This window comes from Poecile atricapillus, chromosome 27 (assembly GCF_030490865.1).
Source record: "Poecile atricapillus isolate bPoeAtr1 chromosome 27, bPoeAtr1.hap1, whole genome shotgun sequence".
Lineage (NCBI taxonomy): Eukaryota > Metazoa > Chordata > Aves > Passeriformes > Paridae > Poecile > Poecile atricapillus.
In genome coordinates this window covers 6,149,693-6,210,640 of record NC_081275.1, presented here as the reverse complement: position 1 = coordinate 6,210,640, position 60,948 = coordinate 6,149,693, and the positions used below count along the sequence as shown (strand labels likewise).

Below are 60,948 nucleotides of genomic sequence, written 5' to 3'. Positions count from 1 at the left end.
AATTGTTTATTGTTTGTAGTGTTAAGTTGTAGAATTGTAGCTTCTAAGTAATGAGCCTGCAGCATGCCATCTTGAAAAGTTGTATTGCTGGTATTCCCTTTAACAGCTCCTAGAGGTGAATGTTACAACTCCAGTGATACATGAGATACATCACTGTCTAGGGGAGCCTAGACTTGTTGAGTGGAAAGTCTCATTCAAACTAACTTTATTATCTGTGGCATCATGTTGTCTTTGTCATCTGGTCTGCAAGGCGCTTGCAGAAGAGGACAAAGAACACTTTGCATTTTTTAATAAAACAAAGAGAGGGAATTGTCACAGCACAGCTGGACTATAGCTGGGTAAATAAATTTGGCCATAAATAAAAAACCCAGTTTGGCTCTCCTTGTTTGATAAAGAAGTCCCTGGGTGAGCAGCGATAGGATAGATTTGAACTCAGAGCATCTCAACCAATCCCTTTCAACCCTGATAGCAGATGTTATCACTGGTCAGGGAGCTGGGCAGTGCTGAGACTTCAACCAATCAGTTCTCCAGGCACGGGAATTTTGAACCCCCAATAAATGTTGGTTCTGAACAATAAACTAATCTGTTGGTTTCCAAAGATTTCTAGGTTTCCTCCAAGGAAAAATACCTTAGATACCTAGCCTTACTTTTCTCTGTCCTAAGGCTTCTGGCTTTCCTTGCTAGTCAGGTGAACCTTGCTAGCTATAGAGCCCAGGATGGAGTTGAGGTCCTGGGTGTCACCTTTGTGTCCTAGGGAAGTGCGCAGGCAGTGTGTGAATGGAGCAGAGAGTGTTGCCACCAGCCAGGACAAGCTCTCCAGGGAGATTTCAGGCTTTGGGAGTGACAGCAAAAGGGTAGCCAGAGAGATTCCATCTACAGAATCCAGACTTGCCACCTCTCATGGATGGGGGCCAAGTCTCCTCTGTTACCAGGTCAAAGCCCAGATTATCCACAGTGGTTGTGCCCTATGTAGCAAGAAAATATCAGAACTCCCCTGCATGCTGGCAGTCAGCACAGAGAAATTTGACAAAAAGAGGTTATTAGTAACAGTGACTCCTTTGCCTTTCACCCACTCCTTCCATCTCAGGATCTGAAGAAATGTGGCCACAATAATGCAATGAAATTCCCTCCCTCCCAGCAGAGCTGGATGCTGAAGCCAAGTAGAATTAAATTACCTTTCCATGGCCACTCATCACCCATCACCTCCTTCAGTGCTCTACCAAGCACACAAACACAGTCCCTTTTCCTGTGCCCCGCTGAGGGGTGGCACTGATGAGACACACCAATTTCACACTGTGCCTCTCTGCCATGTAATGCAAAGCAAAAAATCAACCCAAGATTAAGGGGAGTGCAGAAATAGAGAGAAGTTAAGCTGTGCTGAATACATGGTGTGTCCCATGCCAGTGACCCAAAGAGAGTTGCAGAGACCCAGCAGCCTCCCTGTGCTCCATTTGCTAGGTTGCTTTAGGAGAGGCCCGGTAGGAGCAGAGAGCAAGGAGGGGAATGCCAGTCCCCTCCTGTGGTGTGTCCTGGGCTTCGTACAGCTCCTTGCTGGCTAAGGGGATAGCTGGAATCTGTGTTGGGGATGTCAACCTTGTCCCCAGGGCTATGGGGGAAGGTGGCATTAGTCAGTGGGGAGATACCATAGAGTCGTGGAATGGTAGAGGTTGGAAGGGTTCTTAAAGACCATCTCATTCCACCCCCCTGCCATGGGCAGGGACACCTTCCACTGTCCCAGGCTGCTCCAAGCCCTGCCCAACCTGGCCTTGGACCCTTCCAGGGATAGGGCAGCCACATCTTCTCTGAGCACTTTGTGCCAGGGCCTCCCCACCTTTACAGGGAGCAATTCCTACCTGATATCCCATCTAACCCTGCCCTCTGATAATGGGAAGCCATTCCCCCTTGTCCTGTGACTCCAGGCCCCTGTAAAAGAGTCTTTATCTTTCCTGGCACCTCCTTTAGGTACTGCAAGGCCACAATTAGGTCACTCCAAAGCTTTGTTTCTCCAGGCTGAACAATCCCAATTCTCTCAGCAAATATGTTTGAGGAAAGGGAGCCCAAAAAACAGCCTAAATTATTCTGTGATTTTGTGCTGAGGGAAATGCAGCATTTTGGTGCTTTTTTTTTTTTTTTTTTTTTTTTTTATTCCAGCTCTTCTCCTCCAAATCTTAAGTTTTCTACCCAGCAGATGCTCCAGATCCTGAACCATTTTGAAATGCCAATGTACTCACCATCCACAGCCATGCCCTTCAATACATACTGTTCTGGAAAGTGGATTTCCACTGAAAATGTTGGGACTTCAGCACTCCAAGATGGTCCTGCTTCCCTAGAATGAATGGGGAGATGTGTTTCGTTTCAGAAAATTCCCTAGAGACTTAGAAAACCCTATTGTAATAAATTAATCTGTAAATAAAAATTCGTAAAAGTATAAATAAGATATGTATGTGTTGAAATAATATAAAATCCAAAAAATGTACAAAAACCCTTTCTCCAAGTCTGGCCGGGAGTTTCCTCCAAAAGGCAACAGATTGCAGCCAACACCCAGATAACGAACATTAGCTCGGAAAATAGACAGGACGAGGGCCATCAGGAAAACAAAAGAACTAGCTCGGAGGAGACACCCATCTCCGGACCTGACCAACGTCCCTGCAGATCTCTGTTGGGAAACAATCAAGGTCAACAAAAGACAAGCCTCGGAAAACGTAGTCGTCGTAGTCGTCGCTAGACCTGAACACCCCCCCTGTCAAACCAGTGTTGGAGATGCAATCAACGGAAACAAAAGGAAAGACTCTGCCGAGATACCCATCGGCACCAATCCCGGATCACACCACTTTTGCCTTGATAACCCAAATTGAAATACATACAGAGTCTCTTTACATATGAGGAGACTCTGTCTGGACACTGGTTAGGTCTATTTTTCCATGCCAGGAAATCCATTCACTGGACAATCAAGGACACTTGGTGAATGGGGCCTGCTTGGAATTTTAGCCTGAGGACTTAAAATCTCTATAAAACCCCAAGCCTGAGAACACTCAGACATGGATTTGGGAACCCTGCACCTCCGGTGTAGACCCTGTCCACCCAGCGCTGCGCTGACCATTTTATTGTGGTTTTTTCTCGTTGTTTGTTCTTTGTTGTTTATTAATAAATTTCTCTTTTTGATTTTATCCCAAAATTGCCTTTGCATTTATAACACTATTCTAGGTTGCAAATCAGACAAAATGCACCTTTTGTCATCTTCTGACTGTATTGCTTATTTTTGGGGTTTATTAACAGAAAGCAGTTTACAAAAGGAGTTGATGGGGTCCAAGGAATGAGAGCACTTTAGCGCTTCCAGGAATTAAAGTAGCAGTAAAAAAATCCTAGCCTTAAGTGTTGCTGTAGGAGCTGTGTCAGTGGGATGGGTTTCAGGGTGTCCCCACTCCCTGGAAACCTCTGTGGGGCAAATGTCCTTGTCCAGTGTGGGATATGATCACTCAGCAGCCCAGAAGGTGGAAAGCTTGGGCTGGGCACGTACAGACACTACCATCTAGTGGTGCCGGGCTCAAGCAGCCTCCATGCAGCCCGGAGTTGGCACGTTCCGCAAGGTTGGAGCTACTACCGCTACCAAACGGCTTCTCCCAGGGTGCTGAGAGCACCCATGAAGTCCACACCCTGCCCCAGGAGGGACCTCCGGCTGCTCCCTCTTCTCTACTCCGGCCGACACAGAGACATTGCCTTGATTTGGGGAAGGGCGGAGCGGAAAAAGCCATCCAGACTCCCAACAGCTGCTCCTTGTGGTCATGAGATTGGTCCTACAATTAGCAATGCCCACTGACATCAAGGGACAGTGAACTGGGATTAACTGGGGTCTTGCCTCATCCCACAGCTCCATGGGAAATGCAAGTCTCCTGCCTGAATGGCATATGTGGAATCGTTGGGGTTTCTTCAGTGAAAGTAGCCCCAGGCAGCCTGAGGGGGCTCATCCCGTTTCTTCATGTTGCAGCCAGGCTCTGTCTTTGCCTTTGCCTTTCCCTCAGCCCACCAGCTGACAAAATCCTCTTCCTGTGGACAAACCCAGCTGGGCTAACCTCAACCCAAGCCCAGATCCCACCTGGGTGCTGGAATTACCGACTGAGGTCCTGCCTGGCACAGCTAGGGACACTGAACACTGCCCAAGGTACCTGAGCACAGTGTGGGATGGGAGCCCACGGTGTGTCTGGGGTGTCAGAGACCCAAGCAAACAGCATGTGTCGTGCTGGGGTTCATTCCAGTTGCAAGGGAGTGAGGTGCTGCCAGTACCATAGTCTGCAGTGGGCTTTGGCCCACCCTGTGCCCCCCCCCCCAACTTGTTACTGACCCTGAGGAGGGAACCAGTAACAGAGCAAAGACCCCTGTGAGGAGCCCACAGCCCTGCTTGCCCTGGTTCTGCCATCTCTGAACCCATCTCGTCTCAAACCAGCTCTCCTAGTTGTGCTGGGGCTGCTTTCAGCACAGAAACCTGGGCACAGGCTGGGGACGACACTGATAGTAGTCTGAGTGCATTTTGTTTGTGTTTTTAATTTTTTTGAATTATTTTTATTTTTGTGATGTGAATCACTGGCACTCTGGTGCTGTCCATTTATCCCCGGCCCCCTCCAGGGCTCTGCCCCAGATCCCACCCAGCACCAACTCCTGCCCCTGCTCCCACACTGCTTGGACAGGCCAGCCAGGGAACAGGGACACAGGGCCACCATCAGCTCAGCCAACACACTGCTGTGGCCGTTGGGGCCAACCTCACGCCAGGAACAAGGTTGTTGTTGCTTTTTGGGGCAATTGGAGGGAATTGAGCCATTGTGCTCTGGCAGGGCAAGAACCAGGCAGCAGTTCTGTAACAGCCCAGCATTGCCCCTGGGACAGCTCTTTCTTTTCCTCCACGGTTGACACACAGCCCCAGGCAGCAGGACATAGCCTGAGTCCTGTCTGCTCTTCTGGAACCCTGAGCCACACAGAAGTCCAGGAGTGGTGCAGTTACACAGTCCAAAAAACACAGAAAGGGAGAGGTGGCCAGGCTGAAGGCATATCAGGTGTCATGATACCTCCTGAAGCAGCTGGTGCACATCCATGTGTGCTGGGGCATGGGGACAGTGGAGGCAGACAGGAGGAGCTCAGCACCATCCCAGGGGCTGAGCCAGGCTGCAGCTGGTACCAGCACAGCTGATGCCAGGTGGTGTAGACTGAATGCACTGGAGGGAGTGAGGGAAGGCACTGTTATGTGGGGCACAGCAGCACCAGTGACATATGGCTGCAAGAAAAAGGAGCTGCTGGGCTTTTCAGGAAGTGTCCTGAACCCCCTAAACCAGTGATGGCTCCTGCCTGCTGGCAGCTGCCCTGTCCCAAAGAGAAGGTCCCTGTGTCCAGAGGGACCGAGGCCAGTGCAGAAGGGTCTCCAAAGCGACAAAAGCGAGACCTCCACACAGGGTGTGGAGGAGAGCACAGGTGCGGTTCAAGCAGCTGCTCCTGAAATGCTCTTGGCCCAATGAGTTCACAGACTGACAGAGATCATCCCATTTCTCTGTGTTCAGTGTATCGAGGGGCTGCTGGCTCTGCAAGTGACCCACTGAGGTAAGGACCGAGGTTTGCCATGGAAAGCATGTCCCTGCAGTTACAGACAACAGGGGTTGGAGGCAGTCAGGGACTTGTTAAATTACATGCAGTCATTCACACAGGCAGACACAAACAAGCTCTTCTGTAAACTGGTTTCCAAGAGATCCCATGGATCCTCAGCTGATCCCTTGGCCAGTGCTGGATGTGGCATCCTTACATGTTCCCGCGGTATGTGATGTTGGTGAAGGTAGATGTGGCCTCTTTATATAAAGGATTATGGGTCTGGAGGAAGAAGGAGGATGAAAAAGAGCATCATCACTTTGTGCTTGGCATCAGCACTTGTTGTACTTAACATCTGGCATAACTGAGGCACCATCTCAACATGGAGTGGTGGATCCTGTCTCCACCCAAAGCTTTGGATGAGCAATTTAGTGGCTCCCCATAAGGTTTCATGGGGGAGAATAGGGAAAAGCTGCTGTGAAGGAAAAGAAAAGCAGCAGGAGCTCAGGAGGAGAGAGACCTCTTGAAAGAGCCCTCTATCCCATCCCATCCCATCCCATCCCATCCCATCCCATCCCATCCCATCCCATCCCATCCCATCCCATCCCATCCCATCCCATCCCATCCCATCCCATCCCATCCCATCCCATCCCTTTGTGGGGAGTTAGGAGATGAAGGAGAGGTGGGGGAGAGATAACAGTGCTGTCCCACTCTCCTCCCTTGTGCTCTGAGTTCCTCAGTGCTTTCCAGCGTCCCGTGGCAGGAGGGGCCTTCTGCCTTACTCATGGGATGGAAACACTCATATGAGCAGTGAGTAAGTGGATCATGCTGCTGACAAATGCTTTGGACATGCTGGAGGTGGGAAAATCATCTAGGACATGGTCTATCACCTGTGCACAGCCCCTGGGACCACAGTGGGCTCAGGGAAGGGGTGTCCTGGCTGGCAGTGTCACCTTGAATCCTGCCTGGGACACTGTCCCAGGCTTTAGAGAGGAATGGGACAAATTGGTCCTTAACAACCATATCATGGGACCACAGACAGCAGCTGGGCTCTCATGCTGGGAGCACTGGGATCTGGATCCCTCAAACCAGTGGCTGTGGGGTTTTGGAGCTCCTGCCCAGCACACCCAATGCTCCTCACCGTGTCCCACTTGGCTCTGGCCTTCTCCTCCTCGAAACGGGCAAATTCACGGCGGTCATGGATGGTGATGAGGAGCTTCCAGATGAGCAGGGCAGTGAGGCCAATGAGCAGGATGGCACCTGTCACTGAGAGCAGGACTACCAGGACATCTGGCCCCTTTGGACAGTCTGGAGGAGAGGAAGGCAGAGTTGGGGGAGGGCTCAGCAGCCCCAGGGCAACTAAAAGCAGCTCTGGGGCTACCTGGCCCAGGTGGATCCTCCACCCTTAGCAGCAGGCTCTGTGAAGGAGGATTCTGTCCATGGGGCACCTGTGCCAATATACTTGAGCACCTGTCTGTAGGGTGGGGGTCTGTACCCAAGTCTGGAGACAGATCAGGGACATTACAGGTCCCACTCACAGTGGAGGATGACACCAGAGACCAAATCCTTGTACTTGTGGAAGTTTGCCCCAAACCACCAACCCACTGACACCCTGCCCCAGCCTCTGGCTGTGTGTCAACACTGAATTGGCCAAAGGGGGCAGTAAGATCCAGTGTGAGCCTTCGCAGCTCCTGCTCTCCCTGCACACTACCCAGGGCCAATTGTCCACCCCAGCTCTTGCCTGCCTCTCCTCTCCCGTCTGCCTGTGGGGCTGAGTGTGGGCTGTACCCTGCCCATGGCAGACAGCTGCAGTGGGAGCTGGTGGCTGCCTTCATGGCCCTGCTTCTGAAGGATCTGCAGCCACACAGCCCCAGGCTCAGCTGAGGTCAGTGTAGACCCTGGGGCTGCTGATGGGAGGCTCCTCTTACCTCCTTTCCAAGAAAAATCTCCCCCACAAAGTCAGACACAGGATCAGGGCGGTGGGAAGGTTGAACCCCCTTCCTTGGCCTCAGTGAGGGGGTGAAATAGCTTAGGAAATGTGATACCTGAGAAGCAGGAAATCACAGCCCCGGTGGCACTGAGCAGGGAACAAAGAAGTTCTTTAATCCCTCTCAGCCCCCAGCCGTGATGTCTCATGAGCCTGGCTGGAGTGGGAGGTACAAAGGGCACTTAACATCTCCCCATTGCACACGGAAATACAGCAGAGTACATTCTGCAGCCACCAGCCTAAGCATGGCAGCTGGGTCTCACCAGGCTCCTCAATGATGTAGAGGATGGACTTGCCACTGGAGTCCTCGTAGTACTGGAACCTCATCACACAGTCATTCTCATCCTTATAGGTGCAGTTCACAGCATCCTTGCCTCTGTCACCTGCCAGAGGGAAAGCTCAGAGCCGTCATGCTGAGGGGTGCACACACAGAAGGAAAGTGTGTGGCATACACAGCCCCCTGGATTTCCACGTATTAGGGCGGGGGTTGGGTCTCCTCTTACTCAGTTCCTGCACCGTCTCGATCTCATCACGGCACATGCGGCTGCAGGACTGCTGCTCCACTAGCTTTCCCCGCTCAAACTTCTTGCACTCCACACAATCCCTGTGAAAGAGGAGGGAGGTACCATGAGCTTCTCCATGCTCTCCTCAGGGAACTGTCACACCTTTCAGTCTCAGGCCATGGAAATCATAGCATCCCAACCCTACAGAGGTGCAAATAGTGAGAGCTCCTGCTACCAGTGCTGCCTGCTCCACGATAGGATATGACCCTTCCCAGCTCTCTGCCAGCTCCCCAGTGGAATATGACCTATCCCAGCTCTCTGCCAGCCCACAATGTGGAATGACCTGTCCCAGCCCTCTGCTCTCTCTCACTTTTTGATGGTGCAGGCATCTGGGCAGGTGGGGCACTTCTCGCAGGTGTCTCCGTAGGACCCAGGCTGAGTGCACTCGCAGCGGCCGCATACGCAGGAGCCATGGCCACTGCACACCAGCCCATTGCTGGACATGCAGGTGTCAGTGCGCGTGGTGCAGTTGCAGTAGTCGCCTGTCCAGTCTGAGTTGCACAGACAGTCCCCACAGCTGCACTGCCCATGGCCTGGGGACAACCAAAAGGCATCAGAACTCTAAGTGTCTCCACAGAGCCCGTTAGCAATTCCCCATATAATGCCTATGACCCAGACTGGCAGCTCACGCTCTGTGGGCACGTCAAGGCAGACCAGCCACCTAGGACAACTCCTTTGCACTGTCCTTGGGGTGGGACACAGGGAAGCTCATGCCGAACCCAGACCTTCACCATGTCCCCAACACTCCTCTTATTCTACCCAAACAAGAACAAACTCCCACATTTCAGGCTGAGCTGCCCCAGCTCCAGCAGCAGCAGCTGAAGATGCTCCATCAGACCTGTCTCTGAGCAAGTCAAGTTCCAGCTGTGGCTTTAAATTTCAGATTGAGTAAGGATATCAAAGTAAAAGCCCCCAAGTCTTATTCCTTTCTCAGGCCTGAACCAGACAGGGAAAGCTGACTGCTGCAAAAAGCCCAACATGCGCTCACCGAGAGCTGTTTAATTAGACAGTCAGACAGTCAGGCTCAAATCCTGCCAAACCCTGGAGCTATTTGGATTGTGGTTTGATTCCAGCTCAAAGATGAGACACAGTGAGTGGTGGAAACACTGTGGAGCTGCACATGCTGACCTGTCCTAAGCCCTAAGCACAGCGGGACATACTGGGAATGCTGCTCCCGGCACAGGATTGTCTGGGCACCATCCCAGCCATGCCCTTGGAGACACCGGCATGTGAAATAATTGATAGTTCCCCACTAATGAGGAACTAGGGTTGAGTCACAGGAAAATAGTGCCATGCTGTGTGATAAGGCATGGAAACACACAAGTAGTCTGGGGAGAAGTGGCTCAATGGGATGGGATTAATGCCAGCAGGGTCAGAGAGTTCAGGTTAATTAATAGCCCACCCTGGCCAGGGGCAGCTCTTCATCACTGCCCTTCACCCATCCTGGGGACCTTCAGCCTTTGTTCAAACAGGAAGAGGCTCCTTGAGGACACAGACTACTCAGGGTGGGGGAAACTCAGTGTTTCCACCTTCATTATCAGCAGCCTGTTAAGATAAAGGATCAATCTGAGCTGCTCAGAGGCAGTGTGAGTCATGAAGTTGGCCTGAGGGGCAGATGGGGTCCCAGAAATTCAATTTGGGGACATCAGGGAGCAAGAATCAAGTAAGTGTCTTCTGGCCCTCGGCTTCACCTCACCCAGGCTGGGCTCCAGCAGAGTGGAATCAGCTTTGGCCACTGATGTTTTCCTGGGGATTTCTATGATTTCAGCAGGAAAGTGGTGGCTTTTTGTAGCACTCTGTTAGCAGCTACCTATCCTGGGTTTACAGAGGGAGGCTGGGGTTAGGAATAGGGCTGGCTACCCCTCTCCCATTCCCCTCTTGAATCAGTTTTGGGGTGCTCTGCTCCGGGAGAGGATGTGCCACAGTTTCACGCCCCATTCCTAGGCACTGTCACCTCTCTCACATTCTTTAAATATAGGAGATGGGCAGAGCACTGCGATCACTCAGACCTTCAGTGTTTACTGGAGATATGGGCAGAAGGAGCCTTAAATGAAGGCTTCTGGTGGGTAAGAGACCCTGGCATATCAGAACATAGAGAACTGCTGTTGGGATGGGGAATCTGCAGGAGGGCTTCTTCCCTGGAGAGCCAGAGAACCCAAGGACCTAGACCTCTCTTCCCAGTACTGAGAGCAGCTGGACTGGAGAGGGGGAGTCTGGGAGCACGTGGAAAAAACAAATATTCAGGAGGGGAGATGCTGTAATGCCTGTGAGGAGGGAGGATTTACTTCCCCAACACTTTTGCCAATGGGAGGTCTTCCAGAACTGGGTGGAGGAGAAAACCCACCTCTCCCCACCCCTCCCCCTCCACCCTGGGGTTTCCTCCTGCAGAGCAGTACTTCTGATGTGTTTGAGCTGTGGTTCAAGCAAGGTCCCTGCCCTGTGCACCCCAGAGCTGCTTTGCTTGGTCCCCACCAGGCCTCCTTTTTAATTTTTTTTAATTTCTAGCCCATCTCCACTCCTATCTCTCAGGCACAGGAGGTGATATCAGTGGCCAAAAAGGGAGTAATTCCCCTGGTATCACTTCAGACCAGGGCTGGTCCAGGGAGATCCATGGCTGAACAAGCCAGATGTGGAGGAAACTCATGGGACAAGCCCCAAAATGACTGGTGTCTCCCTTGCCCATGATCTCAGGCAGCCTAAACAGCTCCAAGCTGCCACCCTGTCAAGCCCAGCACTCACCTGAGCACATCTGGCCCTTGAAGCGAACACAGGAAAAGTCGTCGCACTCGCAGTACTTGCCCGTCACCTTCCCAAAGTCGCTGCTGTGGCACACACACTGCCCGCAGATGCACTCGCCACGCTGGCTGCACAGGGGCTGGCCTGGCTGGGGACTGCAGTTATCCTGCTGTGAGGGGTTGTACTCCTCCTCCGAGCACTCGCAGTGTGAGCCCAGGCGCCCAGGATTGCAGCGGCACACGCCGCACTCCAGCGTGCCATTGCCATGGCTGCAGGACTGGCTGTTGGCCTCGGCACGGCTCTCACAGGAGCACTCACAGTCGAAGTTCACCTCCACTGTCAAGCTGTCCTTGAAGCCCACAGGTTTGATGGTGAAGAATTTCTGCGACTCCTGGGGGCAGCCCCGCACTTTGGCCTCGATGCTGAAGCTCACCTGGAGAGCAAAGGTATGTGTCTGGATGTCAGTACCTGCTCCAGTCCATGCCCCAGCTCAAGGAGCTCAGAAATAGGACTTACCCTGTCTCTTTGGGCTCATCAAAGCTTATCAGTGTGGGCCAGAGAATGTGCTTGCCACAGTAACCAGGCAAATTTTAGATTTGATATTAGGAAAAATTTCTTCACTGAGAGGTTTGTCAGGCACTGACACAGGCTGCCCAGGGAAGAAGTAGCTGGAAGTGTTCAGAAAACCTGTAGATATGGTGCTTAGGGACATGGTTTAGTGGTGGACCTGTCAGAGATCAGGTTAGTGGTTGGACTTGATGGTCTTAGAGGGCTTTTCCAACCCAAATGATTCCAGGTTCCCATGCCCTGTGTGAAGTAGCCAAGGCTGTGCTAGGGAGATCACAGAGTTTGCATCCAGCGGATTCAAAAAAGAATTTTCCTTCTTGTACCCACCCTGCTGGACCTCTGTCTCTCTAGGGCTGAGATTCCAGGGTCTGTGTCACCTGGGAGGTCATGGGAGAAGCAGATGGTGCTGGTGCAGAGCAACAGATGACCTGCCACTGCTGCTACATAGAGGGGAGAAATGCCAAACCTATGAGCAGGATCCTCACCGTGTCCCCGATCTTGAGCCCCATGCAAGACTTGAGCCCAGGGATGACCTCATCGTTGAGGCAGGTGGCATTGAAGGCCAGAGACAGCTCTTCAGGGAGGTCACGCACCTCCAGCTCCACTTTGGAGCGGATTTTCTAGGGGAGGAGAGAGGACTGATGAAGACATAGTACGGACTGGGCAGGGTTCAGCCCTGGGAGGGTCCTCCCTTGCCCGCAGCACCACAGTGAAGCTCCGAAACACATGGGAAAGGGGCCAAGTGCCCCAAGTCTTTCTCAAGACTCAGCTGTGCCACCCTCTAAAGGGAAAGGAAGGAACAGGCAGTGAACACAGTAACCTTCCACCCCCAGGGTGCCTGCACACATGGCTGGAGGCAGATGCTGGTCCAAGGAGGATGCTTGGGGCTGGGGGAGCTGACAAATCTGTGTGGGTTGTTGGCAGTGGGAAGAAGTGGCTGTTTTGTTAGGGAGAATGCTGTTGTGGGGTCATCACATTGCACACTCACCCCATAGGAGTCCACTATGAGCTGCAGGACATTGCTGGAGTCTCTGGACAAGGTGCCCACAGTTGTGCCTGGGATCAGCTCACTGTAGTTCTGGAGGAATATCATAAACAAGGTCTGTTTGTGATGGGTAAATGTGCCATGGCTAGGTCAAACCCTGTCCAGGCACACGGGAGCTTTGGTAGGACAGGAGACCACCAAGCCATGTCCAGCCACCCATGGCCCACTGGCCCCCCAGGAAGATGGCTTTGCACAGCAGCTGGTACCTGGTAGAGGCCAACAACTGTATCTGTCACAGCAAAGATCAAGTTGATGTTCTTCTGTGAGAGTTTCTCAGTCATCAGGCCTAGAGAGGGATAGTCCTGGGGAAGAGGAGAGGTATAGCCTAGGAACATGTACACCTCCCCACCTTGGTCCCCATCATGCTCTCCAACCATGGCTGAAACACCTTTCCCATCCCATGGGGACCCAACAGGAGCTCTGGGCTCCACAACCCCATGCCTGGGTCAGGCTTTACCAGAGTGGTAGTGGCAGAGTAGAAATTATCCTTGTCAATGTGGCACTGCGCATCATTGGGCTGCACAATGCCAGCCAGCCGCCCGTCCAGCGCAATGTGGGTCTTTGCGTCCGTGGTGAAGACAAGCAGGTGGGAAGCATCATTCCTCCAGCCAATTTTTTTCTGCAGTGAAAGGCAGCTCCCAGTCATGTGTCAACACATGCTGAGGGCAGTCCCATGTGCCAGCACCCCCCTGCTGCCTTTGTGCCAGGGGGTCACGGCTTGGCCTTAGAGACCAACCTCTGCACAGGGAACCAAGGCAATTGCTCTCCCAGGGAAGTGCTGTGGGAGTGTGGGGTCCGGAAGGTGGGCATGGGCTGCTTGTAGGTGAAAGATGAGTTTGAATTGGTTAGAGTGTTAATCAAGATAGCTAATGACTCAGGGATGCAACACTTCTAGCAAAAGCCAGGTGAAGGCACAGGAGGTGTTGTCCTTTATGGATTGGTCACTGCAGGGCTGAGATGGGATTGCTCCTGAGCACCTGCTCCACTCCTCTCCCATAGCATGATCCCATGAGAGTCCTGCTCTTCCCTTGGCTATTGGACTAGAAATGTCTCACTTGAATTTTCACCGTCTCCTGAGATCAGTCATGCAACAACTCAATAAGGTTTATTATTATGTCCTGGAGGGATTGGTTGGTCCCTGCGAACCCAAGTGGCCCAGCCTGCTGACTCTGTCCTGACCCCAGCCAGGCCTTCCTGCCCCTTACATCGCACACAGTGGCCTGGATGATGGCATCAAAGCCGCCCTCAGGTGCATCGCGGTTCCGGGAGACACTCTGCTTCTGCACCTCCTCGTTGAAGCGAGTCACCTCATCCGTGAGCGTCAGGACGTGTTTGTACCCAAACATGGGCAGGCAGGTTTCCCCAATCCTGTGGGAGGAAAGCACTCAGGGCACAGGGCTCATTAGGCTCTTCCAGCTCACATCCCTGCCCTTCATCCATCCCACATCCCATGGACCTGCCCAGGGTGTGCTAGAGGGACCCAACCTCTACCAAAGCCTGAGGCTGGTGAAGGACCTTTTAAATAAAATTAATGTTGTAGGGATGGTGGGTTCAGGTCACCTCCCAGCCTCAGTCTTGCTGGGATTTTTAGGAGTCATTTTCTTTTGAAAAAATGATGTAATTTTTTTCCCCTCAAGGGCATTTCAGTGATAATGATATTTCTAGTTTAGACCTGCTCCTCCTCTGTGTGCCAGCAGAACACAGATTGCACGAAGTTTTAAACCCTGTCCCAAATCAGGCACCCACTTTCCCCCAGACTCAGCTTCACTCCTGAATTCTCTGCCTACTCCCCTCCTAGTGGCACAGGAAAACAAGGAATGGGGGATGAACTCAGATTCTAATGCCTCTGCCATTCTTTCCTCCTCACACTCTTTCCTTCCCATGGGAGACAACCTTCCAAGAACCTCTCAAAACCAGGTAATTTCTGGGCTGCAGTTCTTCACCAACTGATGTGGATTTCCAGCCACATTGCAGTGGTGTCCCATCAACTTCTGGCTCTTACATGACTCCCTCAACCTGGACTTACTCATAGCAAGGGTTCTTGACGGCTTCTGGAGGAGATATGTACATATAGGGGGAAATGGGTTTGTCCACAAAGGCCCCAAAGCCGATGCGTAGGTTGCTGGTGAGCTTACGCATCTCACTGGCCAGTTTTGTGCCCAGGTTCTGGATGTTCCTCAGATCGTCCTTCATTGAGTTGGACAGGTCCATCAGGTAGTAGATGTCCACTGGGTAATCTTCCACTTGACGCACTTGGACATGAAAGACCTGGGAGTCATCTGCAAAGTGACAGGGCAGTAGAGTGAGAGCTCATCTCCTGGAAAGGGGAGGAGGGCTCACCACAGGTTTAGGGGGAAGGGGTCAGCAGGAACCCAAGGGGATGGTTAAAGCTTCTAGGAGGAGAACATCACCCTTAGAGGGGAAAAGCCCTCAGTCAGATGCTTGCACAGGAGATGTGCTGTGCACCCCTTGGAAGTGTCCAAGGCCAGGTGGGATTGAACTTGGAGTGACCTGGTCTAGTGAAAAGCGTCCCTGCCTATGGCAGGGAATGGAACAGCATCATCTTCAAGGTCCCTTCCAAACCCAAAACCATTCTGGAATTCTATGGCAGATGGGGGTTATGGCTTCTGTTCTCCTAACCTCTCAGTGCCAGGACATGAGCAGGGCTCATGTCCTGTCCAGGGCTGACTTCCCAAGATATCCTACAGGAACAGCTGGATGGAGTGAGGAAAATCCTCAGTGTGTGGGCAGCAGGTCTTAAAGGGAGCACAAGGCAGGCAAGGCTGCTTTGGACTTCTCTGAGCTTCCAAGGACTCCGACCATTTTCTGTGCCCTCTCATCCCTGTTCCTTTACTCTCCTCTTGACTCTCCCAGACCCTTCTGAGAAAATTTTGGTGAAACATTTTACATTGAAACAAAAACCTCCCTAGAAAGAACCTCCTGGGAAACATCCCAGTTTTGATGACTTTTGCACTAAAAAAAAAATAAAAAATGCTGAAAGCACTTAGGGTTGACCTTTTCTCTTTGCATTTTTAAGAGGCATAGGTCCTTTCTTCTGATCATTTAAATGGTTTCTTTGAAACATAAGCCAAGACACAGCTGCAGCCCTGTTGGAACACCTCAAGTGTTGAGAAAAAAAGGCCTTAACTGAGCTTAAATTATTATTGTTTTCACATTCCCATTTAAGTCTGCATGCCACATTCTTTCAGGATGAAGAAAGTTTCAAAATTTATGACAGCCCAAAAAGCTCCATCCTTTCTCTACCTCTGCTGGGACCCCACCATGGAGCCAGGGGTCCCATTTTTGTGCTTAGAGAGCAGCTGTTTTTCCTCATTGAGCTGAAACCATGAGGATTCTAAGCTGGAAGTACATGAGCTGTGACCTGTCCTGCTTGTATCCTTTATGATTTGGTCTTGGTTCATGAGTCAAGGCATATGACTTATGCCAAACCTTCTTGGTGTTGCAGAGATGGTATCAAGCTGGGGGGTCTCTCCTCTTTATTCCAAAGACTCAGCACTCAGAGCACTCAGAGCAGCACACTCACCTGCCTCCTGACAACTACCTTTAGACCTAAAGAGAACAAGGGCCACTTAGTAGCTCCATATCCCCATTGTGTGGGGATTCCTCTACCTGCTGTCCTCCCAGTGGGGCAGGACTACCTCCTGGCTAAGCCCAGGGATGTGCACAGAGGCCATGTGCCCAATTGTTTGAAATTCCTGGATGCTGGCAAAGGACCAGAGCAGTTAATTGGCTCTAGCCTGCCTGGCTGAGCAAAGCCTGTGAAATTACAGGGATCTAGTGGCAGCCCAACCCTGCCAGCTACTCCACGGCTTGTTAGATATGAGCTAACTTCCACCCAGGCATTCTGAGCATGGCAGCAATGCCTCGGGTATATACCCCATGTGTTGTTAAAGTTGCATCCTATCCAGCCCCTCAAATACCTCAGGACTGAGGCAAGAGAATAAACACAGTGATCAGACAGCTCAGCTGCCCACCAGAGATGTTCTGGAGGATTCTGTGCTGCTGCCAGCCTGGCCTTGACCCCAAAGGACATGAGACCACCTTGGCCAGTGAAGTAGAGTGATGGCTCACTCAGTGCCTGAGCCCTCTGGGTTATTCCCACTGCATCCCCCACTTCCTACAGCAGTCTAGGGGTTCTTACCTGGCCGCAGGTTCAGCTGTATTCTCTGGGGGCTCATCTGAGTGGTGGTGGACCCCCCCGAGCCCTTGCTGCTGAGGGGCCGGTCCTCCAGAATGGTGACACTGCTGCTGGGGGACTCAATGTGATCTGAGCCGCAGCCGTTGTGCAGGAGGTTGGCACGTAGGTCACAGCGAGGGGTCGACTGTGCCCAGACCTGCGGGGGAGGGACATGGTCAGGAGCCTCTCAGGACTATGCTGGGAGAAGAAGAAAGGCCCTACCTTTTCCTTGGATAGTTCCTGCTTTATCACACCTAATTCCAGACCAGGATCAAAGGCTTCTTGGGGAACACAGTCTCTGCCTGAGGAAGGCAGCAGACAGAGAGCAAGTCCTGCTGGGGTTCAGACCAGGAGCCCATCAGCCCTTGCCAAGGAATGGCCCTTGACAAACACATCCCTGCCTCATCCTGATTACTGGCAGCTGGAGCCTCAGGTTTGGGTTTTGGCAGAGCTAAAAGGAAATCCTGTCTCTCTGGGATGCCTAGAGGAGGGTGTGGCAGGATGTGAACATGGCAAGTTGGGTAGAGGCGGTGTGAGATTTTAAAAATTGTTTATTTTGACAAAAGACAAATCACCTTTCCTCCCCATTTTTCCAGTACGGACCCTTAGAAATCCTGCCATGAGCAAAGAGTGTGTCCACTGTGGGTAAGCTCTTTGCACAGAGCAGTACTCAGTTCCTGTCTGGAAGTGGATCATACGTATCTCCAGCTCTCCAGCTTCCTAACGGATGGAGCTGACTGGGGAAAGAAGCACCAAAAAAGGAGAGAAAGAGTGCAAAGGCACTGGGGCTGCAGGAGAAGCCTTGAAGAGACTGTCAGGGGCAGGAAGCATGAAGTGTGCAGTCATGGTGAGCTCCTCCTTTCCTAGAAAGCTCCTGGCTCCTCATCCTTATCACAGAACATTCAGGAGGGTTTATATTCCTTTGGTTGCTTATGAAGAGAAATATGGGAAGAATTTCTCTCTTAGCCCACCACTGCCATGATCTGCTGCCTCATGTTCCTGCTCAGGCAGTGCCAGCCTTCCCCTCCAAAGAGATTCTTTATCTCCCTCCCTCAGCCCAAATCTTTCTACATTGAAGTCCTCCAGCAGAGGACCACCACAGTTTCCCTGCAGCAAAGGGAGGTGGCACAAGTCCTAGTAGAGCTGGTTCAGTGCCCTCCCTGCTCCTGGGATGCTGGAATCCAGTGCTGAGCCTTCCAGTGCTGGAGAGGTTCCCATGCAGGATATCAACTGCCCAGGGTTCAGGCTGGTTGAACCCAGGGACGAATTTGTTTTATGCAAATGAGTAGAAAACCACAAATGGTGTCAGGAGGCCCTGGCTGGCCCATGGCCCTCTGGAAACGGTGGCCAAGCAATAGCCAAAAAATACATCAGCAGGCGTGTTCCTATCCTGCCCCTGCCTGGACAGTGTGCTGACAGAGAGGAGGATGAGTCATCCCTACAAATTAGCTCTCTCACACCCACCCACCCACAAGCTCACTCCACAGGGCTCCCTGCTGTGGGAAGGGGTGGCTGGTTCACTCCAGACTGTGTCAGTCATCATGTCCCAGTCAGGGAAATCACTGAAAAAATATGTGGGTGAAAAGCATGCTGGGCAGGTGGATTTTAACCATGCTGCTTTGGTGATACCTGTAGATCCTAGGGAGCTCCCAGGACCTCAGAGTTCTCATGTCATCCTATGGTCATAGCAGCATCATTCCTGCTGTGGGATTTCCATGGAGAAACTGTTTAACCCCAGGCTGCATCCTTCCCCTTTCTTTGGAGCCCTAAATGTAGTGACTGACTCAAGACTTACAGAAGCCTCCTCAACAACAAAAACTACCCCAAAAGTGGGGCATTTGGCTGCAAGGCTCTGGCAGTTTTTGACTCCAGGCTCTGCCACTTTGCTGACTCAACACCTGGGGCACAGCCCTAGTTAGGAGTGACCTGGAGGCAGCCCGAGGTTGCTGGTGACAAACTCCCAGCACAGGGATTTCATCCATGAGAAATACATTCCCTGTCAGCACAGCCCTAATGGCATCAGCTCCCTACAAGGAGATGTGGGGAGACGTGTGCTCCATCTCTATCCCAGCCATCACATAGCCCTTCCCAGAGATGCTTGCCAGCTCTCCCTGCCCTCTGTCCTACTGCAGAGTGGACATCTGCTCACGCTCCCTTCAGAATGGGAAACCTGACTATTTTATCCCAATTGCTGCCTCCAGAGCTGATTAATGAGGGCAGGGTCAGGCAGGGCTCTGGCAGGGCCAGTTCCATCCCTGAGCTCCCAGGGCGGGAGCCTGCAGGAACTTGCATATTCCCCAGGACATCTCTGTTTTCATCTCAGACACAACCACATGCAGCATCAACTGCTCTGCAGGAGAGCTCTTGGGAGTGCGCAGAGTACAGATACCTCCACAAATTAAGCTAAAACCTTCCAGCAGCTTCTCTAAAATCCAAATCTGGTGCAGTCTGGGCTCCAAGAGACCCAGAGTGTGTGACATTTGGGGTGGATGAGACCCTGAGGCATCTGTCACAATAATCTCTAAAGGGATTTTAGAGATATGTCTCAGTGTTACAGCTTGGCTGGCTTTTTCCAAAAAAGCAGATGAGAACATCTATTTGTTGGTAAGAGTGGTCAAGGTTTCTGAAAAATAAATAAAACTCAACTCTGCCCTGCATCAGTGCTTGGGGGGTCAGTGATCACAAGAAACCACAATTAAATCATTCTCCAATCTAAAACCAGGACAGAGCAGGAATAACTCATCACCCCAGGCTCCTTGGGAAGGGAGTGTGAGTGGAAAAGGAGTGTAGTGGGAACAGAAGGAGCACAAATATGGGCACTGTCCCTTTAAAAACAGGGGGTGGGGGGGTGGTGTTACAGTATCTGAGACCTCCCCCACCCCAGGGAAATTAAACAAACTCAGGAAAAAAAACCTCATTTGCTAAATTAAGACAATGTGGTCCAGATGTTGGAGTCAGAGCTGCTGAGCAGAGCGCACAGCCCGGCTCTCCAGAGGCTGGGTCTGGCAGCAGCACGGCTCCCTTGCTCTTGTCATGTCTGCCTGGGAGCACAGCTTGGAGCAGCACTGGAAATATTTCCTTTTTTGGAAACCTTTGCTGATCTGCAGGAAAAAAAACCCATCACGGCTCCCACTGCACCATCAAGCCACCAGTGCAGCCCAGGATCAGCGGCTGGGAAGGAGGAGCCCAGCCCAGCCACCATTCCCCCTCGGAGGGGAGATGGAGAGGGAAGCCAGGCCCCTTATCAAGCTGCATGTTTCAGCCACTCCTTTTGGGGGATAAAATGGGAACAAACATCTTTATTCACACCACATGTCAAGAGTCAGATCTGATGAGCTCAGCAAGCCAGAGGCCTCCCCTCTGGATATGCATTGATCCCAAAGCATTAGACCATTGCTGGCATGATCCAGTGTTTGGATCACTTTTCCCAGGTCTTTTCCAAGTTCCACTGGGCACTTCGGGCACAGTTTCAGCTGACAGAAGTGAGTCTTCAAGGACAGAGAAGGAGAAAGCAAGGAAAGACCTGAAGAAAGTTTCATCATCTCTCCCCATCCCCATCACCTCTTCCCATCCCCATCACCTCTTCCCATCCCCAACACCTTCCTTGGCTCTGCCCTGGGGCTCCTCTCCCATTCCCTTGGGAAACTCCCTCCTGTTACCCAGTAGATCAACTCTCAGGGCAGCATTTTTGGACGGGACTGTGGCAGATCTGCTTGGCTCTCACCTACCCAACAAGATGATTTGAGAGGTACAGCTCAGCACTCACATCCACTTTAGCTCAGTAACCAAAACCAGGCACCTTGTCTTCTTCCCTTATTTCTAATGAAAAAAGGCTTTAACCCCAGCCCTGAACTTCTAATGAGTATTTTCAATTCCTCCTTCCAGGCCCTCCAGGCCCTGTTCCCTTTTCAGGCCTTCCAGGAATTAGGCTCCTTCAGCCAGAGCCTTGCAACAGGTTTCCAAGAAGCAAACCAAAAGTAAACTAAGTTTTTTAATGTATGATATTTGAAAGATAAAGTGAATTCCTAGTGGAAACATCACAGTTTCCCAGCTAGCTCAATGTAGGTCCTACCAACACACCCAGATAAGGGGCATATTTTTGGAGCAGGACAGAAGCAGTGCCCACTGAACAAGTGTCTTGAGCTGAGGTCTGAGCCAGGTGCCACCAAAGAATCTGTGGGAACAGATGAAGACTGAGCTTGTGGCTTTAACCTAGACTCATCCCAAAGGTTCTTCCCTTCCTTTACATCCCCTGCCCTTCTCAGGGATGTACCTTAGCCCTGTTCAGCCCCCAGCTCTTACCTCAGCAGAGCACCAGGAGCAGAGGGGACTGACAGCCAAGCACTGCTTGCAGGAGTTCACCCCACGGGTTGTGCAGATGTTGCCCCCTGAAACAGCAAACCAGAGCATTTACAGCCCATAGAAGCCAAACTCACATGTGTGCTCAGCCACCAGCTTCTGAGCAGCCAGAGCCCCACCAAAGCCCTTCTCTATCCCTTTTTCCACCTACAAAGTCTGGATGTTGCCTCCTTGCTCTCCCCAGCCTGGTATGAGCTGAGTATCATTCCCTACCTGCAAGCTCCTCAAAGGGTTCTCTTGCCCCTGCAGCATCACATGGGTGTTGGAGTGAAGCCCCCAGTGCTGGCAGGCGGTTCATCTATCCCTGTGCAGACACTTTGGGGCAGCAGGAGTGGAAAAGGTGAATTCCCAGGCATACAGGGTGGTACCCACAGCCCTGCCAGGGATTGGCTGCCTCTTCCCACCACTTCAACCTGGGGCGGTTGGTGCCACCTTGAGCAGACACTAAACCCAGTGGCTGATCTTGGCTTGCCTTCAAATTCAGGGAAACGAGGGGAGTGAAAGGGTACGAGTCCAGAAATGTGCTGGTGGTGGCTGGCACCAATGTCCCAGGCAAAGGTTGGGCTCTGTCTGTGGCTGTGGGGACTCTGGGAGACACATGTTGCTATCAGTCCCGAAGGTCAGAGGCTGGTGAGCCCATGGGGGGGAATTAAAGGGCCACAAAATGCCTGTGGAGTGGGGGCCAGGAGGAGCTCCTCTGACACAGACCAGAGTGGCTGGCCCTGTGGTTCCTGCTGTCAATGGCTGATGTGACAAGTGGCTGGGACATCACTGTCGCTGTGTCACCCTTGGCTTCCTGTGCCTCCTCCCTCCTGGACACAAGCATTTCAGCAGTTTTAGGATTGCCCAGGCAGAGAAAACTGCAGCCAAGTGCCCACTTGGCTGGGACACACTGCAGCCTGGGGAGCCTGGGGGATGCCAGCAGGGAGCAGTGGGCAGGCACTAGGGCCTCCCCTCTGCCCTGTGTGCCCCCATGGTTACCCAGGGCTGTCCCAGCAGTGTCCCACAACTGCAGGAAATGCAACACAAAGCAGAAGGAGGATATGGTGAAACAACATCTGTGGCAGCGGCCTCAGGGAGACAGAGTTACATTGTCCCACCCCAAACCCCTTGTGAAGGGCGGCCCAGGAGTTCTGATTGGGTTTGAGTCCCTGGGGGGTTCTCCCTTGCTGTGTTTCTAATGGTCCCTGATCCTGAACTCCACCCTCAAAGGTGTAAACCCTCGGTTCTGTCCCTCAAAAAACCCTGCTGTGCCTCTGTTCAGGGCTCTCTGTTCTGGACCTGAGTTTGTTCCCGTGCTGAATAAATGGTTTCATGAACGGGAGCCCGTCTCGTTGGTGTTTCATGCTGGTCCCCAGAATCCTGCTGCTTCCCTGGACGAGATCCTGAGGTTGCTGACTGCAACAAACATCATAAGATTTTTGAGCAGAACCACAACCACAGCACCGTGCACTCCTGCCTGCTGGCATGTAGCCAGGGAGTGTACACACGTGTTCATACCTGTGTGTGTATGCATGTCTATTTGAGGGTGGTGTCACAGGCTGTTGCTGTCCCAGGGGCCAGCGGCTGCTTGGGAATGTGCCCCAGGGTGTCCCCATCGCACCTCTGACACCTGCAGTTCCCACTTACCACAGACTAAACTAAAGGCTGAGCCCAAGCGCCTTACTTAGCACCAGCTTTGGGGTGGCACCCATGCCCAAAGCTCTCATCATACCCTAAAATACCCAGCTCTGTGTGAGGATGAGGACAGATTTGAAATGTAATGTTGCCCAAAAGAGTGTCAGGTTGGTCTCCAGTGCTTCCTGCACCTCAGCAATGTGCCAGCAGCAGTACTGATCCTTGGGTAGACAGGGCTAGGAAGAGGGAAGGCAAAGGCCTCTCTGAAAGCAGCAACGACAACACCTCCCACATCTCTCACTGGCTCCTGCTGCATCCATGTGAAATCCCTCCTGCCCTGCAAAGTGCCAGTGTTTGCAGCCAGAGCACGTGCCATGGATTTGTGTTGTGCCATGCAGCTGAGAGCCAGCTCAGCCCTCTCAGAAGCAGGGAAGCACTGCCCAGAGAGCCCTCAAGGATGGAGACAGCCCTGGCAGCTCCAGATGCTCTGGATTAAGCTACCTGGTAGCTCAGAGCTACCAACCCCAGGGCAACTTGCCTGAACATGGAAACAGCTTCCAAATCTGCAGGTCTGCGGGGAGCCCTGGTGCTCTGATGCCTGGAGCAGGATGACAGGCCTTTGCTCAGGGATGAGGAGAGGTGCCAGATACCCGCCTGCCATAATGCCAGGAGTATCCCTGCTTTCCACTCTCACATCCCTCATGTAGTGGCCGTGTCCAGCTGCTGGCTCACAACTGTGGTTGCTCAGCTCTGCTCAGCCAGAGTTACAGCACCAAGTGCCACCAGTAACACTTCTGGTCCAGGCTCCTGTTTAATGCCAGTGTGGGGTTTGTCCCCTCATGGTGGGTTTTATCTGGTTTAGTCACCTGGCTCTGCCCCAGCACCCACCTTGCTGGGGAAGGGCAAAGCTAACAAGGGTTCCATGAGGGTTCTGGGACATGAGACTCATCAGTCCAAATCCTGCCTCAATCAGGTTTTCCCTGTGACTTGACCCAGTCCCATAGCCACTCCCTGCCTCATTTCCCCCTGTGCAGTGTTAACCCTGGTCTCAATGAGACCAGGTTCCACTGAAACTCCATGTGGAGGATTCCAGGACCGTGTCTGCTGGCAGAGCCCCAGGGTGTCTCCTCATGCCATGAAATCTAATCCTGGAGCTAAGGAGCCCCAGGAGCTCATCTGTTGTTCACCATTTGGTACAAATTACCTCCTGCCTGTGTGCAGCCTCTGGACCCTGGCACTTTCCTTTCCTCTCCTTCTGCTGCCACCCCAAAGCCCAGGGGTCCCTTATCTGGTGTCCCCTCTCTTTGCTGGGGATGTAAATCCAATATTCTGGTGGATTTTGTGACAAAGGCCACAGATCCAGGCAGAGCACTGTCATAGCTGGGGAGCTGCAATGTGCTCAGGTGGGGCTACAGTTGGGAAGTCCCTGTGGGAGGGATGCTGCCATTTCCAAGGCTCCCCTGGGGCCTGATGTCACATCATGTCACTGTGCCATTGCTTGTGGCTTTGTCTGGGGCATCCCTGGAGATCTGTATCTGCCCCCAGACTCACACATCCCTGTGGTCCCTGTGGTGTCCATCATTCCATGACCAAGACACTTTCCTGGGGATGGAGGACCCTTCCCTTCCCTGGAACCAATCTCCAGCACTGTTCAGGGCCATTCTTGGCTGCACTTCCATGGGGCTGGATGGAGCAGGACCTGGGCAGTTATGACCATCCAAACATGAGTCTGGTCCTGCTGTGAGCAGGCAACTGCTCACCCCCACCATGGGGTAATATTTCTTTTTTGGCATTCTCAGCACTGGTTGCATGGCTGGATGCAGGGATGCAGTGTTGGGAGGGTTTTGTCAGAGCAGGGATCTTGCGAGGATATCAGAACAAAAGCACAGATGGGTGGAAGTGGAGGATATGGAGGATGTGAAAGATGGGGAGGATGCTGCAGCTGGAGTCCCCCCAGGTTTTGGCCCTGTGAGGGCCTGGCAGTCCTTCCGAGATTCGGACCCTGCCTAGCTGTGAGCAGGTCAACATCGTCCCAGTACAGCCTATACTAATAAATCCTGTATTTTTTAGTGACTATTTTTTTTTTATTTATTTTTTTGAGCTTTTTTTTTCTAGCCATAAAAACTAATAAACCCAAGTACAAAATCTGCATTTTTAAACTATGATAGCAGCTATTCACACAATCAGCTGATCCTAAAGGCTCCAACTTTTGGAAAAAAGCAATCCTGAAATACAGGGAAATGAAAGATAAACTGGGAAGGATGATGGGAACTACCCACCTGGGGCTGGGCAGAGCTGTGGCCCTGAGAGAGATGTAAGCAGGGAACCTCAGACTGGTTTGGGTTGGAAGTGACTTTAAAGCCCATCCAGTTCCATGCCCTGTCAGGAGCAGGAACATCTTCCACTAGACCAGGTTGCTCCGAGCTCCGTCCAGCCTGGGATTGAATTTAGGGAAGTGATGCACTTGAAACACCCCACACATCTGTGGCTCAGCATCACCCTGTCCTGACTGGAGAAAATTACTCGGTCCCAGTCTGCACTTGGAGTAACCTCTCTGTGGTGCAGGAGCAGCCACACACTTTGTTTTCCCCTTCTGCCAATTTGAGCAAGAATGAGCACAGAGGAAACCTGATAAAGACATTTGAGGAAACTTGATAAAGGTACAAACCACATCCTGTCCAGCCCTTCTGTTTGACTAAGTGATAAGTATCTTAGCTTTCTTGGCTGATCCCCACCCTACCATTCTGGGGGTGTTTCTTCCCTGGAGCCTCTCCCTTCCTGCCAGCATCTTCCTGGGAATGGAATGCCCCAAACTGAGCATCAGAGATATCACATGCACAGCCCCAAACTGCAGCTCTGTGAACTCATACTCTTGCAGGGACTATCCCATGTCCTGTACTGACGACAGCTCCAGCTGGCAGCAGATCGGAGCCTCAGGCTGTTCCTGGGAATTCACCAATCTGGAATTCTTTAGACAGAACAATGTTGCCCCAAATCCCAAGTATGGCCTTGAAAACAATGTGACTGCAATCACCATATTGCAGTTTCAAGATTTCCTTTGAGCCCTAGGAACACACCTGGGGAGGAGATAATACTTTTCCAGCTTTTCTTTACTTCTGACATTGGAAAACTTTATAAAAATACAAACTACATTTATGCCAAGTTCATCTGATGGCAGAAATCAGATTTCTTAAAGAAAAGCATCAAAATAACATGAGAAAAATAACACTGGACAGCAATGCTGACATAAATTCCCCCTCCCTGGCCCTTAAAATGTACAGACACAGGGAGGGATTACCTGACGTGATTTCTCCTAGTGAATTTTCTGTTTCTAAAGAATGAAGCCCAAGTCACACCCCAGTCCTTCAGTACAAACCAGTAACCATAGCCAAACACAGAGCAGATAGAGGATATAAACTCACTACATCCAGTAAGAGTAACTCACTAAAGTATGTCTTGACCCTATAACAACCTTGAGAACTTCCCGGACCCTACCCAGCCGAAGCCCAACCGGCCTAAGCGGTGCTTCGTATGTGGGAATGCGCTGCAGCTCAGGCTGCCAGCTCCCCCTCCGACGGCTTTTCCCGTGAAATCACAGACCCTGGGAATGCAGAAAGTTCTGGCATTTGTAGAAGTAACTGGCAACATCTCCACTAAATGGCTTTAAGCAGTGACAGAAGTGACAGAGTAAACCTACCCCCGCTGCCAGTAGTGCAGAGCAGGAGGATCCCGAGCGTCACGGAGAGCTGTCCCATCTTCTGTGAGCCCCGGGCTGGGGACACTGCTTGGATCAGCCCCACCAGGAGTGATGGGCAGCGGCTCTGGAATAGCTGGAGGCTTTTAGCGGGCGAGGAGGTGAATCATGAGGCTGGGTGAATGACACACATAGTGACTGGGGCGGCCGGAGGAAACTGCTGTCTCGTCACTTCGGAGTGTCCCCGCCCGCTCTGCCGCCAGCTCCTTATGAGGTTTTTACTCTCCTGGCTTAAACAAGGAGCTCATAAACCCTGGCAGCGAGTCCTCCCTCGGCACTGGTGACCGGCAGCCCCGGGCCTCTTTCCCGTAGGCTCTTCCGCATGGCTTTAATTCCTTACAAAATCTTGTTCACTCCTTCCTTTTATTAACTCTTGAAAGGCAGCTGGTTCTAAACCTCGTCTGAGCTGCTGCAGTTCGAGGATTTAAGGAGAAATAGAGCAAACATGCACTAATACAGAAGTGTGGGTTCTCAGTTCCCTCACCAGAGAGGGAATATCCCCGCTGAAGCAGAGCTGGGAGCTGAAGGAGATGCAGCCAGGAACTGGACCTGGTGGAACCAGCAGTCTGGATAACAACCTAGACATCTCAAAGGGAGGGAAGCTCAGCTTGGGGTAACATAATTTGAACCTGATTTTCTGCTCACTTGTATGGGGTTTTTCCTTCTGCGTCCTCAGTAATTGATCCTGTGCTGAGCAAATCCTGGGATTCGGATCTGCATAGGGACTGTGTTCCCTGAAACATCAGAACTGCCTGTGGGTGTCTCTCGAAGGGGTTTTATAAACCTCTTGTTCCCCTGCAATACCAGGGTCCCAGTCAGAGCTGGGGAAACTGAGGCACTTGGCATACATCTTAGGAGAAAAAGGGAGAGAAGGGCTGTAGTAATTTCCCTGGGATGCTCTCTCCCACTGGGTGACAGGGGTTGGGGACAGTAATGACATAACCCTGGGTCAAGACAACCCAGGACACAGAAATACCAAGCTGTGGAATACAAGTTTTAGTGGGTTCCAAGAGCTGCAGCCACATCTTGGAGGTGCTGGAGGCTACAGACAATGTGGACAAAGCTGTACAAGAGCCACAGCCTCGTGATAGGAGATGGGGATGAGAGCACTTGTCCCAGAGCTGGCAGCTGTCCACAAGAGGTGACAGTTTTTGTGAGGATGAGGTAGAGATACAGACTCTGTCTCAGGACCTGGGAGATTTCCTTGGCTTTAAAAGAAATTTGGGCACCTCTTTGCTTTTCCACACAGCCCCACCGACCTTGAGGATGCTGCTGTCCTCCTCAGTGGGGAACTACTATCTGCCTGGGATCCAGTTCCCTCCCCAGGGTTTGTTAATTGCAAAGGGGACTGGGAGAAGCCCTTCAACCCTCATGCAGTAACAAAAAGGCCTGTATCATGGATAAGACATCAATACAAACCTCAAACCTGTTTTTTGGCAGCTCCAGTCTTGCGCTGCTTCAGATCCAGGACCATGTCTCACTGCAGACTCCATTAGCCAGTTTTAGGGCATCCAAATTCCTTATTTTCCTTCCTGGACATGCTGCCTATGTGGCCTTTCCCATCATGTGGGGCTTTCTGCCCACACGGTTGCCTGTTTCCATGTGCTGTGCTGTGTCATCCTGTGACTGTGTCTGAGTGTTTCATGGAAAGGAAGATTAGTCTTAACTGTCTATAGAGGACTATGGCATCCTGTTTGGCTCTGCACACCTCCAGACCCAACTTACTATCCATCTCCCAGGCACTCTTCACCAGGGACTCGTCCCACCCAGCTCCTGGCTGCCCAAACTGGCAAGTGCTGCTGCTCCCAAAGGATGTGCAGCTCTGTGTGTCCTGGAATCCCCTGTCCAGAGTGGGCTGTGATACTCTCAGCATGGTGCAAAAACACTAAAGAAAAACCAAAAAGTTACAAAATGAAATATTTGACCTGCCTTCACGTTCCTGGGCTGGTCCTGCCTGAGGACAAGGATGGAATGAACTCAATCCGACATTTGGTGGAATTTCCCTGCAAACTGCAATAAGGTGCTGCTAGTCCTGAAAACATTGCCAGGAAGTGAATGTTCCATCCCTGGAAGTGTTCAAGGCCAGTTTGGACAGGTCTAGCAGAAGATGTCCTTGCCCATGACAGGGAGTTAGAATGACTTGAGGTCCCTTTCCAACCAAAACCATTGCAAGATTCCACAATGTTATCTCCAGGCACTGCATAATAGGCAGTGGGATGCTTCAGATTTTGGGGTCCCTGGTGGGATGAAGACAGGAGCCAGCAGGGGAGTGTTTGTGACCCATCACCACAGGCTGTGACCCAGGAGCAATGGGTGCAGCGCAAATCCATGCTGAGATGTGCTGGGAGAGAAGATACTGGAGCTGGAGCCACCAGAGGGAGCAGAAACTCCTTCAGTCTGGGAGCATGCAGGGAGAGGATCTCCTACCCAGGCTGGGGCAGTGAGGACGCTCTGATTTCCTGTGGGATTTTTTTCTGGCTCTCAGGTTAAACACAAACAGATGATAGTTGGATCAGGGTTTTCTCCTCCTTCCTGCATAACTTCTGCTGCAACTGCCCTAGCAGAGTGGGCAGCAACCCAGAGAAAAATGCCAAACGCAGAAGAAGGAGGAAAATGCAACAAGTAAACCCTGACCTGAACACTTCTGAGCCTCTAAAGTCACAGCAGCAGAGCATGGAGTCCCAGCTGCCCAAAAGGAAGATCATTTGACACTGTCCCTACCAAGCTGCCTGCCACGCTCAGCCAGTCACAAGCTCCTGACTTTGGCTACAACTCATCAATCTTCATTTTTGTTTTATTAAAATCCCCTCAAGGGCTTGGTAAAGGAAACAAGCCAATATATACATGGATAAACTAGGGCAAGGTCCTCACAGTGCTTTGGGGGTGATCTGATGCTCTGGGCCATCCAGACACATTTCCGGGCAAATGCCAACAGGCAAAGCCAGGAAGCTGGGACGTGGCAGTGCTGTGGGCACAGCCCTGGGACAAGCAGGAGCAGGAGTAAGCCAAACAAGCTGGACACCCTGACTTGTGGTGTCACTTTGGGAACTTATACAGACACAGAGAGGGGAGTGATGGTGAAACTTGCCCTGGGATTGCCTTGGTGGGACTGAGGGGCCTGTGATGCTCTGGCCTTGGGTGCTGTGGTGATGCTGCTGTGGGACCCAGAGATGGGGACACGGCAGAGATCAGAGTACAGCACTGCACAGAGCTCCCCTCTGGAGGAGCTAAAATGGGAAGGGGAGGAGAGGGAGACCATGTGCCCTGAGGAAGAAGCCCCCAGACAGAGGAACAGGATGCAGAGAGGGGCTGGATCCAGCTTTTTTCTGCAGGCACAGGACAGGCATCACCAAGCAGAGCTGGGGGTGGACTGGCTGGATTGGGCCACGCTGCTCGGAGAAGGAGTGGGTGGCACAGAGCAGCAAGTGGAGATCGGTGACAGCAGCATTGACCTGAGGCTTACAGGAGCCTTCAGTGGGACCTGCCAGCAGTCTGGGATGAACACTGACTATGCAGGATGCTTTTGGGAACAGGTGGGAGGGCTGGAGGGAGGGATGAGTTAGGTACCACTCTGCAGGGCCTTAGGGGTCAGCCCCCACCTGGCGGTGGCACAGGGGTGGGTGCGGGCACCTGTGGCAGGGCAGAGATGGGGAAGGGGTGGGCAGCAGGGTGAACGTGGAGGGGGAGGAAGGCGGGCCTGGGGGGAGGCTGGAAGGGGGTGGAGTTGCTGTTTTTTCTTTGAGCTCGCTGGAGACTTTTAGCTTGTAACTTGCATTTGTGGAGCTCCCAGCCGGCAGATACCAGCTCTCCCTCCTGCGGGAGAAAGCCCGGGATCCGGCAGCACCACTCTGCTGTTTCAGGGGCAGGCTGGGAGGACAGGGGGCATGGGGTTATTCCCAGCTACTGTCCTCCCCCCCAAGTCCCTTTCTCCTTTTCTCTCTCTCTCCTTTTGCTTGTTTGGGGGCTCGTGCTAATGCTCTGACAGGAGGGATCTGGGATCTAGCCATCCGTCAGCTGCACGGACTGGCTTCCCACCTGCTCACAGCCTTTAGGAAGTTCTCTCTCCATCCCGGGCACTGAGAGAGGAAAGGCAGGAAGGCGGCTTGGAGCTGCCAAGCCCTGGCCTGTGAAGGGTGGACAGGGGGATAACAAGCTTCCCTTTTACCTTTCCTGAAGATTGGGGGTCACACATAGACCATGAATGGATCCTTTTTCAACCATACTCTCCTGGAGCAGGCAGCTGACCCCAACAGGACTCAGGGCTTGGGGATGCTCATGGCTTGCTGCAATGGGACCAGCACGGTGCTTGTGACTGATGGTGGCTCCTTGGTCCTGGCACCCGACGAGAGGAGCCTTTTCATCACGAGAGTGGTACAGATTGCTGTCCTCTGCATCCTCTCCTTGACTGTGATGTTTGGCATCTTCTTTTTGGGCTGCAACTTGCTCATCAAGTCAGAGAGCATGATTAACTTTCTGGTGAAGGACCGACGACCTTCCAAGGATGTGGGCGCTGCAATCATGGGACTTTACTGAAGCCACCGGGCTCTTGTAGGCAAGTGAACTGTCTGGACCTGGTGTTGAGATGCACATTCCCATGTGTTTGGGGCAGCTGGGGGGAGTGGGAAGGGAAGAGGGGTCTTTTAGTCTGTCTGTGTCCATGGGAAAGCAAACCTGCTCTTCCCAGTCAAGAAAACGTGGTGGCAAATGTGGAAACCACACCAGAGCTATGTGAAGTACAATAAATGACCAGCATTTTGTTGCATGCAGAAATGGCTTAAGTTTTGCATGAAACTTGCAGAAACAGTGCTAATGTGGAGATCTAGACTCTTGACTGCTGTTACCTTGGATACCGCTACCTGGAATTTAGGGCTAAAAAAATAAAAGGCAAATAAGTCATTACAAAAAGAAAACAAAAGAACAAACTAATGGGAGAGCAAAATACAGGGCACAGACCTTATCTTTGAGATGGCAGGGGAAGAGAAGTGCTGTGTGGGTCATTAAACAAAGTCTGCATGCTAAAAAATGTCAGTCTGTTGTGTTTTGGACCTTGAGCATGCATCTTCTGGTAGTTTTGTAACAGGGAAAGCATGTTCTTCCTTATTTTCCTGAGCTATCCTGTTAAATAAACTGGTACTTTCTTCTTTCACGCTATGGTGGAGGAAGGAAAGGACCCAGATAAATATAAACCCCTCCCCACCCCTAAAACAAAAGCATGTTTGTTTTTGTACACACTAGACTCTTTTTCCAAGTGCTACATTGTTACAGTCCTTGAGGTTTTGTACTTTTTGAAAACTGGTGAAAATTCAGGAAAAAAATCCAACCTGTTTCAACAGAATTTTGTGTCGTCTTTATTATTTCTCTGTGTGTGTAGTTCAGGAATTTCAATCCTAGTTCCAGGTAAAATCATATCACCTTAAAGTGAAGTGTAATTAGAGGTATTTCTTTAAAGCAGAAACCACTATCATTTTTCACAGGCAATTTCCACTAGCAAATAAATTCATCAAATACTCTGTATTGCAGGCTTGTGTTGAATACCTGCACAGTGCTGAAACAGACTCGATGTTCTGAGTGCCTGTTGCAAAGCAAGATTTCAGCCTTTGAGTTAAAACCCCTAGCTCCTCTGATCCTAATGAGCTGTCAAAGCTGAATTATATGAGAGGAGGAAGACTCCTGACCTTTGTTCTGTGATGGAATTACAGCTCTGGCTGTGGGTGTGAGGTAGAAATAATTTGTTTTGTTGGCCAACAATATTCCTGTTGGTCATGCTGTGGCTCTTTTCTGACATCAGTGATATGTCTGCATCACCAGATTGTGTGATCCTCACAGAGGATCCTCAGAGGAAGCAGTTGATGGCACCATCCACATTTGCCATATTGCAGCACATGTCCCTGTGTGCTTCTGCCTTCCTTGTGCAGGGGTTAAGACACTTAAAACACTTGGACACATCCTTATCCCATTAGATGCCCAGTAAAAGGCTGATTACCCCACTGAGGAGGAATTATTTGTGGAAAAGAAATCTGGCATCATGAAGGAACCCCTTGGATCAGAGATTATGGGTCTAAAGACCATCTTGAGGTGAAGTCATGTTTGCTTAAGGGAAGGTACTGAGGGTATCATGATGCTCCCCAGATCTCAGGGGAAGAGCTGTGATCTCAGATTCTGAAAACCCAGATGTCCTGCCCCAGAGACATGAGTTCTGCAGATGGAGGATGAGGTTGCTACTAAAGGGCTTGTTGAGGAAAGCAGACCATAATGGCTTTTTCTGTTGCCTTTCCCCACAAGCTGTGGTTTTTCATCTAACACCTACTCATTTAGCATAAGCTCACAAGTGGGTACCAGCTCCCAAGAAAATTCAAACAGGGTTTGTTTTTTTTTTTAACTGTCATTTATTACTATTTTTATTATTTTTTTTTTTTTTTGGTAATGTTGCTTGTAGCATGATAATTTCCTGAGTGCCACTGGGGTGCCAAGAGCTGCTCAAGCATGACTGAGAGACACTGCTGGAAGGACAGGGAGGGAAGGGATATACTTAGATGGATTATCACATCAGTGGCAGACTGAGGACTAGCCATCGAGTCTCATCTAAAATCTCCTCCTAGCAGTGGATCACAAACCTGTGGGACTGGTTACACCAGTCTGAGTAACTGGTCCATCTAGTCTGCATCCCTTCTCTGAAACCATCCGTGATTTTAGGCAGTACATGGTCTTGGAGGTCCTTCTCAACATTAATGATTCTTCAACTCTATGACTCTATGGTCAGTCAAGTTGTCCTGCCCAAGAGCAACCTTCCCTGGACCCTCACCAGGCACAGCTCCCTGTCTCTGGGCTGGCCCCTACTTGCTGTGATTCTGCTCTAGCTGCAATTTCTTCTTTCTAGGCAGGGAGCAGGAAAACAGCAGAAAAAGGCAAGTAAGAGCATTTCCCCCTGCTGAACTGCCTGCAAAGGGAAATCCTCTGCTTAAGGAATCACTGGCTGAACAACTGCAGAAATAAAGAGGTGGCTTGACCCACCTGGAAAATGCTGGTCATACAGATGTCGCTGTAGTAGGGAAAATAGCAAAGTCCCAGATGACACCCATCTCTTTCCCCTGCCTTGGCAGCCTGGACTGAGGGAATGGAAGAGTTAAACATGATGAGACAGACAGACAGACAGACAGACAGATTGTAGGGGGAAGAAGGATCCCAACCTGAGCTTGGCACCAGATGTACTGGAGCACCTGCACCAAACATACACAATATTTAGTAATTCCTGAGAATTGCCATGGTAATAAAACACAGAGTCAGGTTGTTATGGTAACAATTTGGGTGTTTTTTAGGCAGGGAGGCATTACTTGGGTTGTAACTTCAATCCAGACTGAACACATTTCTGATAGCCCAGAAAATAAAAAAGAAGTAAAATGAAATCAAATTAGATAAGTATCAGTTTCCTGTCTTTTGTCTGGCAGTCCTGGGTTTGTTCTGTAGATAGATGGAGGGAACCAGGCTATTCCAGACACATGTTGCCCTGGAAAGCCTAAGGAATAGCTGGAGTGGATCTCTGCAGGTTTAAACTGTATGCTAGAGGGGGTGAGGGGCTGAGTCCCTCTCATGGATGGGTCAGGGATGATGCTTCACCACCACCTTGGTTCCTTGCCGCACCTCCGACCTACGTCCAGGTGTGTCCCCTGCTAGCTAAAGGGAAGGGCACTCTTGTCTTTGCAGGTGTGCACACACAAGAGAGCAATGATGGACAATCCCTGAACCTAGCTGGGCCCACAGCAGGGTGCTGTGGTCCCAGGTAACAGCCTGCCCACATCCCAAGTGATGGATGTCTCAAAGCTGGTCTCCAAGACAAGACAGGCATCTGGGGGCTGGAAAGGGGTAACAGACCACTTTTCTAAATCCCCATGACAGACCTAAGAAGAGAGCACGTTTCCCAGGCTCTGGCAAGGTGTCTAGGGTGCTGTGCTCCCCAAAGGGGCATCTATCAAGAAAGATGGAAACTTCCTATGTCTCCCTCCTGCCCTCCCAGCTGTGGGCAAAAGGCAATTCCATCTCCCCTCCCAAGCCAACCCCTCCAGCAAGTGTATGAGGTCTGTCCAGCTGATGCTCACATGGAATTTTAATTCAGTGCTGGTTAAAGCAGCAGCTTTGTGACCCTGTTTTCTCTGGAGGAAGCAGTGCATGTTGGGTTCACTTAGCAGAGACATGGCTTGAAATCAGCACTGCCATTACTCAGGAACATCGCTCCATAAATCCACTACCCTCAGCGTCTGTCTCTCTTATTGGCTGTACAAGAGCCATTAGCCTCCAGATAAAGCCTCTGTAGTCTGCTAGAATAACTCTGCCAGAGAGGGACAAGTTGATGCCTTCAGAGTCAGGGACTCAAGGGAAACTGAGGCCAAACAATGACATAGTTCAGACCCAGCTTTGCCTTGTTGGAGACTTTGCCTGCAGGTTTATCTGTTTGAAAGGGAAATGTTTTCGACTTTCTGTGTCTTCCATCTGCTTTGCTGCTGAGGCTGCTGAAGGCATTTTGGTGTGGAATTCCTCAGACTCCCTGCCCTGCCCTGGCCCCATCCTTGAGCCTGACTGAAGGTGCCAGCCTGGCACTGGGCTTGCTATCTACTCAGGTGTGCAGAGCACCTGATACCCACCGAACACCTTGGGGCAAAGAAAGCTTCTTACTTCCAAATAAATGTGATTTTGCCAAACCAGAGGTGTTTTGGGATTGTGTAAGCATTTAAGGCCATCCTTGGAATAAAATGGACTTTACAGCCCCATCTGAGCCAGGGAGATGGAGAACACCAGGAACATTTTTGGGCATGGGAACTTGACTGATGATAACGTGTGGAAATGGTTCTGGTGTGGTTCAGAGCTGTGCCAACAACTTGACCTGAACAGTCCCTGGGCAGTGGCAAAATGACAGAGGTAAATGACCACAGAATACTCAGGGACATTGCTTTGGGCTTTGCTGTCTGTGCACAGGGAGTGTCTCATTAGATTTTGCAAGTGTAGATGCCTTTAAAGCAGTTGTTTAGCTTCCTGAATCCAACTTAGTGCTCTTGAGTATGAATGAGAGATTGGAAACCTCATTTAATTTTAGTCTGGAGAATGTGTCTTTGTAAAACATTGAACACAGGGAAGGACAAAACCTCAACAGACTTGAAAACTGCCTGATCCAACTGCCTGTTGGAAACGTCTTTGGTTTCACACTAATTCTCCCATCAAGACTACTTAGCCAAGCATTTCCCCATCAGTCTGGCCAAATTTGTGCTCTTCTGGCTTGAGATAGAAACAATTTCTTTGACTGGTTTGTTCCATGAACACATGGTTATGGAAACTTGAGTTAAGAGAAAATCAGAACATTGTCAGCAATCAGGATGGTTTGGCACATTCCTGAAACTGTCACTGTCAATGTGCTGGTAAGTGGTGGAGGCACTGGCAACGCTCCGAGACATAAACATGTATCTAAAGTGACTGTCTCTGATCTGAAAGATGCTGCTCATCTACATGTATTTCAGGTTGTAAGTGAAATACAAGTCTTGCTTCAGAGAGGTTTTTGTAGCTCTCTTCCCTGCCAGAAGCTCATCAGTGAGGATGGCATTTTCATAGCAATAATTGAAGGCAGGTTAATCAACAACAAAGCAAAAATGTCTTTCTGAGGAATGGGTCTGTGTCACAGTATTGTCACAGTACAGCTGGTCTGTACTGGACAAGGTGAATCTGTCCATAACACAAATCCAATTCAGCTAGCCTAGTTCATGCCAGAACAAGTCCCTGGATAAGTTACAGGGGACCCTCAGCTATCCCTGTTCGGGCTTAGGTGCAAGCACATCACTGGCCAGAGATGTGGGTGGAGAGAGATCCCAGCCAATGAGCTATCTGAGCCTGGGAGTTTTGAACTGACTATATAAGTAAGTTCTGAACAATAAAATGGGCTGTTTTGTCTGATGATTAAGAGAGGACTGGAGTTGTAGTTTCTGTCTCCAACTCACGACCCACATGTAACAGGTCTGCATAGCAATCTTGGCTGTAGGTCACAGGTGCCTGCAAAGTGAAGGCAGCAGTTTTGTTACTCCTTGTCAGCCCATGGCATTCAGCTGGGAATGAGCATGGCAAAGTGCTCTCTGATGGGATGCAGTCAGGGATGAGCTATTAAATCAAATTAATATCCTCTTTTGAATTAATAAGACCTGCCTGAATATGTCTTCGCAGTGGAATGGGGCTCTCCTGCCACAGTGACAGCCTTTGAATCCACCTCTGCAGCTGGATTTACTCTCCTAGCAGGGAGCTGTGAGACCAGAGGACTCAGAACCAGAATCCCCAGTTGGATCTGCCTTTTCCTTCCATGTGGGCTTACTGGTTGTTGCTGAATTTCAGCAGCACCAGCTGTGCCAGCTGACATGTGCTTTCAGAGAACACCATTACTTCTGTTTTCTGGAGTGACTCTAGAGGGAAAGGAGATGAGATCAGCCTTCCTGTGATGCTCCACATCTTCTGAAAGGATCAATACTGCGAGGACATGAGTTACCACCTCCATCTAACTGTATGTGGGACACTGGAAATGGTGGGCAAGACAATAAGCAAGAAAAAGGGAAGACAAAAACCCAAGGACAAACACCTGTTGCCTGTGGCATCAGGCAACTAGAGTGGCCTTTCTGGAAAAGGGGCTGGAATTGCAGAGTCAAACAACTCTGGTTCTCCATGAAAGAGCCAGTTTTGTTGCCTTGATGTATGTTGATTTTGGAGGCTAGTACACGTGGCTGTGAGTGTGGACTCAGGTGCTTGTGCATCTTCCAGGAAAACAATGTTTGTGTGAAGCATGCCCAGGGCACTGTTCCTTTCCATGGCAGCTGCCTGGCTGGTGCTGGATGCTGTCTCTCTGCTCTGATGTGGCTTGAGCTGTCACACATGCAGAGTTAAATACAGCCATCCTTTTTGGCAAGCCCCACAAGCATTCCCATCTTACAGGTTTCCAGGCAGCTGTGAGTGCTCCCCTCCTGCTTGCATCCCCAAATGCAAGTTTAATAGGACAAGACAGATGAAGAAGCAGTCAAAATGTAATTAGACTTAAATTAGCTAAGTTCTTTCTCTCAGATAATTGAAAATCTGACTAATTAGTTGCAATGAATTCCCAGAGCAGTCATTCATCCAGCTTGGTGTGTGCTCTGCCAGCTGCCAGGAGGACCAGCCTGGAAGCAGGGTACTGCTTCCCACTGCTCTGCCATGCTCTGCAGGGCCCAGCTCCTCAGTGTTAAAGCCCTCAAACCCTGGGGTTTGGCTGAAGCCAGAGAGGTTATTGACCTAGCAAGGCTCATCCTGCCTCACCCCACATTTCACAGGGCAGGGAGCCAACAGGCCACTAAACCTCACACCCCCTGGCAGGACATGCCAACAGTCCTGTGTGACAGGACATACTCTAGGACATCTGCAGCAAGCCAGAGGGTCACAGCTGGAAAGGACAAGGGATTAAATCTCCATTTGCTCCCATCATGACCACAGTGTACAGGCAGCTGACTAATCTCAAAATCTGGCTGTGAGCAGTCAGTGCTGAACCAGCTGCTTATGTCTTCTTCCTGTGCTGCTCACTCTGCTCAGCTGGGGGATGTTCCTGAAGCTCTGGTTCAAGGTCAGAGCTGCCCTAGACTGATGGAAACCTCTAGCCTGTAAGTTGGAGGTGGCAGTGGCACTTCTAGATTAGCCTTGGCAATGATTTCTGGTAGCAATCCACAGATTTACTATAGAATCAGAAACATGTTCAGACTGTAAAGAGCACCAAGATCTCCAAGTCCAACCATCTACCAACACCACTATCATGTTCACCACTAAACCATGTCCTCAAGTACCTCATCCACATGTTTTTTTAACACTTCCAGGCATAGTGACTCCACTACTGCCTTGGGTAACCTGTTCCAGTGCTTGGCAGCTATTTCCTTGGAGAAATTTTCCCTAGTCTCCAATATTTTCCCTAATTTTCCCTGATCTTTCTGCCATAGCCTGTGCCTTCTGGCTCTGCTGGAGCTCCTTTTCACATGAATAAAACTAAAGATCTCCACCATAAATGTCAATTAGACAAAGTGAAGCACTTTCTAGCTGAGGAGCTTCAGGAAATAGGTTGCTTTGCCGAGGTGCACACAATTTTTCTAGCAAGTCCCTTTGAGACTCCACATCCCCATTTTGTGGAGCAGAGACTTGGTCTTTGGTACAGATCCTGGCAGTTCCCAGTGGCTGGGAATGGTTCAGGGAGGTTGCAAAGGCAGGAAAAACATAATGATGTTCTTTTCATTGCAGCTCTTGCAAGATCATGCCTAGAAAAATGCTGGACTTGCTCTGCATCCTTGGCTCAAGTTTCCCTTCTCTCTTCCCTTTTGGCAGTGTGCTGTGTGCCAGGTGGCTGCATTTCATTACTGAGTTTATAACGTTCCTGGGGAAACAAGGCAAGAGGAGATGAAAAATCTGTACAGAAACATGATGATCCCTGGGCTGGGCAAAGGTGCAGTAGGGGGGCACTGATCACATTTGCATTCCCGTAGGTCATGGCTTTTTTCTTCACACTTCCTTCTGCCTGGGCTGCATCACTAGGGATATTTCTTTTCATTTGGGGTTAAAACAATTTCTAGTTTTATGTACTTCCTACATGACTGGGAAGGAAAAAAAAAGAAAGCAGCTCTGCCATGGCAGGGAGCCCTGGATATTTCTATTTTCAAGACCTGACATCTGACTTTTCCTTTGGGTTGCAAAACAATTTCAAAGCACTCCCCTGCACTGACCACAATTCACAGAGGTAGAGGTGGTTCTGCCCACTCCATCCTCATGTGTTTGAGGTGCTGATTTCAAAGCACTTTGCTCTGGAGCTGAAGTCTCCAGCATGGCTGGATGACCCACAACAAAAATTGTTTGTATCAAAAATAGCTTGTATCAAAAAATATCAGGGCAGTGAGTGCTGGGCACTGCTGAGGTCAAACCTCAAGTTCTGTGTTCAGTTCTTGGCCCCTCATGGGGAGAGAGACATTGAGGGGCTGGGAAGGGAACAGATCTGGGAAGGGGCTGGAGCCCCAGAAGGGGCTGAGGGAGCTGAAGGGGGCTCAGCATGGAGGAAAGGAGGCTCAGGGGGCCCTTCTGGCTCTGCACAAGTCCCTGGCAGGAGGGGACAGCCGGGGGGGTCGGGCTCTGCTCCCAGGGAACAACAGAACAAGAGGAAATGGACTCCAAGGGAGGTTTAGGTTGGAAATTAGAAAGAATTTCCCCATGGAAAGGGTGGTCAGGCTTTTGAAGGGGCTGCCCAGGGAGGTAGTAGAGTTCCCATCCCTGGAGGGGACACTCAGGAAGGCCTGGACACGACACTCAGGGCTCTGGTCTGGGTAACAAGGAGGAGATCAGTTACAGGTCGGATTTGGTGACTTTGGAGGTCTCTTCCAACCTGGATGATTCTGTGATTCTCTGAAACCCAGCTCTTTCTCCTTGGCTCAGCAAAGGCTGATGGGAGGGAGAAGTTAGTAAGAATCTCATCTGCATAAGAATTTCCACAGGCAGAGTTACTGTAAAAGGCTCAGGCTCTGCCTGCAGGTGCCTTATTCCAGGGCTTTGGGATGACTAATGGCTCTAATTATTTTCTGCCAGCTATTTACTGGGTTACCCTTTAACAGACAGAAGAGGAAAAGCACTTGGCACCAAGACACAAAGAAACCCAGCTGGCCACTGGATGCAGTGGGCCAAAGGCCATTTTCATAGCCCCTCCTCATGTGAGGAGGTTGTAAGATGAAGGAATAGAGGAGCAGTGATGCCAAAGCTCAGCCTCAGCACTGCCCTCCATGTTGTGATGGGAATGCCCAGCTGAGCCCCGCAGTTATGGACATTTCTGGACGAGGGAATGGTTTAGGACTGGGATTTTATCTGCTAAAGCTCATGGCATGAACAGTTTAGAGCATCCCCTGCATCCTTGCTGCCAATTTGGCAATCCCACACAAAGGAGAGCAATGCTGTGACCCAGATTAGGGAACCTGAAAAAAACCCAACATAGTAAACTAACACTAAACATCATTTCCATGTTGTTCAGGTCATTCCCTGGTTCACCAAGCAGCTCACAGACATCAGTACTGGCACAAGAAACAGGAACCTCTAGTTGCTTAGGAATTTGCCATGTGCAAAGTTACTTTAAATGTCTCAGGCTTCCTGCTTGCTGTAGGGAAGAGGAAGGAAAGGCTATAGCTTTGTGAAAGGTATTTCTCAAGCTCCCCAAGAAGCAGCTTTAGAAGAGTTCTCCTTGAGACTGCATCCACTAAACCTCCAGGACCATTCCTGTGGCTAGCTCGCTATTCACAATTCACAGAGCTGACAACAATGGCAGGTTTGCAGAGCTCTGCCTTTGTTCCTAGTGAACGCCATTCCAGGGCTAATTCAGGGGTTTTTCTGGGCTATTTCTCTGTTTTCCTGGGCTCCTTTCAAACTCTCATCCTGTCTTGCATTTCTCACACCTCTCCTCCCAGTGAAGGGGTGCGCAAACATATTACACATCCTGAAGCACATGAATCCCCTGTGGTCCCTTCCAACCTTACACAGTCTGTGATTTTGCCCTTCTGGTCTCCTTTGCCCAAACCATCAAACAGTGCATGTGCAGAAGCCCCTTGAATTCTGGAGCTTCTCCCTCGCTTTTCTTTTCTGGGTGCAATGAGGCACTTTTGGGAAGCACAGGCAGCATGGCACAAATCTGCCACCTTCAAGTCAAAAAGTCCTTGCCCAAAGCACCTTCTATGAGACTTGTTGCTCCCTTACTCAAAGCTAAGTCTTTGTGTATCTCAGCTCACTGCTCTGGATCTGGGAAGTCTCACTCCCACTTTTAATTTGGATGACAATGAAGAGAGGGTGGAAGGATGTGGCATTGATTTCCTGCTGATGGGTTATTTTGTACCTTGGGAAATAGAGACAAAACATTAAACTCTCATGATAAAACTTGGCTTGCTTCGCAGTAGTCCAGCTCCCATACAGTGTTGCCATTTCTCAGGCTTTTTCTCCCTTCTTTCATTCATTTCACTGTGACAAGGAAATAACCTTCTATTACAGAATTGTCCCTTGTTACTTTGTTTATGTCAAAATGATCTTCTTCCCTCAACCTCATGTTTTTTTTCCCATTTTCCTTCAAATTTGCTCTCTGTGTTCCTTCAACAATCTTCCTGTGAATCCAGACAACTTCAAGGAAATGATTCCACTTAAAAATATCCCAGAGGAACTAATTCTAAGCCTGTTTTGTCATAGATTGTTTTGTGTGGGTCTCCTGCAAATTATTCCAAACTCAACAGAAAAGAATTACCTGTCTTGTTCCCTGAGGAATAATTTCAGCTGGTAATGAATTGCCTGGGAAATGACTATGGAAGGTGCCAAAGGCCTCCAACAGAACAGCCTCCAGTTCTGTGCTATTAATGTTCCTCCTGAAATGTGTCAAAACTCCGCCAACCCTTACTGTGTCTGCTCTGGGGATGCTGCCTTGTGACCGGGAAAATGTGAAGGCGGTGTGGAAAGAGTGCCCAGAGCAGGGCCGGAGGAAAACATCTCCCAAGGCCAGAGAGCTCTGACAGAGCTGCTGGGCTCACACAGGGAGCTCTTTGCACTGTGCTGGGGTGAAAGTGGCCCTCAGCACCTCAGGTTGTGTCTTCAGAACCTGCCAGACTCTGAGTGTACTATAGTCCCTGAGGCAAAGAGCCGCTCAGCTGCATCATTCCCTGCACTGACTGTGGGCTCAGCCAGCTGGAATCCCAAAATCATCTCCTGGAGAGATTGCTCTGAACTGGGCACTGCTGAGGCAACCTGAATCCTGAAGTCAGTTCTGTTTGCCTTGTGACAATATAGACATTGAGGGGGTGGAGTGTGTCTGGGGAAAGGAACAGAGCTGGGGAAGGGTCTGGAGCCTCAGAAGGAGCTGAGGGAGCTGGGGGGCCTCAACCTGGAGAAAAGAAGGCTCAGAGGGTCCTTCTGGCTCTCCACAACTCCATCACAGGAGGGTGCAGCCAGGTGGGGTCAGGCTCTGCTCCCAGGGAACAAAGATCACGACAAGTGGAAGCAGCTTCAAAATGCACCAGGGACATTTAGGTTGGATATTATGGAAAATTTCTTCACCAAAAGAGTTGTCCAGCCCTGGTACAGGCTGCCCAGGGCAGTGGTGGAGTCACTGTCCCTGAAGTGTTCACAAAATATGTGGATGTGGCACTTGGGAATATAGCTTAGTGGTGGATCTAGCAGTGCTGGGTTAATGGTGGGACTCACTGGTCTTAGAGGGCCTTTCAAATCTGAATGATTCTGTGAGTCATGATCCCACACTGGTGCGGGCAGTGGATTTCCTTCTCCCATCCCCTCTCCTGTGTCCATCAGTGAGGCAGATGAGGGAGCTGATCTGGCTGAATAGTGAGGGTTTTTTTTTGTCCTCAGCTCTCTGGATCTGGTTGCTGCCCTGACTCAGAGGATCCACTTACTGGCAGTTCCATCACAGGGGAGACAAGTGGGAACATGGGATCCTCCTCTGGCAGTGCCCAGCATCTCCCTGCCTACAGCACCCAGATCAAGATCAAACCTTCAAACAAACCAACTTTCCACCATGAGTTTTGGTGAGGCAGAGAAGGAGCCCTGCAACTGCAGGTGCTGGACATGGAGCAACAAAGATCTCAGAATCACAGAATTAGATGAGTTGGAAGGGACCCACATGGATAATGGAGTCCAACTCCTCCTAGTGGCTACTGCAGCAGTGGCTTGGGGTGCATGGGGCACCTGCATCCCGTGTCGTGTCCCATTGATGTAGCCAGTGGCCCCAGTGTACCAAACAGCACTGTGCTCTGTGGGATCTGCTCCTGCTGGATGCTGCTAAACCAAAATAATTCCCTGTTTTTCCCAGCCAGTACTGAGCTGGGATGCGTTTGGGAAGGCGGTTGTGACACTGTGACAGATGGCCAAGAAAGCAAATGCTGGTTTTTTATGTCACTTCCATGTTTCCTCCTCTGCTGTCTCCTGCAGTGGAGGCGGTGTTTGGAGATGGGATGTGCTGCTAGCACATGCCAAAGCTGAGGAGACAGCAGAAGGTGGAGCAAGGTGCTGGCTACCTCACAGACATTTCTCCCCCAGCTTTCTGATGCTTTTTGACTTTCATCAAAGCCTTCTCCTACAGAAATTAGTGCCAAAGGGGGCTCAGAAGTGGACTGATGCTTGAGTGGAGTGTTTGCTCTTGCAGAGCTCTGTGGTTGTGAGCCCTGTTCAAAACCTCCTACAGTGGTGTTGGCCCAGGTTGGGTTTTTTTTGCCCCAAGGAGCCAGATAAGCCAGGAAAACTGGGCCAGGGGATCTTCCTGCCAGCTGGTGACCAGTCCTGGCTCTTGTTCTGTGGGCTCAATGCCAGCTGCATGTAGAGGACCCTGAGCAAGCCAGAGCTCTGATAAAAGTCTTTCTGAAACAAGGACAGGTTGGACAGGGCCTAGAGAAACCTGGTCTAGTGGATGGTGACCCTACCCATGGCAAGGGCTGGAAATGGATGGTTTTTCAGGTTGCTTCCCACTCAAAACATCCCATGATTCCATGAAACTTCTTGATGTGCTGCAGCCTCTCCTCCTCCTTTGCAGTCAGGACATTTGGGAAAGAGATCTATCTCCTCCCTCCTGGGGCACAAACATCATGGCAGTGGTGTGGAGGGCTGGACTATTGAGAGATGGAGCCCTGGATCCCTGACATGTAGTGAGAATTCAACAGGAAGAGCACACTCAGCAAGAGCGGAGGAGCACAGGGAAGCTGGTGACTGTGAACTGCTGTCCCTTGGGTTGTACCTTGGAAGAAGCAGGAATAGCCTGCACAGGGACACAAGCATGAACCCACCAGCCTGTGTGGGTGGCTGCTGCCCCACCCTTGGGCTGTGTTCCCTGGCTTGAAGAGACACTTCTGCTGCCATCTCAGCTGCCAGGATCCAGCTCCTTTCTCAGCCTGCCTGGTGCAGAAGGAGTGACGGACATCACTGTTGGCATGGCCTCTATCTGTCTCCTGTTCTGCCATGTTGCACTTGGCAATTCGCCCCCTTCTCCCTCTCTTTTTGCACTAGGAGAGCTCACAGTCCTGTGCCTTAGCAACAGGTAGACAGACAAGAAGGGCTGGACAGATACACGGTCTTGTAGGCTCTCCTGTCTCTCCCTGCCTGTGATGGACAGAGCCTCCCTGAGTTTAAGGATCACTGAATTCAGATCCCTGAATTCAAGCACATGGCATTGAGCAGAGGGGATCATTGGTGTTTGTAGCACTTTTCCTAAGATAAGAGAAACTGAATTCTGAGAGTTTGGTGAAAAATCAGTGTCACACAACATGACAGAGTTATGAACTGGTCTCATTTCCATTGTGAGCTGGGACCCCTCGTGGGCTCAGGGAGTCCCAAAGGGCTCAACACAGCAGCTTCCAGGTTCCCAGCCCTGAGGAGCAGGAGACCACTAGTGAAGGGTAAGCAGCTCTGCTTTGGACTCGTGTGCTGGGCTCTGCTTGCTGCCTCCTTGAAGCCCTCCAGGAGTAATTCAAGCCCCATGTAAAGATAATTCAGGAGAATAAAACAATAGACAGTGGTGGGTAGATAGGGAGGTGACACAGGACAGATATAATGACAAGAAATTCTGTGGAGCAGCAGTGTAAAGTATGGAGAGGCAGAGAAGAGCTGGTCTGCACCCACACACCCAGGCCCAGCCTGGAGCAGGAGCATTGAAATGGAAATTACTTTCTATTTACAGTTCCAACATCTTCCCTGATCCCCCCAGGAGCCAGACTGGGACCTTCCCTGCCTGTCTTGGATGACTCTGTGGAGGGAGCAGAAGGATTCTGGCACTCTGTATCACAGACAGGTGGTGGGGGGAGCAGGGATGCTCTGAGGCTTTGGGAAGCAGCCTCAACTCCCTCATCCTCTCTGGACAGCAGAGACCTGAGCAGTGAGCAGCATGCTCATGATTAAACACACACTGCTCTCACCACCTCTCTGGGTCACTCCACATTCACGCAGGCACTCAGGAACAAGGCAAGGCAGAGCACATGGGCTGGGCAGATCCACAGTTTCCTCCAAGTGGCAGAAGAAGCCAGGAGGTATTTCAGACCTCCCTAGAAGAGCCTGATCATTATTCTGCAGCATTATTCTGCTGTGCAGAAAGACATATGTGGGAGTGCATAAAAGCAATGCCAGCCCACATTCGTGCTTCTTTTACCCACAGAGGCAGCACTGGCAGCAGAAAATAAACTTGTTCCTGTGCTGTGCCCACCTGGCATGGGAATGACTCTATGCTGTAAGAACCAGGTGTCAGCATCTGCAGCAGGTGCAAGGGAGCAGGAGCTGAGGCTGAGCTGTGCCTGGAGCCAAAACTGTCCCTTGAGCTACTCAGAGGCCTCACAGTCTTCATTGGGCCCTGGAACTCAGCCTCCTGGACACAGAGCATGGAGCAATATCAGGGATCACTGGGATGTGCCCTGGGTGATTGGTCCTTTGAGAGCAGGGATGTGAAGACATAGAGCCTGGGGACAGCAACCACACCTTCATCTCTCTCCACACTGCCATGCACAAAGGACCCTAGGCCTAGAAGAGGTAAATACCACTTGTGCTTCACTCTTAAGAACTAGAAAGCTGGAACTGAAAAGAGATGATGAATCAGCAGGAGTGACAGGGATACATTGTCAGTATTTGTGCACCCTTCAGTATCTATGTTCGTTTGTAGAACCAAAGCCTCCAGACAAACTCCCTGTGGGGTGAGAGACCCTCACTAACATCTCCCCACCAGCACTTTTCAGGTGTTAAACAATCCCTGATCTGCTTTTCTTGCTGAAGGAACTTGTACAAACAGAGCTGGGCCATCCATCTCTGCCCTATTACTCATGTGCTTCAAGAAGCAGCAGTGCCACAGGCAGTGCCAAGCCCCAAACCCTTGAATTGGACCCAGTCTGCCTGTTCTCACCCCTATGTGCTGCTCAGCCCTGTCGTGAGGAAGAAGAGGCAAATTCCAAAACTGTCTGCCCACCTTGGTTGGCACAGGGCAGGCATTTTAGGATAAGATTTCCTTCCTTCCTTCCTTCCTTCCTTCCTTCCTTCCTTCCTTCCTTCCTTCCTTCCTTCCTTCCTTCCTTCCTTCCTTCCTTCCTTCCTTCCTTCCTTCCTTCCTTCCTTCCTTCCTTCCTTCCTTCCTTCCTTCCTTCCTTCCTTCCTTCCTTCCTTCCTCCCTTCCTCCCTTCCTCCCTTCCTCCCTTCCTCCCTTCCTCCCTTCCTCCCTTCCTCCCTTCCTCCCTTCCTCCCTTCCTCCCTTCCTCCCTTCCTCCCTCCCTCCCTCCCTCCCTCCCTCCCTCCCTCCCTCCCTCCCTCCCTCCCTCCCTCCCTCCCTCCCTCCCTCCCTCCCTCCCTCCCTCCCTCCCTCCCTCCCTCCCTCCCTCCCTCCCTCCCTCCCTCCCTTCCTCCCTCTCTCTATTTTTTGGATCATTTTCTTTATTAAGATAAATGAGTGACAGTATCATATTGTTCATTGAACACTGGTACTTGCAGTCTATGAAACAAAGAGCTTGAGGGAACTGAGATTCCAGCTGTTGCTAGTTCGTTCACATTTGGGCAGGTCAGCTTTTAAAGAATTTTCTCAGAACAATTCTTTCAGATTTCCTAAAGAGCCTACAACATGGAAGTTTGTGAGAAAGCACAATCACAGAATCACACTATCAGAGAATGGTTTGGATTGGAAGGGACTTTAGAAATCATCCCATTTCACCCCCATCCATGGTCAGGGACACCTTCAACTATCCCAGGTTGCTCTAAGCCCCATCCAACCTGGCCATGGACACTGACAGGGATCCAGAGGCTTCTCTGGGCAACCTGTGCCAGGGCCTCACCACTCATATAGTATAGTATTTCTTCCAAATATCCAATCTAAACCTACCCTCCCTCAGCTTAAGACCATTTCCCGTTCTTCTGTGGCTCCACACCCTTGTCCAAAGTCTCTCTCCAGCACTCCTGGAGCCCTCTGGGTACTGGAAGGGACTCTAAGGCCTCTCCAGAGCAGGCTGAATTACCTGCAATCTGTGAGGTCCAGACCCAGAGAAGTCCTGGAGGGCCTGCTGTTGATGCCTTTTGTGTGCAGGGGAGCAGGCAGGTTCTGGACTGGAAAAAGCTATGTGGGTGAGAGACCCCCAGCTCTTCATGATGCTGTTAGGTTCCTGCAGTGGGATCACCAAATTTTGACCATGTTTAAGATTAATGCCAGTCTGCTTTCCAGCGTAAAAGGTCCTACTTTTCTGTACCTATACCAGGCACTTCCTTCAGTGTGCTGGATTTCCCAGGCAAAAAATTCCTGAAAAAAAAGGTCTGATGTTTTATCTGGCAGATTTTCCTGTTGCTTGGAAATTTACAGGGGTCCTGGGTGCAGTGACACAAGCCTATTTCTTCTGCAACAAAGATGTTCTACTGTCTTGGAAAAGTGAAATGAATGGCTCAATGAGGAGTTAGTGTGGGCTTTCATCCAGCAGCCATATGCTCACAAAGCCAACAGTTCCCTCTTTCCCTCGTGGAAGCAGCCACAGAGCAGATCAGCAGAGTGTGAAATTTCCCAGCAGCCAGAGGTGCTGAAGCTCAGACAACCCTTTGGCTCCCAGAGGCTCTGGGAGTAGCTGTGTGTGGATGAGTGTCTGCAGAGCACAGTAGTGATGGGAAGGGCCCCACTGAGGCACCAAGTGGAGGAGGAGACCCTGCTAAATGACCCAGCCCCACCGTGCATGTGCATCACATACACCCAGCCCTGGCAGCCCCGTTGGGAGTGGCGGGCAGACCCATATCCATGGCTTTCATTTCCCATCACCTCCAACTGCTCTATTCTAAGAAAGTCTGCCTAGGATTCATACACCCAAAGCATCACACTTCACAGCTTCCTTCCCACACAGAGCTTGGTTCCTTGCTCTGAATAAACTTCATTTCCCTGCCTGCCTCCCCACAGCCAGGCTGCTGCCTGCCTCCCGCTGTCCCCTAGAAAAGTGTGGCATGTCTAATCCATGGGATCCATTAGGAGCTGTGTCCCGCTTCCCACCATGTGCAGGAAAAAAGGATAGGGATAAAAACTACACCAGCCTCCTTGGTTTCCAATTCCAGCCAGGGCAGGCAGAAGCAGGTGGCAACTCCCAGACAGAAACACCAAAAGGTTCAGTTCTCAGGGATCTGATCCCAGGCAGGTTCCAATCCACTTCCCAGTGAGCAGATGCCAGTTTTAAGGACAGCAGATAGTTTGTGGTTCCTGAAGAATTCCTGTTCTTGATACAGAAAGGGCTAGCACTGATCAAAAGCTCCTGAGTGATGTCCAGAGGATGGTTCCAGACTCTTTCTGGTGGTGCCCAGCAGCAGGAAAGGGACCAATGGCCATAAACTAAAACACAACAAGTTCTACCTCAACACGAGGAAGAACTTCTTTCCATGGGGGTGGCAGAGCCCTGTAACAGCTGCCCAGGGAGTGTGTGGAGTATCCCTCTCTGGAGACATTCCAAATCCACCAGGACAAGTCCCTGTGTCACCTGCTCCAGGTGACCCTGCCTGGGCAAGGGGTTGGACTGGGTGATCTTCAGAGGTCCTTCCAGCCCTAATGATTCTGTGATTCTGTGATGTGGCTTTTTGTCATAGCAAAAAGCATAGCTTAGCATCAGCATAGCTGATGTGCATTTTGTCATAGCACTTCCTACAACAGAAACAATTTATTTGTGTATAAGCTCCCTGTCAGCTCCATCACAGCACCAGTGTAAGAGACTCAGAGAACCTCCTGAAGCATCTCAGAAGTTACCACAGCCAGAAGCTAAAGGCAGGTTCAGAATCCTGTTTTTAGGACTCAGGCTAATGCTCAATAATGAAGAAACAGTACTGATCCTGAACATGGAACACCATCCAACTCTGGAAAGACACTTGAGTAAGCAAAGACTTTGTGACAGTAGCTCATCAATGACATATGCAGAACAAGTTTTTCAGCAAAGAGATCAAGAACTATTTCTGTGAGGTCTGATAGGTTGTGAATATCCAGGGGAAAACAAAGAGATTTGACCATTTGGGGAATGTGGAGAAATTTCAGTTATGAAATTCTTCTTCTTCTTCTTCTTCTTCTTCTTCTTCTTCTTCTTCTTCTTCTTCTTCTTCTTCTTCTTCTTCTTCTTCTTCTTCTTCTTCTCCTTCTTCTCCTTCTTCTCCTTCTTCTCCTTCTTCTCCTTCTCCTTCTTCTCCTTCTTCTCCTTCTTCTCCTTCTTCTCCTTCTTCTTCTTCTTCTTCTTCTTCTTGTTATTCTTGTTATTGTTGTTATTGTTGTTATTCAGTTATTATTTCAGTTATGAAATAATTGTGGAGAGCCCAGCAAGCCCAGATACAGGAGATGACAGACTGAGATGGATGAAAGGACTTAGTCTTAAGCTGTGCCAGGGCAGGTTCAGGTTGGACATCAGAAGGGATTTTCCCACGGGAAGGGTGGTCAGGCCTTGGCAGGGGCTCCCTAGGGAGGTGGTGAAGTCCCCATCCCTGGAGGTGTCCAAGAAAGGACTGGACATGGCACTCAGAGCTCTGGTCTGGGTGACAAGATGGGGACTGGAAAAGGTTGGACTTGATGGTCTTGGATGTCTTTTCCAACCTGGATATTCTGTGATATCACCACAACCAGAACCATTAAATAGTGAGACTGAATATTTCTATCCTATTCCAATCTCTCACAGGGATAGTTGGCAATACATGAAAGCTCCAACAAGCCCCATGTTTCAGCCTCACAAATGCAGTCACCCAACACACTGTGTTCTCCCAGGGCTTCAGCTGTGAAAAATTCAGAAAAAAATAAATTCACCATTTAACCACTTTCAGCAATCAGCTCAATGTCAGGCCAACACAGGGCATGCAGTGTCTCATATCTCTATAAATCTGCTATTTTTTATGTCATTTAAGCCCTGAAATTTTAACCGACTTTGGCCTGAGCAGACTTCAGTGTCCCCAGGCTGATACCGGAATAACCAAGGGCAACTTTCCTCCTTTTCCCCCTCAGCTTTGGCTCCAAAGGACACTCTGCCACTATTGTATTAAAAAAATCCCCAAAACCAAGAAACAACCACCATAGTCTGGTAGATGGTCTGACCCAGAGCTTTTGGCAGGTGCTTCTTGAGGCAGATGTAACCAGTCATTTAAATCTCGTTTATTTTTATTTTAGAAGGCTTCCTAACAACACAAAAGATTTCTTTCCTGCATCTCATTGGAATTGTGTGCACATTGCCATGGCAACCATACTCGAGATTTCTGTAGTCCAGGACCCATTCTTTGGTTATTAAATAACTGTGCAATACATATATATTTATATTTGTAAATATATATATATATAGAGAGGGCTTTGTTCTCCCATCTGTCTGTTCCATCTGTTTATTTCCCAGTGAAATACAACCATTTGGCTCAGCCACAACTTCCTCCCTTTCCTCATAGGACTGGCTGAAGGAAACAGAGATGCATCTAGTATTCATCTAGTAGTCATGGAAGTGGTGGAGAGGAGGCAGAGGAATGGAAGACATTGATGTGGACACCAGCCTGACCATCATACGTGTAGAAAAGCTTTTAACAGATGACAACACCTTGTAGTCTGAACTGCTGCCCATTCCCAGTTATCTCCCAGGTGGGAAGGAGAAGAGAAGCTCAAGAGGATTCTGGCCAACATATTCCCCATCTGCTGCTGGTGGAGCAGCAGTGTCCTGGCTGCAGCTCAACCACAGCAGGTTTGTTTTCTGCCACAGGGTCCCTGGGGAAGTGGAGTCAAACTTGTGTTGCTAGCTAGCAACAGGAAACACTACAACTCAGCTGTTTCCACTGATAGTCCTTCTTAACTTCCCAAAAGATAAGGACAAAAGTATCCCTCCATCCTAGTACACACTGTTCTGTGGAATGGAAAAATGCCAGTAACAAGATCTCTGTGCTGAAGTGATTGTGCTTCTCCCAGTAGTCCCTCTGTACCACATTGACTGTTCCTCCTGACAGTCCCCTCTGTGCTGAACTGACCCTGTCCTCCAACAGCCCTGTGTGGCAGTGACTGTTGCTCTCAACAGTTCCCTGCCTGGATCAGAACCGACGCTGACAGCTGTTTGACATTTCCCCTCCCAGGCACTAATTTTTCCTGGCAGTGTTTGCCTTGCCTGCTCACCCCCACAGCTCTGCTGGGAGAGAGGATGTGTTCCTGGCCTCCCAGCTCCCTCTCATTATTTAAGCTGTCAGTTGTTAATTATAGTGCTGCATTTCAACTTCATACTTCCCAGGGGGCCAAACCATGCTATTAGACCAAAACCAGCTCCCAGTGGAATATTTTTGGAGACTCTGCTAGAAGTAAGCCTGTGCCTCTATCAGCCAGGTTGAGACATTCCTGACTGCTCTCTGGAGACTGGAACTGCACTTGCTGCTCTAAGACCCGCACCTGCATTTGTTACCCTTCAGAGCCAACATTCCCGCTCTCTGTGAGTCATGGCTTTCTTAAGGATATGAATATAAGGATATACTGCTTTTAATGATATAAAGCTATTAAAAAGTGTCCAAAGGAGGACCATGAAGATGGGGAAGGGTCTGGAGGGGCCACACAAGGAGCAGATGAGGTGATTTGGCTTGTTCAGCTGGAGGAGACTGAGGGGAGAGTTCACTGGGGCTGCAACTCCTCCCCAGGGGCAGCTCTGATCTCTGCTCCCTGTGACCAGGGACAGGACTCAGGGAATGGCTGGAGCTGTGTCAGGGGGGTTGGGATGGAGATCAGGAAAGACTCTTCCCCCAGAGGGTGCTGGCACTGCCCAGGTGCCCCAGGGAATGGTCATGGCCCCAAGGCTGCCAGAGCTCCAGGAGAGCTTGGACACCACTCCCAGGGATGAATAGGGTGAGACTGTTGGGGTGTCTGTGCAGGGTCAGGAGTTGGACCTGATGATCCTGTGGGTTGCTTCCAGCTCAGGATATTCTGGGATTCTCTGAATCACACAACCATGACCACCAGGCCTGGAGGACCCACACATTCCTCTCAGAGAAGAAGGTATTCCCATGAAGTTGCCACATGAGTGGTCAGATCAAGTAAGAGCAAACACCTAAGAAATAGATATGATCCTGATATTCTCTAGCTTGTAGCAACATTACCCATCCAAGTTGTCCCTTTGCCTTGTGTGACCACAGAAACCTCTGCTTCAAATGCAGAAATAAGTGAACAAGTGCAATGAGCAAACCATCAACCTGCTCAGGGTAAGAGCATGGGAGGAAAAAGGAGTAGACTGTGTTAAGGGGAAAGGCTTGAGGATCTTGAGAGAAGAGCACACATGACCCTTGACTGTGTTGAGGCATTGCTTTGTGAGGATTTTTTTCCAGGAGAATCAGATGTGATGGGTCAGATGTGCCAGAGGAAACTTAAGGGCTGGATGAAGAGTATTGCAGAAAGCACCTGCTGCTGGCACAACCTACCCATTGTGGTCACTCAAGGCCAGCTGAGCACCACACAGCACAACCCAGACCAGGGACAACAGCCAGGAGAGTTGTCATGGTTTTAAACCAGTAACTAAAAAATAACTTATTTCTTGCTGTGAGATATGGATTAGAACAAGAGCAAAACAGGCTTAAAACTTAAAAGGAATAAAGAAAGTTTATTAACAAACTATGATAATAAGAACACCAGAATAAACTCCCAGAAAACCCTTTTTATCTCCTACTATTCACCATTCCCTTGTTCACATGGCACAGAGACAAAAAACTTTGTAACTTTGGTGTTTAAAAACCAAATCCTAATTCTTGCTAGAGTCTTTTCACCAGTCTTTGTAGAGAAACAGAAGTCTCTTTCTGTTAATTTATGGAGCTTTTCACAAGAAAACTATTTCTGCTATAGTTTTCTATTGCCCTGATGTCAGCTGCCCAGAACTGCTGTTATCAGAGCTCACTCCTCCCATTTCACATCACTCCAAGGTGTGTATGGGCCATGAGTCTAGGGATGGCATTTTAAGGATGAGTTATACAAAGGCAAAAGTCTTCTTCATCTGTCTCTGTGAGCTTCACTAGAAAACAGGTTTTCTCATTGCCTCCCAAGGCTTCAAATTTTCGCTTCACTGTTTCCAGCACTTCACTGTATCATAATCACTCTACTTTTTACTCAAAATTTACACTTTGAACACTCTATTCCTCCCCATACTTTGTCATTAATTAAAGGAGCCTTTTTAAACTACTATTGTCCATCTCCATAGCTTTAACAGAAAGATATTTCAGCTGTAAAGCATCTCCTTATTCTCCCTTTCTTTACTGTCTCTAACAGTCCATAAAGTCTCTTTACATGCTGATCACTCTCTTTTCTTCTCTCTGGATAAAAGGATTAATCTGCAAGTCTCATCTGGGTAATGAAGAGTTTAAAATCTTGCCCAGGCTTTGTGGATGGTTCTGTAACTTCTGCCGGTGCAGGAGCTGGAGCCGTCTGTGATAGAAAATTCCCCATGGCTGCTCTGGAGAGTGTAGTTGCTGTTTTGGCCAGCTGCAGGTCCAGAGTTTTTTTCTCTTTCTTTACTCGGCAGTCCCCGGTGAACTCCGTCACTGCAGCCGAGCCAGGGACCGGCCTGGCCCGGCCTGGGCCCAGGACAAGCCCCACAGGCCCCATCTCCCGGCCGGGAGCCGCGGCAGGCCCAGCCCAGCCCCCGCCTGGCCACATGGCCGGGCAGAGAACAAGAGGCTAGCTGGAGCTCTGTTACCTTTCACAGCCAGGAAACAAAGAGGCTAAAAGTGCCTTGACTTTACATCTTAAGGTAGGGTTCACAAGTTGATCTCCCTTTTCAATGGTTAAAACGGCTGTCAATTCCCAGTAATAACCAATAATTGGTCAGGAGAAAAGACTCCCGTCAGTCCCCAGCAACTTCAACTTCCTTAGCTCCCAAAACCACCTTAAAGGTAAAGTTACCCCATGACAAGAGTCCAGCTGCATCTCTGCCCCTCACATCTGGCTGGAAGCATTTTACTCAACATCTACAGAGAAATCACTGTAAGAGAGTTCACAGCATGCTTAACAGGATGTAACTCATCCTAAAAACAACAAAAAGCAGAAAAGAGGCAATAAATGAAAAAGAACTAAAATAGAAACATGAAAATTGTATTGCATTGAGCCGTAACTATAGTTGAGAATAGCTTTTGCACCAGGAGATTCAGGGCGACTGTTCAGCTTCTCAGTGCATTGCCAAATTCGCATAAAAAACACTTCAGTAATTATAATTTCATCTTTAATAGGTATTTGTTTAATTGTGACTGCTTTGCCTGCTCTGCACTAACTGCAGGAATCACAAAAGTGCAGCAGAAGGACTGTGGATGACTTTGGCTTCTTCTTCCAGCCACCTCAGTGACCCATCAGATCCTTGCTCTGACCCCCCAAAGTCTGTGCAATGCAAAACAAACCTTGCAGTGCTGAAATAATCACAGCCCCTAATTACAGCCCCAGAGGGACTGTGCAAAGAAACCCAGTACCTTTCTGCCCAGGACAATAAAGCTGTAGCAAAGCTGCCTCAGAAGATGATGCCAAGCAGAGAACCACTGTGGCACTCGGTGTGAGGTCAGCAACTTGAGCTTCAAATGGTTTCAATTAAAATCAACTCCTTTGACAAACCACTGGTTCTCAGAGAGTTTAAATCCTCAGAGAAACCCCTTTAAGGTAGCATCCACCATCATCTGAGTTCAATAATTTAGTTCTTGTTGCATGATAATCTAATGTCCAGCCAAAAACATTGGAACAGCCTGGTCTAGTGGAAGGTGTCCTTGCCCACGCAGGAAGTTGGAACTGCATGCTTTTTAAGTCCCAACCCAACCCATTAATCTATGATTCTATAAATTATGCTGATGTGCTCACTTGTCTTTCAGTGTATGTGAACAGTCATTTATTAAACGCCATTTCTGGGTCTGGTAACCACCTTCCCCCTTAACCTCTTCTGACCTGACCTGAACACACTTGACCCTGCAGTTCTGTGGAGGGAGTGGTTCAGGCAGGGACCTCTCTCATTTGTCATCTTTTAAGGCATAATACTCAAAAAAAGACAGTGTCTGGCTGAGAACTCCTCAGCAGTGAACAAAGTGCATTAAGTATCTCCTTCATCTTGCATATGACAGTAAGTGCTGTATCCCTGGAGGAAGAAAAGCAGACCGAGTGGTTCATGGTCCTTTTGAGCTTGAAAGAAAAAAAACGCAAAATTACCCAGGAACACTTTTAATTAATTGCTGCCTACTGACAGCAGCTGGCAAAATAGCCCTTTGCCCATCAGCATTCAGACAATTATCTCTGTCCTCCACTCGAGATGGTGGAGCAGCTCTGTATTTATTCATATTTTGGGCGAGTTCAAAGTGAATAACTTCTGTGATTTATTGTCTGCACAGAAAAATCTCTACATCTCATTCCTTCAAAGAGTGTTGTCTCCAGCTCAGGGATCAAAGCACTGCCAAGGAGACATTCTCCTCTGGGGAGGGTCAGGACTGAGTTTTCCACTTTGTTGGTACCTTTCAGCAGGAGTTCTCTGTGACAGAGAACCTCTCCTTAGAATCATAAAATGGTTTGGATTGGAAAGGACCTCGAAGATCATCTCATTTCACCCCCTGCCACCTTCTATTAGACCAAATTGCTTCAAAGCCTCACCCTCTGGAATGTCTGTCCATTGCCACTGATGGCAGAATGCTGAAGGCACTATGTAGATTTTCCTCTAGAGCATCTCATCTGTGTGCCACCCCTGGCTCATCCCATCTGTCTTCAGCACATGCACTATAGCCCTTTGGTCCCCTCAGACCCCCAGCAAGGGGGGCTCTCGTGCAGAAGGATAGTTTGAGCAACTCCTGAGAGCACAGAAAGGAACAGTTGTCATGGATACCAATATGCAATAGGGGGGTCTAATTCAGCTCTGTTCAGCCTGTCCTCCCTTGGCCTGTCATGTGGATCTGTGGAGTACCCATTCCACAGCACAGAGGTAAAGAAAATTGAAAATTTAAATCTACATGGGAGCAAAACTGCAATATTTAAGGGCAGAGTCCTCAGCCTTTTCAACCAGGACAGCTATTCCCAAATACACAAAGCCAGGACATACTTTGGGGTATATAGTTGCTGATGGTGGAAAGGAAGATGAGGGAAGAGGTACATGCAAAGAAAGGTGTTTTGCATCTTTGGGAGAAGATCTCAGTCCTGAACTCACTGAGGAGAGAAACCATTCCTAGGCTGGATTCAGACCCCTACAGAGCACTGGGCAACAGCTGTACTTGGAACTTTTCCCCTGGCTGTGTAAGACTTACTGTGTGACCTCCAGAAGTCTGAGAAATTTCACAATGTTTTCATTTCCAAAGGAAAACCTCTCCCCAGCTATAAAGCTGACAGATCTGATTATTTCATGCTGAAATGTTTTGTGTTTCCTATTTGAAATTATTATTTCTATTTATCCTATACATTTTGTTTGTTTTTCATTCTGGCCAATCAAATTTTCCCATTGCCTTTTCCTCAGAGAGTTCATCACAATATTCTGGTTGGATTTTAGGCATAAAATAAATTCTGGACCAAGCTTTTTCTTTTTTTTTTTTTTTTTAATGGCATTTATTGTGGGATCTAGGAAAGAAGAAACTTTGGTTCCTGAATTACCTCTGAAAAGGTTCTATTACATGTACACATATGCACAGAATTGCTCTAACAGAAGAACTTTTTGGATCCAGCAGGACTGAAATCTAACATAAATTAGAATATTTTCAAGATGATTGCTTGCAAATATAAGCATCAATTAGTTATCTCAGTCTGGTTAAGCAGCAGTGTGGGCAGATAATTAAAAACAGTTGTGTTCCTGCCACTTACTGCCTTATCACCCCACACCAAAAATCCCTTTGGTTTTCCTAATGATCTTGGTCATTTTCTTAGATCCCAGTCCAGGGAAGCATCTAAACCTACATTGACACAAATAACCCCAGATGCTGAAAATAATGTGGGTGCTTAACAGGATTTTGAATTAAACCCAAACAAGAGCAGCATTTGTTTATCACATTCATTAGTAACAGCAGCCCCAGGAAGGCAAGGGGGGGTTTAAACAATCACATGGTGTAAGAAAGCACCAGGAACTCACAAAATATTATAAACCAAAAGAGGTTTTTAATGAATCCTAGAACAGAGCATTCACAGAGCTGTGTGCCAGACCTGGGCTTGTTTCAGACATGCTGGATATCTGCCCATCTCCAGGCCACCAGTCCTGCTCTGCTCAAACCTCTTCCATGGCCCAGTTCTTTGCACCCTCCAGGAGGAGACTGATTTGGGTATTGGGAATTTCACCGCCTGGCTTTTTGCTCAGCCCTGGATTTCAGGGGTGAACCAGCTTGTATTGAAAGCCACCTGCTCCTTCTCCATCAACTTGGACTCAGTGATCCTTGTGGGTCCCTTCAGCATCTTCCAACTCAGAATACTGTGTTGTTTGTGAACTCCCAGTCCAGCCCACCCAGCTGGGTCAGGAAAGAGACCTCAGCCCCCAAGTCCCACCACAGACCTGCTAATTACACTTGTCTCAAGATTAGTCAGAAGGAATCCGTTCCCTGCAAGCTGAGCTGAGTTTGGCAGCAGCTGCCACTGCCTCCTCATGCCAGGCTGTGCCAAGTTGGCCTTGTCACACTCTGCTGGGTCCCTGGCACTAGCTCAGCCTCCTCAAGGCAGCAGAATGGCATTAGCTGTGCCTCATTAGAGTGGTGGTGGTTTGGGCTACAGGCCTGCAGGTCATTCCAAAGGGGGTATGTTAGAATTCCAGAATATCCTGAGTATGAAGGGACCCACAGGATCATCCAGTCCCACTCCTGCCCTGCCCAGACACCCCAACAACCCCACCCTGTTCATCCCTGGAGTGCTGTCCAAGCTCTCCTGGAGCTCTGGCAGCCTCGGGGCTGGGACCATTCCCTGGGGAGCCTGGGCAGTACCAGCACCCTCTATATTTGTAGTCCCCTTCAGGATTTTGCAGAGGGGAGAAGCTGGGAGTGAGGAGGTTGAGCACATCCAGACTCCACAGCAGAGAGGGAGCCCCAATGCTTTTCTGTCCCTGTGTCTCAGGAAATGCACAAATTTCCTCTAGGGTCTTTACCTCCAGCCCAGCAAAGAAACTTTAGGGGACAGACCCAGACCCAGACTCACCCCTTCACCCAACTCCTTATCTCAAGGCCTTCACTCTCCCTGATTCAGAGATCCTGGAAGCCGGCACTCTCTTTTTCTACACCTTCAGCCTACTGATGCCGAAGTTGTGTGTAATCCTCTGCTGCAGCCCCACAGAGCTGTGAGGAGCAGCAGAGCTGTGGAGCTTCATAGGGCCTTCCTGCAAGCTCCTTCTTGCAGCTCACACCTGAAGGCTCACAGTCTAGCCCTCACACACCACACACTCGACCTCCAGTCCACAGAATTGTTCAGTTTGCAAAAGCCCTCCAAGATCAAGTCCAACCATTCCCCCAACACTGCCAGGCCCACCAAAACCCATGCCCACAAGTGCCATATCTACAGGTTTTTTTAACAGTTCCAGGGATGTTGATTCTATCACCTCCCTCGGCAGCCTGTGCCAGTGCCTGACCACCCTCTCAGGGAAGAAAGGCTGGTCAACACTTGAAACACTTTTCTCCTCTCCCTCCTCTCAGCTCCAGGCAGTTCCTGCCCAGGCAGGTAGGAATACCTCCTGGCATTCCTGCTCAGGATGCTGTGGATGAATTGCACTGATTCTTTCTTTGTTGAACTCCAGCAAACAGTTGCCAGCCCAGACTTCCTGTGAAATTTCTTGGGACACCTTCGTGCCCTGAAACTACTGAGCATAAACCTGGAACTAGGCCAATGCCCCTGCTCTGAGTTTCGTTCTATGCTAAAAAGCAGAACAAGCTCCTCCTCCTCCTCCTCCTGTATTTTAGATCCAGAATTTCTTTCCTCTAAAGAGACCCAATTTCTGTTAAAAGTGCCAGCTTCTTGCACAGTATTGCTGCCCTCTTCTGGGCTCTCTGGCAGCCCAGAATTTTGCTGGGCTCAGCAAAATTCCACCTACACATGCCAATCCTTGAGGTCAAGAGGTGGGAATCCTTCCCAAAGCCCTGTGTCCCCATATGACAAGACCTGGCTCTGCAAATGAAGATATTTGAGGTTGTGCTTTCTCTTGCTGTGTCCTATGAACCTTGACCCTAGTAAATACACTCTGGCTGTAGCTCTTCCCTGGCGCTGCTTTTTCGGTGGTGTGTAAAAAGTGGTATGGGAAGGAAACTGAGTGCAAGGCTGACTGGGAGTATTGCTTTCTCTCACCTGATGTAAACTGTATGATGGGTCTCCCACTAACTCCCAAATCCCACTGTGTCTGGAGCAGCCAGTGTTGCAGAGATAAATTAGAAGTCAATCTGTATTAGCAAAAAATGTGGTTGTAGTCAGAGCTACTTGAGGAGAATAATTTAGGGAGAAGGGTGTCCCTCTTCTCCCTTGCTGGATATTTCATCTACTGTGAGGTGGTTGGGGGGACAAACAAAACAGACAGTGGTGGCTGAAGAGATACCAGGTCTCATGAGATCTGAGTCTTTATGTGCCCCTCACCTGCTCTACAGACCTGGTCCTTCCTTGGGGGGCTGTTTCCACTCTTGTCCCTCTTTTCTCATAGGAGCAGGGCCCATCACAGCTGAGAGGAGCCATCTCTCCTGCCTTGCCTTGCCCCACCCAGCAGCAGGTGGGATCAGCTACCGCCATCCCAGCAGGGTTTTGGCAGAGTCCTGGCTGCTCTCCCTGTGGATGAAAACATGGCCCAGGACAGAGAGAGAGGCAAATTCTGGGGACACATTTGAGGAATTTCAAGGCATTGCAGAGAGTAGGCCTGGAGTTGAGGGGAGAGGAGGGTTGGGGGCAAGCTGAGAACCTGTGTGGCATGTGGATGGATGCAGCCCCACCTGGGACCATCCTACAGGGAGACTTGAGGTTGTTTATGTGCTTAGAGGAGAGAAAATGCCAGGAGTTGTGGCAGGAAGTGAGACTGTGATAAGCAGAGCTTTGGAGACCAGAGTCAGACTGGGACATCTCTGCTCGTGTCGGCCTGTGACTGGGCAACCACATCTGCTGCCCAGGTCATTGGCAGACTGGGCAGAGAGGGGAGGGTCCTGTCACCAGCACCTGGGCACAGCCTGGATGTGGAGAGATCCAGGGGGCTGTGGGTAAGGGAGGTCCAGCAGGAGAGCTCTGCAGGTCTCACCTCTTGGTGTTCCCAGATGGAGATGGGAAGGTCCTGGCAGGCAGGCACAGTGGTTGGGAGGTCCCAGGTCAAGGACAGTGGATCTCCAAGGGGGAAAACACAGGACCAGTGCTCAAGGGGTGTTCACCTCACTCCAGTTCCTCTCCAAGGCTCCAGTCAGTCTTCCAAGGAGTCAGAGTAGATCATACCCACCTCAACACTGATGTTTTACCTGAGCAACTCCAAAGCACCAGAGTGAGCATCCCCAGGGTCCCCAACACCCTGGGTCTCCTGAGGGCTGGGTAGACATGTGGAGCATGGGACATTCTACCTGCTGGGCAGTGTGGAGCATCCTGTTACCATGGCAACGAGGAATCTGCTACTTCTCCCTGTCACCTTAGTGATGCCT

General features: G+C 50.0%; 2 protein-coding genes and 1 long non-coding RNA gene across 3 annotated transcripts; 2 read left to right on the top strand and 1 right to left on the bottom strand.

The window, feature by feature from the left end:
- Nucleotides 1–5,287: 5,287 nt before the first annotated feature.
- On the bottom strand, nucleotides 5,288–26,687 carry ITGB3 (integrin subunit beta 3). Its single transcript, XM_058857849.1, has 15 exons — nucleotides 26,335–26,687; nucleotides 20,964–21,049; nucleotides 16,626–16,818; nucleotides 14,490–14,742; nucleotides 13,669–13,831; nucleotides 12,921–13,082; nucleotides 12,670–12,765; nucleotides 12,407–12,496; nucleotides 11,904–12,038; nucleotides 10,855–11,284; nucleotides 8,426–8,648; nucleotides 8,056–8,156; nucleotides 7,816–7,935; nucleotides 6,707–6,873; nucleotides 5,288–5,847 (listed from the first exon to the last, which is right to left on the bottom strand). Exons 1-15 carry the CDS (start codon nucleotides 26,390–26,392, stop codon nucleotides 5,779–5,781), a joined length of 2,346 nt encoding a protein of 781 aa, XP_058713832.1. The 5' UTR covers nucleotides 26,393–26,687; the 3' UTR covers nucleotides 5,288–5,778.
- A 3,427-nt stretch (nucleotides 26,688–30,114) lies between these two features.
- RPRML (reprimo like) lies at nucleotides 30,115–31,718 on the top strand. The gene has a single exon (XM_058858025.1). It carries the CDS (start codon nucleotides 30,589–30,591, stop codon nucleotides 30,922–30,924), a length of 336 nt encoding a protein of 111 aa, XP_058714008.1. The 5' UTR covers nucleotides 30,115–30,588; the 3' UTR covers nucleotides 30,925–31,718.
- A 19,871-nt stretch (nucleotides 31,719–51,589) lies between these two features.
- LOC131588996 (uncharacterized) lies at nucleotides 51,590–54,962 on the top strand. The gene is made up of 3 exons (XR_009279684.1): nucleotides 51,590–51,833; nucleotides 52,308–52,428; nucleotides 54,604–54,962. It is a non-coding gene; the product is annotated as an uncharacterized LOC131588996 (long non-coding RNA).
- The last annotated feature ends 5,986 nt before the right edge of the window (nucleotides 54,963–60,948 follow it).

Coding starts and splice junctions, on each gene's coding strand:
- ITGB3 (XM_058857849.1), bottom strand. CDS start 26,392: ATGGGACAGCTCTCCGTGACGCTCGGGATCCTCCTGCTCTGCACTACT. Junction 7,936..8,055: donor CGAGACGGTGCAGGAACTGA/GTAAGAGGAGAC, acceptor TCCCTCTGGCAG/GTGACAGAGGCAAGGATGCT. Junction 6,874..7,815: donor CTACATCATTGAGGAGCCTG/GTGAGACCCAGC, acceptor CCTCTCCTCCAG/ACTGTCCAAAGGGGCCAGAT.
- RPRML (XM_058858025.1), top strand. CDS start 30,589: ATGAATGGATCCTTTTTCAACCATACTCTCCTGGAGCAGGCAGCTGAC.